Below are 72,089 nucleotides of genomic sequence, written 5' to 3' on the forward strand. Positions count from 1 at the left end.
AAAAATAACTAACCAACCAGCGTCACCTGTAACAGTTATATGGTGATCACTGGTGAAAGGGTTAACTAGGGGGCAATCAGGGGGCTTTATGCGGTAGTATATGGGGGTCCCTGGCGCTATAAAAAGCTGCGGCGAACCTAAATACCTACCTGCCTAACTAGCGTCACCTGTGACACTAATACAGTGATCAGAAAAATGATCGCTTATTAGGCTGGGTTCACACTGGAGCGATGCGGAAACGCCGCGAATCCGCGGCGGGTTCCCGCATCGCATGCCTCCCGGCGGCAGTTCACACTGCCCTATGCGGACTGCTGGGAGTGTCAGTGAAATGTTACTGACACCCCCAGATCAGTTCGCATATCGCAGTGCGATCTGCAAACTCGGATCGCATGGTGTGAACACCCATGCGATCCGATTCTGCTGCGGGCCAAAAAAAGGGTCCCGTGCGAATTTGCGGCGGGTGCGGCGGGTGTGGCGGGTGCGGCGAATGGCTGAACTCGAATCGCACAGAGATCGGATGTGATTTGCACTGCAGTGCGGTGCGAATCACATTCGTTCTCATAAACCGCTGCAATGTGAACCCAGCCTTAGTGACACTGGCGACGGGGGGTGATCACGGGGTTAAACCTTTATTGGGGGGGTTAGGGGGGTACATTAGAACTAAAGGGGGCTAACCCTAACTGCCCTAACAGTTATTACAGTCACAAATGACACCAATGCAAAAAAAAAAAAAAAAAAAAAAAAAAAATGACATTGGTGTCACTGTGACTGGGGGGGCAGGGGTAATTGGGGGGGTGATCGGGGGGTAAAGGGGGGGTGTGAGTGTGCCTGGCATGTTCTACTGTGTGTGTAGAGTGTTGGTGCAACTCACCGATCCGCTCTCCTCCGTGTCGGAACGAAAAATACCGACACGGAGGAGAGAATACATCACTTCCTCTCCTGTGTTTACATTACAGGAGAGGAAGTGATGTCACGGGGGATTCCTATTCGTCGGGAGCGATCGCGTGGGGGTGGCCATGAATGAATGGCTGCCCCCTCGTCCCGGATCGCTCCCGGACGAAAACCGACCGCCGCAGGCACCGGGCGGGGGCCCGATCGGGCCCCCGACCCGCGGGAGGCAAGGGACGTACATGTACGCCAATATGCCTGCCCGTGCCATGCTGTCGACGTACATCGTCGTGCGGCGGTCGGCAACTGGTTAATTTAAATTTTTTAGCATTAATATATATTTTTTTTTAATTTCAGTAATTTGTTTGTAATCTTTTGCACTGTGCACAAAATAGAAAAAAAAACAGAAATATTATTTTATAGACAAATTATTAAATAATAAAAAGGTACAAAAGCAGCGCCTACTGTAGCATTCAAACATTTAATGAATAAATTAAAGCTGGATGCACTCACAAAAGAGCGATAAATTCCAGCATGGTAATATGTAAATGGCAAGATGACGTCCCGTCTGGGTACAGGTTCAACGGGCGGTGCATGCGTTCGAAACATGCATGCTCCTTCCTCAGGCTCTGCTGGGGGCCATCTTTGAATTGGTTATATACACTAGGTGACAAGGATACTACAGTGGTGTGAAAAAGTGTTTGCCCCCTTCCTCATTTCCTGTTCCTTTGCATGTTTGTCACACTTAAGTGTTTCGGAACATCAAACCAATTTAAACAATAGTCAAGGACAACACAAGTAAACACAAAATGCAATTTGTAAATGAAGGTGTTTATTATTAAAGGTGAAAAAAAATCCAAACCATCATGGCCCTGTGTGAAAAAGTGATTGCCCCCCTTGTTAAAACATACTATAACTGTGGTTGTCCACACCTGAGTTCAATTTCTCTAGCCACACCCAGGCCTGATTATTGCCACACCTGTTCACAATCAAGGCATCACTTAAATAGGAGCTGCTTGACACAGTAAGGTCCACCAGAAGATCCTTAAAAGCTACACATCATGCCGAGACCCAAAGAAATTCAGGAACAATTGAGAAAGAAAGTAATTGAGATCTATCAGTCTGGAAAGGGTTATAAAGCCATTTCCAAAGCTTTGGGAATCCAGCGAACCACAGTGAGAGCCATTATCCACAAATGGCGAAGACATGGAACAGTGGTGAACCTTCCCAGGAGTGGCCGGCCGCCCAAAATTACCCCAAGAGCGCAGCGACGACTCCTCCAAGAGGTCACAAAAGACCCCACAACAACGTCCAAGGAACTGCAGGCCTCACTTGCCTCAGTTAAGGTCAGCGTTCATGCCTCCACCATCAGGAAAAGACTGGGCAAAAATGGCCTGCATGGCAGAGTTCCAAGGAGAAAACCACTGCTGAGCAAAAAGAACATCAAAGCTCGTCTCAATTTCTCCACAACACATCTTGATGATCCCCAAGACTTTTGGGACAACATTCTGTGGACCGATGAGACAAAAGTGGAACTCTTTGGAAGGTGTGTGTCCAAGTATATCTGGCGTAGAAGGAACACTGCATTTCATAAAAAGAACATTATACCAACAGTAAAATATGGTGGTGGTAGTGTGATGGTCTGGGGCTGTTTTGCTGCTTCAGGACCTGGAAGACTTGCCATGATAAAAGGAACTATGAATTCTGCTGTCTACCAAGAGATCCTGAAGGAGAATGTCCGACCATCTGTTCGTGTACTCAAGCTGAAACGAACTTGGGTTCTGCAGCAGGACAATGATCCTAAACACACCAGCAAGTCCACCACTGAATGGCTGAAGAAAAACAAAATGAAGACTTTGGAGTGGCCTAGCCAAAGTCCTGACCTGAATCCTATTGAGATGTTGTGGTATGACCTTAAAAAGGCCGTTCATGCTCGAAAACCCTCTAATGTAACTGTATTAGGACAATTCTGCAAAGATGAGTGGGCCAAAATTCCTCCAGGACGCTGTAAAAGCCTCATTGCACGTTATCGCAAACGCTTGGTTGCAGTTGTTGCTGCTAAGGGTGGCCCAACCAGTTATTAGGTTTAGGGGGCAATCACTTTTTCACACAGGGCCATGATGGTTTGGATTTTTTTTCACCTTTAATAATAAACACCTTCATTTACAAATTGCATTTTGTGTTTACTTGTGTTGTCCTTGACTATTGTTTAAATTGGTTTGATGTTCCGAAACACTTAAGTGTGACAAACATGCAAAGGAACAGGAAATGAGGAAGGGGGCAAACACTTTTTCACACCACTGTATGTGGCTAGGCAAAGTGGGCAGCCATAGAAACACATATACATAAGCATACAGGGGAGTACAATTCGATACCAACAGCTAAAAACAATGTTATCATTAATTACCGATGGTATAATAATAGGATTAATGGACTACAATACTTACAATCGAGCAGTAGAGTCACAGATGCAAACAATTAGAAATATCTATAAAATAGTTTAAAAAAAACTTTTTGAGAAGGAAAATACACATAATAGTGTATATATATATATATATATATATATATATATATATATATATATATATGTATATAAAAACCATACATAACCAATGTATATAATTAATATATGATTAACTGATAATTAAGAAGTATACTAATTTCCAAAGGCTATATATTAGAAAATTATTACTACAGGAATCTACTCGGATGCTAAAGGAATATAGATATTATACAGTTAATTATAGTAATGCACTAATAAATCAGATTATTAAATTACTTATAGGATGATAGTGATTTTAAATGAACCGGTGATATAAAGGGGGGGGGGGGGGGTTTGTTGAGGGAAGGGTTTGGACAGAGAAGCTATAGAAGCCCTAACTATAGAATAAATGATATTATAGAAAATATTAATTTCAATGCCTTCATTTAGACCTCCAGGCGATGGCCTATAAAAGTATAGATCCAGTAATTTTCCTTCTTGCATAGGTGCTTATAGCGTTCGGCTTTGGGAGGATTGTTGGGAATTGCCTCTATTACCCAAACACGTAGTCCAGAGGGGGATTGCTTATGGAACTCTTTGAAATGCCTCGGGACACTATGTTTGTCTAAACCCTTTTTAACAAAGTTCCGAGGCTCACCAAACCTTTTATGCAGGGTATGTATAGTGCGACCTACATATAGCAGACCGCAAGGACAGGTGAAAGAGTACACTATGTACTCTGAAGAATGTGTAAAGAAGTCCGGTATAGTGTACTGCTTCCCTTTGCATGTGAATTCCTTTTGCCTATGTGTCACGTGTTTACATGTGAGACATAACGGTTTTCTACATTGGTGCATCCCCTCGATATTGAAAAACATTAGGGGAGCATTGGCCATGGGAGGTAGAGGTTTTATTTTGCTAGAAGCTATTTGGGCGGAAACAACAAAATGATACAATAATATGAGCAAGAATTGGCTGCACACCCCAATGAAAACATATGGAGTACGGAAGTATGTCCCTAGAGGGAGTATTTCCCTAGCGGGTTTTTCATCGCAGCAAAGCAGGTCCAAAAGGTTTTATGAAAAAAGTTTATTGTAAAAAATAAATACAGACATAGCTGTCCATCAAGACAAGAGCTCTAAAACCAAATGCTAGAAGGCATAAAATGGACTTGCTTTGCTGCAATACAAAACCCCGTAGGGAAATTTCCATACTCCATAGGAGCTATTTGGGCTTTTATGTTTTTGGCTCTCCTGTATGTGGCTAAGGATCGATCAGTGAGCGAGGATTTCAGATGAGGATCCTCACTCAAAATGGGCCAGTGTTTTGAAAAGATCCTTTCCATTTTCCTAAATTGGGTATGGAACCGTGTGACAAATCATACTGGTTGCGAACTGTCGGATGCTTTGGCCTCCCTATCTCTCCTTACGTCTTTATGGAGATAGTGTTGATAAGCATCTTCAACAATATCGTTGGGATAGCCTTTTTCTGTAACTTTAGTCTTCAGTAACTGGCCATGATTATAATAGTCACCATTAGATTCAAAGTGGTTGTAAGGCAATATTGCAAAATTTCCAAGAGGGTGATTAAGGAGTGGGTCCTCATTAAGGTAATACTGTACAGCCTGTAACCCAATGTTATGCGGGATAGAGGTGTAGAGGGAAACTACATCTAACGAGAGCCAATGGTACAAAAGGCTCCCAACCGTATTGTTGTTGTTGTAGAGCGAGAGAAATAACTTTCCATAGCTGTAACAATTGGTCTACCACGCAGATTGACTAGGTCCTTATGAATCTTAGGAAGGTGATAAAAGTAAGGCTTTTTATAGAATTTATGTTTGAGGAATGCTAATTCAGGTGCTGTGATTAGACCGTCAGCTACAGCCCTATTAATCAGATCTTGGACTTCCTTAGAAAAATTATGATTTTGATTTTTACTAAAGGTCTTTTTGTTTCTTATCCCTGGGATGAGAAACAGAGAGATTGTTCCCTCTGTACAGAGTCCTGTGTTGTGTTGATTGTTAACACAGGCATTGGGCTGTGATTGAACACAGCCGATCAGCAGGTCCAGGCCATGAATCATTAGCCAAGACGTGCTGTGTACATTCACAGCGGGGGGTTGTTGCACTTGCATGCACCCTAAACCTGCGAGCAGGCAGTGGCGTACGGGTATGTCGCTTTGTCTGCATGGGCCGCTCATCAACAGTACATTGCAGGAGGGCGAGTCTGCAAGTTGTTAACCCTTTCCCGCCGAGCGTACGCAGATATGCGTACTCGGCTTCCGGGGGTTATACCGGGATGATGCCCGCACCTGCAGGCATCATCCCAGTACCGTTTTTTGCAGCAGGCGATTGGCTATCCAGGTATAACAACCGATGCGGCTAAAAGCCGCTCGGCTGTTATGCCGGAGGAGCGGGAGGGGACTTCCCCCCTCCCGCCGCCTCTCGCCGCTGCTACCGGTGCTCCCGCTCGATCGGGAGCACCGATTCCGTGTCCGATGGCTCCGGCTGCTGCGGAGGAACTTGAACGAAGCCGTAATCGGCTTCGTTCCAGTCTCCTCATCGTAAACACGGAAGCGACGTCATGACGTCACTTCCCGTTTACTCGGCTGCCAATGGCGCCGGTTTTAAAAAAATATCCGGTATTCATAATCGCCGTTTTCGGCGATCTGAATACATTGAAGTGTAAAGGAGGGGTGGGGGGTCTTTTAGACCCCCGATCCCTCCATAAAGAGGACCTGTCACCACCTATTACTGTCACAAGGGATGTTTATATTCCTTGTGACAGCAATAAAAGTGATAATTTTTTTTTTTTTTAAACAATTTAGTTATTTTAAAATAAATAAAATAAATAAAAAAATAAAAAATAAATTTTAAAGCACCCTCCGTCCCCGCGAGCTCGCGAAGAAAAGAAAACGCATACGGAAGTCGCGCCCGCATATGTAAACGGTGTTCAAATCACACATGTGAGGTATCGCCGCGATCGTCAGAGCGAGAGCAATAATTCTAGCACTAGACCTCCTCTGTAACGCTAACCTGGTAACCGTAAAAAATTTTTAAAGCGTCGCCTATTGAGATTTTTAGGTACCGTACTTTGTCGTCAATCTACAAGTGCGCGCAATTATAAAGTGTGACATGTTTGGTATCTATTTACTCGGCGTAACATTATCTTTCACATTACGCAAAAAAATTGGGCTAATTTTACTATTTTGTTTTTTTTTTATTCATGAAAGTGTCCCTTTTCCCAAAAAGTTGCGTTTAAAACACCGCTGCGCAAATACCGTGTGACATAAAATATTGCAACAATCGCCGTTTTATTCTCTAGAGTCTCTGCTAAAAAAATATATATAATGTTTGGGGGTTCCAAGTAATTTTCTAGCAAAAAATATGGATTTTAACTTGTAAACACCAAATTCCAAAAATAGGCTTAGTCATGAAAGGGTTAAAGTAGTTGTGAGCATAAGATGTTATAGGCACTTTCTAATAAAGTTATACCTATGCAGATACCATAACTGTTTTGCTTAGTTTCAGAAATTACCTTTCTTACCTTTTTTACAAGGTAAAAAGTTCCTTGTGACCATATGTCTTTTGTTTCTGATAGAGGAGGGCAGGGTTACTGGACAGGGAGCATTTTGGCAGGACTGGCTCACAATCATGTGACTATTGTGACAGCCAAGCACCGTGGTCAATTGATCGGGCAGACCTTCCCGCCTGCTGGGTGTAATAGACTAGTGGGAGACATACTGCGATGAAGTCACGTGTGTTGTGACGTAACACGTAGGATACAGAGGCATACAGACACCGGAAGAGACGTTCAGGTACGAGCTCGGCGCTCGTTTTTACATTGTGCGACCTACATATGGAAATGTGAGTTATCAATCATTTTTACTTAATAAACTTCATTTGATTGAAAAATACTACACCATGGTAGGCTCTCTATCCCCTCTTTATACCCTGTTATACTGAATGTATGAGATTGATTCAGTGGATAAAGAGCGAAAGGACCCCCCCAGGCCTTGCTGTATATCCAATAGGGACACGCAGGAACACCACAGCTTGAAGGAGCTTAAACCCCCCTCCTCTTCTACATGCTGTTTACCTTACAGCAGTAAGGTAATGATTTAGCCAAGCCACAAGTGTCAGTGACACAGAAGATTTTTGCAACACTAAAAAAGTCACACTGTCACCGAAGAGTTTTACAATATCACCCAGTGTTCCTGGAAAACACTATCACATTTGCACTATTTTGCACATTGCACCCTATGAGAGCTCCACACTCCTTTTTTGGAATTTATTTATGTATTTATTCAGTCACTTTGCATATTTTGCATATTTTCGCTATATATTTGCTCATTTGCACTTTGTTGTGTTTTTTTTTTGCACACTAATTAGTGGCACTGCTTAATACGTTGTTTATTTGCACATAATTATTGTCTAGCTATACCTTTTTGTATATTTTTGGATTTTACATTGATTGTACTGTCTTTTAATATTGGGTTTTTTCTATTATCAATTTGATCTGTTTTTAATATTGCATTGGAAACAGACAGCAACCTATTTAGACCTAGTGGTATCAGGATACATGACAATTAAGCCCCATACACACTATCAGATTGTCTGCTGAGTTTTTCCTTCAGATTTACCAAAACCATATAATATGAGGACTAACCTTAGGCCGCGTACACACGCGCGGACTGTTTGCCCAACCTTGTTCGTCAAACAGTTTCGGCAAACAGTACGCTCAAAATTTGCATGAGCGGACTTGCCCACACACGAGCGGACTGTTTCAGCGAACTGTTTGCCAAACAGTTCGCTCAACTTTTGAAATGAACGGACTCGCCCACGTAAGGAGGAGGCAAATCCGCCCATTTCGAGCGCGTGTACAGGTAGGCGGGGCCCGCGAGGGAGACGTCGCGGGCTCCGCCGCCTGGAATGGGCTTAAAGGGGAACCCCAACGCCGAAAAAAATCGGCGTGGGGGTTCCCCCAAAGTCCACACCAGACCCTTGTCCGAGCACGCTACCCGGCCGGCCAGGAAAGGGGGGCGAGCGAGCGCGCCCCCCCTCCTGAGCCGTACCAGGCCGCGTGCCCTCAACATGGGGGGTGCCTTGGGGAAGGGGGGGCCGCGCGGCCCCCCCACCCCAAAGCACCTTGTCCCCATGTTGATGAGGACAAGGGCCTCTTCCCGACAACCCTGGCCATTGGTTGTCGGGGTCTGCGGGCGGGGGGCTTATCGGAATCCGGGAGCCCCCTTTAAGAAGGGGGCCCCCGGATACCGGCCCCCCACCCTATGTGAATGAGTATGGGGTACAATGTACCCCTACCCATTCACCTGTGAAATAAAGTACAAAAAAAAACACAACACAGGGAAAAAATATTTTATTGCACAGCTCCGGGGTCTTCTGTCTTCGGGGGTCTTCTCGCCGGACTCCTCCGCTATCTTCTTATAGCTCTTTTGCTAGCGGAGGAGTCCGGCTTTCTTCCTTCCCGCCGTCGGCCTCTTCTCCCGACTTCGGGGGTCTTGTCCCCCTCTTCGGTTCTTCTGCCGGGCCACCGCGCCTTCTTGTAGCTCTTTTGCAGGCGGTGGCCCGGTCTTCTGTCGCCGCTGCCTTCCGTTCTTCTGTCGCCGCCTTCGGTTCTTCTGCCGGGCCACCGCGCCTTCTTGTAGCTCTTTTACAGGCGGTGGCCCGGTCTTCTGTCGCCGCTGTCGTCGCCGCCGCCGCCGCCTTCCGTTCTTGTTTTTCTTCTTGTTCTTCTTCTTCTTCTCCTGGAGATGTTGACTCGACGAGCTCTCCGGCCGGAATGCCAGAGCCGCACTGTGCGGTCACTTATATAGTGACAATGGGGCGGTGTCACATGGTATATGTCACATGGGTTGGTCACATGGGTTGATGTCACATGGGGACTATGACATCGTAAGGGGGCGGGGTCACCATGTGACCAACCCATGTGACATATACCATGTGACACCGCCCCATTGTCACTATATAAGTGACCGCACAGCGCGGCTCTGGCATTCCGGCCGGAGAGCTCGTCGAGTCAACATCTCCAGGAGAAGAAGAAGAACAACAAGAAGAAGAACAAGAACGGAAGGCGGCGGCGGCGGCGACGACAGCGGCGACAGAAGACTGGGCCACCGCCTGTAAAAGAGCTACAAGAAGGCGCGGTGGCCCGGCAGAAGAACCGAAGGCGGCGACAGAAGAATGGAAGGCAGCGGCGACAGAAGACCGGGCCACCGCCTGCAAAAGAGCTACAAGAAGGCGCGGTGGCCCGGCAGAAGAACCGAAGAGGGGGACAAGACCCCCGAAGTCGGGAGAAGAGGCCGGCGGCGGGGAGGAAGAAAGCCGGACTCCTCCGCTAGCAAAAGAGCTACACACAGATAGCGGAGGAGTGCGGCGAGAAGACCCCCGAAGACGGAAGACCCCCCGGAGCTGTGCAATAAAATATTTTTTCCCTGTGTTGTGTTTTTTTTTTGTACTTTATTTCACAGGTGAATGGGTAGGGGTACATTGTACCCCATACTCATTCACATAGGGTGGGGGGCCGGTATCCGGGGGCCCCCTTCTTAAAGGGGGCTCCCGGATTCCGATAAGCCCCCCGCCCGCAGACCCCGACAACCAACGGCCAGGGTTGTCGGGAAGAGGCCCTTGTCCTCATCAACATAGGGACAAGGTGCTTTGGGGTGGGGGGGCCGCGCGGCCCCCCCTTCCCCAAGGCACCCCCCATGTTGAGGGCACGCGGCCTGGTATGGCTCAGGAGGGGGGGCGCGCTCGCTCGCCCCCCTTTCCTGGCCGGCCGGGTAGCGTGCTCGGACAAGGGTCTGGTGTGGACTTTGGGGGAACCCCCACGCCGATTTTTTTCGGCGTTGGGGTTCCCCTTTAAGCCCATTCCAGGCGGCGGAGCCCGCGACGTCTCCTTCGCGGGCCCCGCCTACCTGTACACGCGCTCGAAATGGGCGGACTTTCCGAGCGGGAACAGTTTGCTCATTTCGAAAGTAGCCTACACACGGGCGGACTGTTCGCTCAAACACAGTTTCAGCGGACAGTTTTTCGGAATTTCCGAAAGACTTTGTCCGTCCAACTGTCCGCTGAAACTGTCCGCTGAAAGCCCACACACGGGCGGACTGTCCGCCCAAACACTGTTCAGCGGACAAGGTTGGGCGAACAGTCCGCCCGTGTGTACGCGGCCTTAGGAGTTTCAATGTGTATGCAATCAGGCAGGCCCTTCTACTACATGGTTTTGGTAAATCTGAAGGAAAAACTCAGCAGACAATCTGATAGTGTGTACGGGGCTTTATGCTAAAAACCGCTACTAAAACCCATTTTTGTATTAAGTCGATATTTCCCCAGACCGGCATTTACTAGGAATCTCTATTTGAGACAACCCTTTAGGAGCGCAACACCACTTACCTTTACTTTCATCTACATATTTGGGTATCAGTTTGGCCCTGATGGTGAATGCAGCACCTATAAAATATATATACACATATGCATATAAAATATATGCACATTCCCTTTTAGCACAGGAGCACCCACTTTACAACTTGCATATTAGCCTTTAAAATTAGCACTTTAGATTTTGAACGTTGGAGTCCATAGACTTTAATAGAGTTCTAAAGTTCACACGAAGTTTAGGTCTGTTCGCAGGTTCTGGTGCGAACTGAACAGGGGGGTGTTTGGCTCATCCTTAATAGCCAGAGGATAAAACATAGCTAACTCCAAAAACAAAAATGTAATATATTGTAGCCAAATAAACCTAAGATGTGGTGGCTGCATTTGTTTTCTTTTTTAGGTTTTTTATCACCTGGTGATCCAGCCAGTTAATCTGTTATTTTTTATATTCCTTTACAGACCAAGATGTCCAGCAAAAGTGGCAGTTAGAGGGTTGAGACAAATCATCTAAGATTGATAAGAGGGTTTACAATGGTCAGTCTTTATTATATAGTGATCCATGTGAGTTGAGCAGTGGTTGATTGTTCTGGTCTGCTCAGGATTCCTAAACTGAGAGTCTGATTGCTTCCCCCTGCCTCTGTAAAAAGCTTACAGAGCATATTGAGTGAGATTCAGATAATCAGCTGAATATTTATCATGCCCTGGCCAATTCCTAAAAAGGGAGGATCTAGAACAGCGGTAGGCAACCTCCAAGAGGTGGAGATCTACTTGAACAACACTGATGTCAAAGTCAAAGATCACAGGGCACTGTGTCACCCCCCCTCCAAAAAAAAAAATAGTAAGACTGGCCTTTTTTTTCTCAGAACAAAAATAAGTATTACAAGAGAGTGCAGGCTTTAGGAGTGTGTAATGCAGAAAATGCAGGGTTCACCAGTACGTTGTGGTCAGAATGCAGAGATTAGGAGTGCGTTGTGCTCAGAATGCAGAGTTCAGAAGTGCGTTGTGGTCAGATTTCAGGGTTCAGCAGTGCGTTGCACTCAGAATGCAGGGTTCAGGAGTGCGTTGCACTTACAATGCAGGGTTCAGGAGTGTGTTACAGTCAGAATGCAGGGTTCAGGAGTGAGTTTGTGTTAGAACTCAGGGTTCAGGAGTGCGTTGTGGTCAGAATGCAGGGCTCAGGAGTGTGTTGCTGTCAGAATGCAGGGTTCAGGAGTGCATTGTGTTGAGAATGCAGGGATCATCCCCCTTCACTCACACCCCCCCCCCCCCCACACACACACAAACACACACACACAGTGGTGTGTCCCCCCCCCATTTTCCTATAGCAGTAACGACCCCCCTTGCTTCCTCTCCCATAGCACAATGTCCTACATGTTTCCACCGTGGAGATCGGGAGGCAGCACAGTTCTCGACAGAGGGGCAGGAGCTGGCAGAGTGAATTTTTGCAATAGCAAGCTGGCGATTGGTTGCTTAGGACCACCCTGAGTGCTAGCAACCAATCACCAGTTTAACACCGGTCCTGAGCTGTGTCTCCCCTGATCTCCACTGTTCACTGATCACAGCGGCGGAGGAGAGGCTCCTCCATAGATGTGGAAGAGTAAATGTAGCCACCCTAAAACAGAAAGTGTGCCACTGGCTGTGTTACAAAGTCAAAATGAAGGGGAATAAAGCCTAAAATAAAACTAATGCAGCCAACACATTAGTAAGTAGGAATGGGCCAAACACCCTCCCATTCAGTTTGCACCAGAACACCTCGAACAGGCAAAAAGTTCTAGTGAACATGCAAACGCTATTAAAGTCTATGAGACACGAACATGAAAAATCATAAGTCCTAATTTTAAAGGCCTATATGCAAGTTATTCCCATAAATCTGTATGGTGCCTGGGCACTCCCCTAGGGGACATGTATCAATGCAAAAAAAAAAAAATGATAGTTTTTCAGGAGCAGTGATTTTAATGATGCTTAAAGTGAAACAATAAAAAATAAATATTCCATTAAATATCGTGCCTGGGGGTCCCCTTAGTCTGCCTGTAAAGGGTTGCATCTGTGCGATGTATAGAACATGCTGCAGCAATAATGACATTTCTAAAGGAAAACATGTAATTTAAACTTGCTTGCAGCTGTAATATATTGCCAGCTGCCAGCAATATAGAGAAAAAAAACCTTCGGGTTTGGTATGGATTTTAGGGGAACTCCACACCCATTTTTTTTTTTTAATTGGCGTGGGGTCCCCTCAAAATCCATACCAGACCCTTATCCGAGCATGGATCCTGGCAAGTCAGGATGGGGGGGACAAGCGAAACCCCCCCCTGAACCATACCAGGCCACATGCCCTCAACATGGGGGATGGGCGCTTTGGAATGGGGGAGGCTCTGCGTCCCCCCACCCCAAAGCACCCTGTCCCCATGTTGATGGGGACAAGGGCCTCTTCCCGAAAACTCTGGCCAGTGGTTGTTGGAGTCTGCGGACGGGGGGGCTTATCAGAATCTGGAAGCCTTCTTTAACAAGGGGGCCCTCAGATCTCTCCCCCCATGTGAATGGGTAGCGAGTACATTGTACCCCTACCCATTCACCAAAAAAAGTGTCAAAAATTAAAAACCACACAAGACAGTTTTTGACTAATGCTGGGTTCACACTGCAGCAGTTTATGAGAACGGATGTAATTCGCACCACACTGCAGTGCAAATCACATCCGATCTCTGTGCGATGCGAGTTCAGCCATACATATAGTATGGCTGAATTCGCATTGCACACGGCCCAAACTCGCACAGGACCCTTTTTTTGGTCCGCAGCAGAATCGGATCGCATGGGTTTTCACACCATGCGATCCGATTCCTGTCCGAGTTTGCAGATCGCATTGCGATATGCAAACTGATCTGGGGGTGTCATTAACGTTTCACTGACACTCCCAGCAGTTCGCATAGGGCAGTGTGAACTGCCGCCGGGAGGCATGCGATGCGGGAACCCGCCGCGGATTCGCGGCGTTCCCGCATCGCTGCAATGTGAACCTAGCCTAATCCTTTAATAAAAAAAGAAAAAAATAGATGACCCCGCCCCCTCTGACATCACATGATGTCACAAGGGGGCGGGTCACTCAGTTACATCACCAGGTGGCCCGCCTTTGCCTATATAACAGCTGTCAAAGCTAAGAGACAGCAGTTGCCAGGAGGTCACCCAGGGAGGAGGAGCTGTTGGAGGAGATGTATGCACTTTGCGGGAAACTTTTTTTAAATAACGGAATTACCATAGGGGGCGGGATCTGGGAGCCCCCTTGTTAAAGGAGGCTTCATATTCTGATAAGCTCCCTCCCCCAGACCCTGACAATCCCTGGCCAGGGTTGTCGGGAAGACGCCCTTGTCCCCATCACCATGGTGCCCCCCAAAGCACCCTCCACATGTTGAGGGCAAGTGGCCTGGTATTGTTCAGGGGGGGTACTCGCTCGTCTCCTCCCTTTCCTGGCCTGCCAGGCTGCATGCTCAGGAAAAGAGTCTAATATGGATTTTGGGAGGCCCCACGCCATTTTTTTGCATTTTGGTATGGAATTCCCCTTAAAATCTATGCCAGACCCAAAGGGCCTGGTATGGATTTCGGGGGGGACCCAATGCCATTTTTTTTTATATTTTGGCATGGAGTTCCCTTTAAAAGCTATACCAGACCCAAAGGGCGTGGCATGGATTTTGGGAGGGGGGCACCCTGTTTTTTTTTTATTCTGCCATAGAGTTCCCCTTAACCACTTTAATACACTGTATTATATACTCTGCACTGTATTATATATACTACACTGTCTGCACTATATACTCTGCAATGCATTATATATACTACACTGATGGCACTATATACTCTCCACTGTATTATATATACTACACTGACTGCATTATATACTCTGAACTGTATTATATATACTACACTGACTGCATTATATACTCTTAACTGTATTATATATTCTTCACTGACTGCACTAAATACTCTTAACTGTACTATATATTCTACACTGACTGACTGCACACTACAATAACTACCTGCCTAATCTCCATTCATTCACTATACATGACTGCCGTGTAAGCAGCAGCCTTATATAGTGAGGGGCATGGTCTTAGCCCCTGAGCCATGATTGGCCAAAGGCACCCTGCCTTTGACCAATCATGGCTCTCACAACACATCACGCTGTGATTGGCCAAAGCATACAGGTCAGGTGCATGCTTTGGCCAGTCAGCAGCTGTCAATGAACTGCGATCTCGCAGTGCATTATGGGGTACTCTGCAGCGGATGAACATCCTGTGAGCGTCCCATGTTACGTTAGATACACGTTAAATAAACCTATTCTGCTTAGATTTACTGCCGAGGAACAACAGCTCTTATTTATGGGAAGAAAGAGTTATTTTTTTTACTTAAAATCATAGTGTGATTTGATCATAGAGACGTGTGACCTACTGATTTATGAATTTTCATGACAGGTTCCTTTTAATAGGTGCATTTAAGGCACGCAAGTGTGTTTACACCGACTAGGACTTGCTGCAGGCAAAATGGAAAGGTGTGGAGCCGGTGCACCGCCTGAAGCCTTACACCACCTAGAATCATAATTATATGTGCAGAAAGCTTCTGATTATATGACACATCGAAGAGGAGCACTTCAATTGTAGACTTCCTACCAGAGGTTTCTCTTTCCAGAAATGATGTTCTATAGCATGTCTATTGCAGGACACACCTGAATGAGTCAGCAGACTTCGGTCTACACAGGAAGCAAATGGACGAGACAGAGAACTTTCGCTGACCCTTCTCAAGTCATAAATCCTAAACTACTGTTCCATTAGTGATTGTACATACTGCCCCAATAGCATACAGACTGCAACTGTTGGTTTATTAATTAGCAACTTACTAGTAGTGTTTCTAGACTGGCAATAAAGAGTCATGTATTTTTTTTTAATTGTTCCCAGATCAGACTTATCTGTATTTGCATATTTAGGCAATTACAGATTATTAAAAAAAATAGTAGCAGAAGTTGCCAAACTCTTATAATTCCTTTTTATCATACCGTCTCACCTTTGTTTCAGCATGATAAAATCATCACCTACTCTTGTTTATTGCTCATGTCATAAATTATTGTCTATTATTGTCTGAGAGTTTTCCATGGGATTGGCATAAATCACCAAAGGATCCCCAAAAATGTAAAAGTTGGCATCTCATAACAATTTATTTGGCAACTTGATGCTCCAAATGAGTTGTAGGAGTTTAGTACCAATCAATGGCAGCCAGAGCATTTTAAATGCTAATCTTCCTCAAGTGTTTATGGAGTTTTTTTATGCACACTTGTACATGCATTTTTCAGGTAAATTCGGGCCTGAGCATTTTTGTTTTAGCCAATGGGAAGAGAGACAAGAAATTGTATGAAAAACTTGATATGCGCATTTTTCAAGTACAAACACACCAGGGATCTTGAGAATGTTGTCCAAACATTTATTCAAGTAGTCACATTACAGCAATATAATACAACATTTTGGAGCCACACAGGACACACATGTATGATGAAGGGGTCCTGCATGGCTCCGAAACGTATGCACTATACCACTGTGATTTAACCACTTGAATAACCATTTGGATAACATTCTCAAGATCTCTGGTATGTGTGATAAAAATGTTATATAGAAAGTGTATTTTTCAGGCCCTCCTATTGAAGTCAAGCTCATGTACTTTTTTGAGCTTTGAGCGGCAAACTTCAAGCAACACAATGCTCAGGTGTGAATCTTGATTGAAGCCCTTTGGGAAACACTTCAAATCGCTCATGTGTGAACCTAGCCTGAGAGTTCAAGCAGATGCACGAAGTGGTATCAAGAAGTGTCGAGATTAGTTTTGTAACACGCCAACAGATGGTAGGACAAGGCAGCCTCACAGTTATAGGGAGCACCGACCTTCGTAAGTCACTGTGCCAAAAGACATCATCCTGTGTACATCCGGAGCTGTGCAACTGGTGCTATTCTGAGAACGTGCGTAACCACGTCTGCCATTTAATCATGGACAGCAAGTTAGAACAAGCATGAGTTTCTCACTGGAAACAACATGACCTCACTTCTGCACCCACCTTACGTGTCAGATTTGGCTCCTGCAGACTTCGCCTTCTTCCCGAAGATCCAACTCAAAGGTTGCAGCTTTAACATCATTGCGGAGATCCAGCTGGGTTAACAGAAGGTGCTTGACACACTTTAAAAAGAAGACTTCCAGGACACATTTCAGAAGTGGCAGGACTGCTGGGAGCACTGCATTGGTGTGCAAGTAGACAATTTTGAAGGTGATAGTGTGTAAACATAGATAAATAATTCTTTAGTAGTAAAGAAACTTTTTGATACCACCTTGTATGCAGCATAATGGTTACTATTTTGCTGTCTACTCAACTGTAGTTGAATGATTGTAGTTGTTATTGTCACTGCTGTTTGTGATGACCACACCCTGATACTACATATACAGTAAATCCAAGGTACACTCAGCACTGAGATAAATAGAAGTATGTATTGATACTTGCCTTCTCTAGAGATGACGCTTGTGAAAATTTTGAAACATTGTGTTGCAGTGACAATGCAATAATCAAGTGCCCTCAAAAAGTATTCATATACCTTGAAATTTCCCACATTTTGTCATGTTACAACCAAAAACATAAATGTATTTTAATGGGATTTTATCTGATAGACCAACACAAAGTGGCACATAATTGTGAAGTGTAGGGCTCGGTTCACACAGTAGGCGGCACGACTTGCAGCGCCGCGACCTGCACACGATCAGCGGCGACTTGCAAAATGACTTCTGTATAGAAGTCAATGCAAGTCGCCTGAAGTCGCCGCAAAAGTAGTACAGGAACCTTTTTTCTAAGTCGGAGCGACATGAGTCGCTCCTATTAGAACGGTTCCATAGTACAGAACGGAGCGTGACTTGTCAGGCGGCGAAGTCGCCTGGACAAGTCGCCCCTGTGTGAACCGAGCCTAAGGACAATTATAAATGTTTTTTTTACAAATAACTATGTGAAAACTTTGTAGGACCACCTTTTGCTGCAATTAAATCTGCAAGTCTTTTGGGGTATGTCTCTATCAGCTGTGCATATCTAGAGATACCTGATTTTTGCCAGGTTTATAACTGGAAATTAGCCTCCAAAGATTAGACAATGGTCGTTCCAATCTTTTTTAAATTTCCCAGATTAACAAGAATAGTACATTAATGAAACAGTAAGAGCTGTTGTAGCACCAAACTTCCACTGGCTATAAGTGTCCTGGGTGTTGGTCAAGGACCCTGTCCTCGCTCTGCGTGTCCAAGCACAAAGACACAAACAGCGGTGCATGATGGGGTCACTTCTTTATAAAAGTTTTACTGAACTGTCCAAAGATTCCATAAATCTCCAGTTAAGCTTGGAAGGGTTAAATGTGTTAGAGTGGTGATGTTCAAGTGGGGACATCATTGTGTTTTCTGGATGGTTCAATAAAGCTTGTGGTTGATGGTTTGTTTAGGAATAGTAAATTATTCTTGCTTACAAATCGTTGTATCATAGAGCTCATAATGTAAAAAAGAAATCCTGTAAAATGGTTTTCCCTCTATAGCCATCCATGGCACATGTGTGTTCAGGTGTTACCCAAATTTGTCTCTAAACCTCCTTCTCCCATCTTGAGCATGCCCAAGCAGTATTTTTCCCTTGACCTTGTTCCTGTAGCACGAAACAGCTTTTATTGCTTCCTGTGACATCACCAGGCCATCACCCAAAACAACATCTTCCAAGAGCCCTTTCCCTATACATTTTGTATGGAAAGGGTCTTGGGAGTCATGGCAGCAGCATGTTTTGCTGAGAAAGAAATCAATATATACAGAGGAGAGGGCATAGAGAGAGTTATTTGGTCCAGCAAACGGGTGACAACGGTGCTTAGGAATGCAGTGTCAACCTTAACAGGGAGTTAGGGGCACACTGGATTTTTGGCAGATCAAAAGGTCTCGCATTTTCCCAAATTTAATACAGCCTAATGCTCTGTACGTCTACAGACTTGGAAGGTGCATGTTAAGTATAGCCAGATAAAAGGAATTCTGCACACAGAGCCAAATGTGAGTGCTATCTTTCAGCTTGGCACAATGTAAGCATGCATATTTCATACAGGAGAGGCTGCTGGGGAGCTAACAATCACTCTTAATAGTCAGCACTGTGGCAGATACTGTATAGCTGAAATTTTCCAGGTTCTGTGCCGAGCACAGAACCTGGAAGATTTCTGCACATTAACCACTGTGGTTCAGCACTGTCATCATGCTTATTTTTTTCCTCTCAGAAAATCAGGGTGTTCTTTGATTGGACTAGGAGGAGATCATAAAGTCACCACCTTGTTTTTGACAAAGAAATGACAATTTAATATTTGAACATTATTTTAAAAACAACATAATAAGTAACTCACAAGCAAGGTATGTACTTATAAGTGTTTCTTTATTATTAATAAATAGTTACAGTCATATTTGTTTTATGCAACACAAACCTCTACAGACCTATGTACAGAAAACAATTAGTGCTTACAATTTGGCTTACAAAGTGCATTATAGTAAACATAGACAACAGAAGTCTGCAGGAGCTGGGGAAAAATTGTACAGTATTTATTTATTTACCTTTTTTTTATACCACAAAGACCTGATTGCGATTTTGTATAATGAACTGCAGGCATGTCTTTAATACAACAGCGCAATGAGTATTATTATGTTAAATGATGTATCTGTGCAAGAGTATTGTAAAGCCAGGCATACACTAGTAGAATTCAAAATGTTATTAAAAGTTTTGTCTTTTTAAGAATGTTCATTTGATTTTCTAATCGTTAGTGGGTTCAAATCGACATTCGTTTTCAATTGTAGCAATGAGAAAATTCAAAGGAGCAAGAGGGAAGAATTTTTTTTTCTAACAGTGAATGTGATTTCTGTCACATAATAATACAGTATTTAAATAAATAGTCATTGTAAGGTTCATCTACTAGTCTATGGCCAACTTAACCCATTGCAAGCAATCACAATTATTTTTTAAAATGTATTAGTAGTCACCTTTGTAAATTTTCATTGGATTCACTGCAGTATTACTTTTTGGGTTTGCTTACAATTATATCAGCACATTATATATATATATATATATATATATATATATATATATATATATATACACACACACACACACACACACACACACACACACACACATTTAAAGAATACATTGATTGGTAAATATACATTTGCATTCCCTTTATGTTACACCATAGCAAAAGAAAACATCAGTAACCAAACTCCTGCATTTCCCATAGTTACAGCAAGCTCAGATAGCAATCTTTACTGTCACACTGCTTGTATGAACACAATATTTCAATTATAGCAGTAATACGACAACAAACTGTAAAAAAAAAAACAATAATAAAAACAATACACTTAAAGCAGATCTTGTTGGAAAATGTGAGGTCAACTTAACATATCAAGGTGCCTCCAAATCATATGAAGCAGCGTTAAAGCTAAAACATTAAAACCCATAGGAAAAAAAAGGAATAAAAAAAAAGGAATAAACTTTTTTACTCTATCCCTAGTATTATAGGGGGGTGAAAAGAGGTCCCCAGGAAGTCCAATTTCAGCATTTAGTGGGATCTTTCATGGGATCTTGGGTGAAAGTCCGACATAAAGTTACAACTATTCAATAATTTTTTTCTCTACGGGTATTTTTTTTTTTAATTTTGTTCATGGCGTTTTATTAAGCGCAAGGCACCCAGTGTACATCTTAATTTCAAAATATGAACTGACCAGGTTCTGTGCCATAAACGATATCAATAAAGTATCATTGCACACAAAAATAAAAAAAAATAATGGAGACTAACTAGTCCTCAACCCCCAACAAGTATTTCTTTAGCTTTAAAGAGGCCATTATTGATGGGGGAAGGGGTCAACATATGTTAACGGGACTTTGCATTTCCACTGTAAGGTTCATTTTAAATCATGGTATAGTCAAGCAGTATAGCAAAAGTCCACCTATATTAGCCAACTTGTTTTAGAGATCCTGGATGTCATTAAAAGTTTAAAAAAATGTATTGTAGGTATCCACGATGATAGTGCCCACTCTGTTCATTCATCTCTGGAAAGAAAGAAGCTGCACCAAACATCCTTACCAATGCTTCAGGTAAGACCTAGAGTTTTTTCTTGTTTTTATGTGTAACTCTGGCCCTGCTTTTAAACTGTACTAAAAGGGTTTGCTTTTAAAACTAGTCAACAAAAACTTAATTTAGCCATCACAGTCAGGGCTAGCGAAAGGATAAAGCCACTATTAAATAATACATAATAATAATAAATAATAAGGCTACATTATGAGCAATATCCCATTGGTATGCCCTAGGTTACCTTCCAATATCCATGGGAAAAATATCAAGTTTTCAATATTTATTTAAAACTCCCCACACTCCTCAATTTGTTAAGTTAATCCTGATCATCGAAAAAACATATTCTTGCTGTAATTTTAAGGCCTCATTTATACAATGGTGCTCTATAGTAGAGCAACAGCTGCCATTTGGAGAAGGAGGTGATCCTGCCGCCTCCTGAATGCCCTATTTATTTCTATTGAAATACTGTGCCATAAACGCAAGCTAAACATTTGGCTTGTGGTTGTGGTGCGCAACCACAGTGAGGTGTACTAAGAAGGCTTGGAGGTCAGGGGAGCGGTAAAACCACAGTTAAACCACCTGAGTAAATAAGGCTTAAAAGAGTATTTGTAAAAAAATGACAATTTGTTGGTTTCCACGTTCTTTGACCCATATTCTGGTACACCAGTGTTCACTGCTTATTTTATTAAGAGATGATATGCACTGCATGTTAACATTTTTAACATCCAAACTGGCATGCTTTATACCCTACCTTTGATCTACCTAAACCCCATTTCAGTGAAACCACAACCATCCTGCCATGTAAAGAGGGTTGGTAGATGGAGCTGATCTTTCTTGTACTAGTGCTTGACCCTCAGTTGGTGCTATAAATGTACAACAAACAGATTGTTTGCACCATTTATATATTTAGGGCACCTGATATGTTGTGCTAGTCATTGTCAAACTGTAATAAAAATGTGTTTAAAAGGCCTTTATACTGGAGGAGCTGCCTAAAGTCCATAAGGCATTGAATTATTTGCCAAGCTGTTCCATTTACTGAAAAAAAAACCAAATCATTCCCACAGTAGTACAGCCTCTCCCAGCCTATAGAACCTGACCAGCAAAGGGTCAGAGAACATGGCCACGCTTGGAGATACAATGATAAATGGTCACACTGTACAAGGCAGGAGAATTTTTCCATATCAACTATGATCCACTTTTGAAAAGACAATTTACCCAATGAAAGATAATTGGTGAATGAAGAGTGGTCAGTAAAGTGCAGTTGCAGTGCAGATCAGTAAAAGTAGACAAACTCAGACTATATTTAAACTTTACGTTTCCCATAAATAAACTGAAGGAATCGTGGAGATGAAGAAAAAAAGCATAGGCAACCCAAAGGAGTTAATGGATGGTGTCATATATGAGATCCAATAAAACAACTAGTACTTCGGTGTATGGAGTACAAGTTGCACTCCCCCTGCCTCCAGGGTAGCCAACCTTCTAAAAATGTTCTTACTGACAAGACATGACATGTGAAATTCCGAAACTGGCATATGGTCAAACTGTTTTACAGGCAGCCAATGCCCGTAATGGACATTTATGGACAATTAGAAAATTGGATGATTTTTACAAACTGTCAATAAATGTATAGGCTTGTGTCAACCCTGTCTGCCTCTCACAATTAAGTGATTGCTACTTGATCCACCAATAAGCACCCCCAGTATTGTCACGTAGGGGAGAGCATGCCTCGCCTTGTGCCAATTTCAACATTCAGAAAGTTGGATGTGCATGTGAATTTCAAGATGTTCCTATGGAGAATAAAGTTGTTTAAAAAATACTGGCCTTGTATGAAGAGGGGGGCACTGGTAAGGCAAGAGAAGGCACCTAACAGTACAAGCACTATAGGCTGGGAGCTACTTGACTTAAAACTGTACTATGGGGACTACGTTGACAGTAGCATTTCTTTTGAGCTAGGCAAAAATTCTAAATATAGTATTTGGCAAAACTGGAAAAGTCAGCATGTGGTACAGCCCTTAGTATTAAAATCACTAAAATATTTAAAAATATATATAAAACATTACTCAGAAATTTTAGCCCTTAGTAACTTCTTTCTATGTATATGCAATTTGTGTTCACAATTGCATAATAGCTTGCACAAACTAGGTATATAGACAGAACAACCTGTCTACATTCAGTCTAGTAGGTGCCTACACCTGCTCCCAATTACAAATTGTGCAATCAAGCAAGACAATTAAATAAGGTAATGGCAGCAAACAAGCAATAGCTGGGGATGTGTCATACAAGCAATGCAACAAATTATCTCCTACTTGAGAACTGACATAAAAAAAAAGTATGCAGATAAATTAACATATATTTTTATAAAATATTGCGCAGATATCTCCATTATTAAATAAAAACCCTTCCATAGTCGGAGATCTCTATATATTAAATATACACAAGAAAAAGCAGATTGTTCAACTGTACAATATTTATAAAGTTGTTTTTGGAATGAAACCAAAGTGTGTAATCTGAGGTTACATCATAAGCAGCTGGCCACGGTTTACATAAATGCTACCGCCTCTCCCTTCCAACATCTTATAATCCTTTGTATGATCCTTTGGGCACTTTATTAGGGAATAGAAATTGGGAGGTATTCTCAATCTTGTCTACCATGTAGTACAAAAGGAGTTTCTACCAAAAGTGGTATGTGCTGCAAGCTTATAATGTCAGCAATTTGCTGCTTATGTCACTTTTATCATTTCAGTTTACACATTGGTTTACTTTAAGTCACTGTTGATGCATCAACTTTTTTAAAGTGGATCTTTCATGGGTGGAAAATGAACCTTTAATACACCCAATTTTGCACTATAGCTGCAATAAAATTATTTTAAAAATATATACTTAATTTAAAAGGAAAAGGCATTCTCATTCCATGTCTGGCCAATTAATAGGCATTTCTGTCCCACGAACCCAGGGCTTCGTTTAACGTGTATAATGTCAAGCCCTTATAGTAATAACATCCTGTAAGGTAACCAGCATTAGCATAAGCAATGGGAGCGCTTGCTGGGCTACCACTGGTAGTCAATAAACATTTCCAACTTCTGATGATATCAGGACAGGTTCCTTTTTGGCCTGTAGCAGTAACCATAAGACTAAGCTTAATCCTATATTATGACTGTAGGTTCAGACAGTACAAGCACAAAGCAAAACGTCCTTAGCAGTTTTGTTTACCTACTCCTGGGTCTACCTAGCTCACTCATAATACCGGTTCTGGCCACAGGTTGGGCCAATATTTGTGGTCACATGCTATGTAGAACTGATTTCTATCTTAAAGTGTAAAATTTCTGCTACAGATGCCATTGGATAATCTTTGATAGTGACATCTGGGACATGGGACTGTCCAATAACAAACAAGTTAAGGAATGCCTTTGAAGTTCTACTTCAGACAATCGTTTTTTTAGTGGAATTATATATTACACAGTTCTATTATTGTGCTGCATTTGTGAAGCACATTAGATTTGTTTCAGAAAAGGTCCACTTTAAAATCCAACATCCCATTTTTATGTACATAAAACCAAATTTATGTTTTACATTTTACAGCTATGTTTTTTTGACTGCATGTCTCTATTGTTATGCAGTTGGCTTTGCAATATATACATGTATATGTGTTACATACCATACAATTATACACAGATGTTACATAAAGTCCCCGGGATCATAAGAAATCTTTCTTCATTTGTCCTCAAAAATTCAAATCTATAGCTAAAGCTAGGTCTTAGTATTGGCCAGAGTCTATATGAAGTGCATCGAAATATTTTGCTGAGCTCCAGTCCAGTCATGGTCTACCTGTATTCAAGTACATCCTACAAACATACATTTTTTCTCTGCAAATATATACTTTTGATTCCTTCTCTTGAGAAAGATGGCTCGGAAAGTAACTTGCATAACAACTGGAATCAGGCACATGACTGTTTCAGAGAAGGAACTGGAGAACAGTGACGCTTCACTTGAAAGAAATCTAAAAAGGAAGGAAAAAGGATGTGGAATCAATTAAAACATGTATTAAAAATAAATGTACACATTATATTTAAAATAGCAAACTCAACCTGCCTTACAGATTTTTGTATAATTGATTTAATTACCGTTGTAACCATATCTTAAAAATGACTATGACACACAGACAATACACTATTTTTTTTACAAACAAACATATATATATATACATATTTATATAAAATATACACACACACACACACACACACACACACACACACACACACACACACACACACACACACACACACATATATATATAAAATATTTTTTTATGACAATGCACTATTAATACTAACTAATTTTAGGGAAAGCATAGTGAATACCTCTCATGAGTGAACCACTTTTGTCTACTTGAGCACTTTAATATCAGTAAGGGCTTGTTTAGACAAAAACAGGGCATGTTTTTACCACACCCCTTGAGCTGCAAAGGCATGACTGAATGGGGTGGTACACATGCCATGACAGTGATGTTTTGCTTCATGGCAAAAATGATCCCCCTGTCTTGTTCGGCGGGCAGTACCGCTGCTCAACATGGCCCATTCAAGTGTATGGTGCCACGCTGCAAGTGTGTGCAATGCATGCTAGTGTGTCATTTACCGGGTTAAACCAGGTGGTAAAGATGTGACATATCATCTCTTCAATGCCTCTCAAGTGCCCCTGAAAAGCAAAAGGTGCGTATGTAGTTACTCTACTCTTTGTCAGATCACAAAGGTCCCTTAGGCAGGCTAACCTGTCTCCTGTCTGAGCTCAGGGCTGATAACTGATACTCTGTCTGGACTAAATTTGTCAGTCTTTGGCTTTCACTTTATTTCATGTAACCCTGACAGCTTCTTTGTTATATTATGGTTTTGTGAGTGTCCTTTATATCAGGCTGGTATTGGGATGGCCTTTGACATGAGTATTTATTCATCTAAAACAATTAGATGAATAAATACCGATCTTGGAATTATATCCGACAATATCCTGGTTTAGGCGCGCTTCTCCCTACATGTTTTCTCACAACTGATGTCACCGGGGGAATGTTTTTCTTTCACCTTGTTTTTACGGTGATTCGTTGCATTAATTATTAGCGCAGAAAAGACTTGTGTATATGTTTAAATGCTGGAATGCCCACTGACTTGTGGCAATGAAATGATAACGGACCTGTTAAAGAATCCACTGCCAAGGGTAAATTTGGAAACTTTCCAGTAAACACTCTTTTCATTCATGAAAGTACTGTATAAGTATGTTGAAGCTCTTCTACTGCTCATTCATAAAGGTGAATGGAGCTGTGCTGCCAATATAGTGGAGGTCAATGATTGTACCATGACTGGATCTTAAAACTGTCTGCCCATAATTACAAATCTTATGACAGGTAAAGGACTCCTCATATACTGTATATATTCCAAATTTGTATTAAGCTGCTTACCTGGCGAGTAGATATAAAAATGTCCTACCAAATGCCTAATGTAGGCCTGCAATTGATGCTTCTATAAAAAGCCCGGCAATCGTCCAAGCACGTGCGTCCCCAGCCATGCCTCCCGGGTAACCCAGTGACCAACTGTCCCATCCCCCATCATCTCTACTTCCTCTGCTTTCCATCTCATCATCATCCACACCACAATATCCATTCCTTCATTACTGCTTACTCCCTAATTAAGGAGAGGCGAACTTCCCCCTACTGACCCCACAAAGGGGAACACATTCATTCTTAGCCTAGACACCTAGCCACCACACCACCCAAAGTTGCCAGGCCTGCAACTCAATATATAACTTCACTGACCGCTTTCTTCATTCTCTTTTTTCCCTAGATGGCAATCATGCGGTATCAAATCATTGTTCTTGTCATGACACTTCACTTTTACTTGCCTGGCCTTCTGCTCCCCCTGCAAATAGTGCTCCCCTACACTCTGGCCTGTCCCTCAGCACACTCATTTCCAATGGAAGACATCAGAGGCATTCGACTGCCAGAGGGCAGGGGAGAGGAGGCTGTAGGGACCAGTCAATTTATGTGGAGGCTCAGGTAAGTAAACCTGATGTACGAGGTCCCCTAGATGTAGCTTCACTGCTAGGGAGGACTATTACTTTTCCTTGTTCAGCTTTTACATACAATAAAATATGTTTAAATTGGATGCATGCCACTATTAATAATGTCCTGGCATTTGACACTCCTTGTAAATTCTAAATTTGGTATATTCAGAATTACCTGTAATGAGCTTTTGCTTTCGTTTGCATGAATCTGATCCATTGGCTTCAATATGACAAAGAATATCGCCATTTATACAATCCACTTTCTCCCATTTGTAGTCCCCCTCAAGAGGGGTCTCGGTGACAAAGTTGAAGTTCCACCTTTGTCTGGCCTCCTCCGCAGTGCTGTTCAGTAGTGTTTCATAGTCTGCTCTGAGGCGCTCATGATCCACAGGCCCAAAGAGATTCCGGCAAACCTTTTCAGTGCTGCCATTAGACTGTGAGAGGATGAACCTGGCTGAATCCATGTTTTCTGCAAAATATAAAAAAATTCAATATATTTATTTAAATTAAAAAGGAAACCTATTACACAAATAAATACTATTACTAATACTAAACCTATAACTAAAATAAATACATTTTTTCATGTATACCATAATCTCATAAGCATTATCCAATGGAAAGGAATCATATAGTTGAAATGCACCACCACCAATCATCATTCTAAAACTGGGGATTACTAAATAAAACAGAAAAGTGTGCTGTACTGTGCCTTTGGATGGTTTGACAGTTTGGTTGAGAGCACAACCAATGTGACAAGTACATTCCCTGCACATGCTGGGAATGTGATTTTTTTTAACCACTTAACGACCACCCTCCGCAGTTCTACTGTGGCAGGTCGGCTCTCCTGTGCGAACCGCCATCATTGTATGTTGGCTCGGGCAGGCGTGCGCCCCTGCCGGCACACTCTCGTGCCCACTATGCCACTATGTGTGAGCGTGTCCACGGGTCGGGCGGACTAGATGTCTTCCGGTGGACCGCGATCACCTAATAAAGAGGCAGAATGGGGAATCTGCCTTTGTAAACAAGGGGACATATCAGAGATCTTCTGTTCCCTGTGATCGGGAACAGTGATCTTTGTCATGTCCCAGGTAGCCCATCCCCCCTACAGTTAGAACACACCGAGGGAACACAGTTAACCCCTTGATCGCCCCCTAGTGTTAACCCCTTCCCTGCCAGCGTAATTTTTATATTGATCAGTGCATTTTTATAGCACTGATCAATGTAATAATGTCACTGGTCCACAAAAAGTGAATTTTTGGGGTCAGATTTGTCCGCCCTAATGTCTCAGTCCTGCTAAAAATGGCAGATCGGTGCCATAACCAGTAGAAACAATTTTAAAAAAAGTCCCTAAATCTATCCCGTAGTTTGTAGACACAAACTTGTCCCGATACGACTTTTTTTAAGACCGAGTACAAGTACTGATATCTCTTTTCAAGTACTCAATGATACCGATTACCGATACTTTTTTTTTAATATCATGTGACAGTTTGACTGATGGGCACTGATAGGTGGCACTGACTGATGGCTAGCACTGATAGATGGCACTGATAGCAGCACTTATAAGTTGCACTGGTGGCTGGCACTGATAGATGGCACTGATAGGCGGCACTGACAGGTGGCTGGCACTGATAGATGGCACTGACAGGTGGGCAATGACAGATGGCACTGATAGGCGGCACTTACAGGCTCTGATAGATGGCACTTATGGGCAGGAATTGATGGGCACTGAACTGCAGCACTAATTGGCAATTTAAATTACATGAATGATGAGAGGAAAGGAAGGATTTTGCAATGCAATATGGCATACAGCATTGCAAGACCCTTCCTTGTCTCTCATCATTCATGTCATTTAACATTTATCATCTATAGTAACTATGTTGTGACACCTATCTTGGTACACCTTACACTCGGCTGCAGTAAGCCATCAGGGAGCATCTTGTTACACTCAGCCCAAACTATATGCTGGCTTACTGCAGCCGAGTGCAAGGTGTACCAATATGGGTGTTGTGATGATTACACTCCGACGGAGACATGGAACGTCACTTCCATTACCAAATGTGGCGGCTCCAGTCATCGTTTTGGATGGAATATGCAGTGGCGCACTGAATCCCTGCCCCGGGCAGCTTACCCCTAGTTCCACTGCTGCCAGACTGTTAACTTAATCTCCGCTCTGCACTCTCTACCCGCTGTCTTCTGGTTGCATCCCCAGGTATCCGATTAGGCATCGGGAGCATTTGTGTGAGTATAAGTACTCACACAAATGCTTGGTATCGGTCACGATACTAGTTTTGGTATCGGGACAACCCTAGCACAAACCAATCAATATACACCTATCGTGATTTTTTTTACCAAAAATATAAAGAACAATATATCAGCCTAAACTGATAAATAAATTATTCTTTTTTTATATATTTTTTGGATATGTATTATAGCAAAAAGTTAAAAAAATTATCTTTTTTTTTCCTCAATAATGTTGCCCTTTGTTTTTAGCGCAAAAAAATAAAAACTACAATTGATCAAATACCACCAAAAGAAAGCTCTACATGTGGGTAAAAAGGGACGTTAATTTTGTTTTAGTATAACGTCGCACGATTGTCAGTTAAAGTGACGCAGTGCCATATCTCAAAAAATGGTCATTAAGGGGGCAAATCCATCCGGTCCTTAAGTAGTTAAACTGTTAAATCAATGGGATTAGCTTTAACACTTGGCTGTCCTGACAGTCCTGTTTTTGACCCATGATTACTCTGATCAAAGATGGGCTGCAATGTATCTCTAGGGGTGGCTGGATGTAAGTGCATATTTGCATATATTGACCCCATCCGGGTCCTTTCAGGTGGATGCAGCTGAATGCAAACTTGGACCGAAGTTTGCATTCAGATTTACCATCCAGATGTGGGTGTATATAGGTGGGTGCACCTCCACTTACTGTATATCTGGCAACCCATAGAGGTTACACAGGTCTATTTTATCTCCATCACAAGATGGAGATAAAATTGGAATAGGCAAGACAAGTTTCCGTTCTAAGCAGACACATCAGGGGATCAGTCCTGGTTCCCCTGTGAGATAAAAAAGAGGGTGTCCCTGTAAAAGGGGTCATATACAGTAGGGTTGCTCCGATACTAGTATCGGTATTGGTGCCAATACCGAGTATTTTTATCGGTACTCATGAAAATGCACCAATACCTGAAACAGATGCTTTCAGACTTGGCTCTTTGAGCTGTCAGTGGGTCTCCCTAATGTTAAATAAGTCCGGTAATTGGAGCTGTCAAAAAAATAAAAAAATAAAAGCAGCCAGCAATGTTTATTAACAACATTGCTCAGCCCTGAAACACTAAAATAAAAAGAAATATTGTTTATTTTTGTATATTTCTGTTTCTTCATCTACAGATCAAAGTGATGAACAAATGATCCTCTGTTTAACCCCTTAATAACCCTTAATTTACTCTAATCAGCCTTAATTAACTCCCTATTTTCCTCCATTTAATCATTAGTTTCCTGGTTTTGTTTTCTTTTGTTCATGTCTATTTTATAACCGATAAACAATTAAAACTCATCTTTTGTTTGCTTTGTTAGTGAATATTATTTTTTTTTCCATAAAATGTTGTCAGTAAATATTTTTACACATATATATTAACCTATATTTACACATTTCACATTGAAAAAGCGCTAAATTTAAAAAAAAAATCAGTTTATTTCATTTGTAAATAACTTTTCAATGCTTTGTACCATTTCTGCCAGCTGAAGTTACGGTAGGTATCGGTAATTGGTATCGGAGAGTACTAAAAAAAAAAATATCGGTATCGGTACTTGTATTTGTAAAAAAAAAATGGTCTCGGTGCATCCCTAATATACAGTATGTGTTCACATATAAACATAAACCTGATCAATTCATAACATAATAAAAAATGGTTTGCTTATTGTCACATTGACACATTTCTTGCAACCTGCTCGCTTGTGACATGTATCAAGCTTCCATTTCCTGCCCACAGACAGAGCAGTTCTACGTATAGAAGGCCAGCCTAGCAGTCGGATGAATAGACAGCTCTCACAACATAAATACTGACAAGCGCTCTGTTCCCTGTAGAGGAATCACACATTATAAATAGCTTTGTTCTCTGGATCATATTACTGCAGTTCCCACCCAGTACAGTCCTCTGCTGACATCATTGCCGAGTGAGTCAGCCATGTCCCGGCTTGCTCAAACATGCACCTTGCCCTGGTAATTGGAGGAACATGTCAGTACATGCACACACACTTCAATCCTCTATTCAGAACTGGATTCTTACAGGATTACCATCTAGAATGACAGCAGGCGACAACCTTTGACAGGCAGTATGCTGCTAATTACAGTTAATACAGACACACTTGCTGTCTAGGCCATAGCTACAAACCCCATGTGAAATGGGACCCAAGAACCTGGAATATCTCATTATTGACACACGCCTGAGATTAGGAAAACGTCTTCTAGCTCACACGAGCCTGCACAGTAAAACGCAGCGTTATACCAGCAGATCTGGCAGTATGGAGCAGTGTGATACGCATTTCACTGCTTGTTTTTTTCTTTTGGTTGAGGTGTCACATAATGATACTTCATTCATACAGGAGAAAGATGGAATAGCACAGTGTTTCTCAACTCAAGGCGCCCCAACAGGTCATGTTTTCAGGCTCTCCCTTATTTTGCACAGGTGACTTGATCAGTTTCACTGCCTTAGTAATTACCACAGCTGTGTTATCTGAGGGAAATCCTGAAAACATGACCTGTCGGGGTGCCTTTCAGACTGGAGTTGAAAAACACTGGAATAGCACACTAAAAGCCACTCAACTTCTACGATTAAAGTAGTTGTAATGGCTCAAGGTAAACACTTCTGTTTTCAGCAGCTCCCTCAGCCCCACACCCCCCCCCCCCCCCCCAATTTTTTTTTTTTTACCTGTGCCCCTTCCTGATCCAGCAATGTGCATGGGAACCTCAGTTCTCCCAGGTCTCTCCCCCCTCATTGGCTGGGCGAGCAGCGGTATCCACTGGCTCCCGTTAGTGTCAATCAAAGCCAGGGAGCCAATGAGGAGAGAGTGGGGTCGGGCCACACTCAGTGTGTGAATGGACACGCAGAACTGTGGGAGCAAGCCTGCTTGGGTGCCCCCATAGCAAGCTGTTTGTTGTGTGGGCACTTGGCAGGAGCCAGGAGACCCAAGAAAAGGGGGATCGGGGCTAAGTATAACAGGTTTGTTGGTTAAAAAACAAAAGCACACAAGCCTTTAATATCACATTAAGCCCATGACTGGTGAAATGAATTAAAGCAGTCGATATCCTTATTTTAAATTTTTTACCTACAGGTAAGCCTATAAATAAGGCTTAACTGTAGGTAAAATGAATATCTTCTAAATCTGTACAGTTTAGGAGATATTCACTTTGCATGAAGCCGCTGACGTCAGCGACGCATGCGCTGTGAAGGCCCGGCGGGAGTAAAGTAATTGCGGCTCCGGCCACTCACAACGCCAGAGCCGCAAACCCTGAAAAGAAATGCAGAGGGCAAAATGTCAGCTTCCTGGTCATGGACCGGGCTTGCGATACGGGGACCTTGTTCTAAGGCAAGTATTTCATAATGAGCTAGTATGTGGTGCAGGATAATGTAAACTCTCATGTATGCACACAGGAGTTAATTCATCACAGCATCCAGCAGATACCAGGGTTGTACACTGAAATGTTCAAAAGAGGTAAGTCCCATACACACTATCAGATTTTCTGCTGATTTTTTCCTCCAGATTTACAGAAACCATATAATATGAGGTCAAACCTTAGGAGTTTCAATTTGTATGCAATCAGGCAGGTCCTTACACTACATGGTTTCAGTAAATCTGAAGACAAAAATTCAGCAGAAAATCTGATATTGTGTATGGGGCTTAAAGCGGAGGTCCACCCTAAAGTGGAGCTTCCGCTCATTGGAACCCTCCCCCCCTCCGGCGCCACAATTGGCACCTTTCAGGGGGGAGGGGGGTGCAGGTACCTGTACAGTACAGGTATCTGCACCCACTTCCGGCATAGATATCTGCAGAATATACGCCCCTTTCCGCAGATATCTACGCCCCATTCCGAAGGTCCCCCGCTGTCTGCTGGGAAACACACGGATCCCAGAGACAGCGGGGACCATCCTTATTGTGCAGCGCGACTCGCGCATGCGCAGTAGGGAACCGGGAAATGAAGCCGCAAGGCTCCACTTCCTGATTCCCATAGCCAAGATGGCGGCGGCAGCACCCGAGAGACGATCGAGAGATCGGCTTCGGGTGCCGACATCGCGGGCGCCCTGGGCGGGTAAGTGTCATTATTTTAAAAGTCAACAGCTGCAGTATTTGTAGCAGCTGTTTTTTTTTTTTTTTTTTTAAACGGCGGACTCCTGCTGAAGGCTGGGTTCACACCGCTGCGATGCGGGAACGCCGCGAATCCGCGGCGTTTTCCCGCATCGCACGACTCCCGCCGGCAGTTCACACTGCCCTATGCGAACGGCTGGGAGTGTCAATGATATGTTAATGACACCCCCAGATCCGATCGCATATCGCAGTGCGATCTGCCGACTCGCACAAGAATCGGATCGCATGGTGTGAACGCCCATGCGATCCGATTCTGTTGCGGACGAAAAAAAGGGTCCCGTGCGAGTTTGCTGCGGGACCGCTGCGAGTTCAGCCATACTATCTGTATGGCTGAACTTGCAGCGCTACGGAGATCGGATGTGATTTGCGGTGCGAATCACATCCGGATCTCCCCCCGCAGCAGTGTGAACCCAGCCTTAAGGTAACAACCCTTTGCTGAAGATAAGACATAGGGAGTGATTTACTAAGACTGAAGTGTGCAAAATCTGGTGCATAGAAACCAATTAGCTTACTTTTTTTGTTAAAGCTTAATTGAACAATCTGAAGTGAGAAGCTGATTGGCTACCATACGCAGCTGCACCAGATTAATACCGCTTTAATATCCATGGTTGTTTAATGTAATAGTGGTAAATAATAAATAACAATACATCAGATATGGACTTATGCCCCCAGAACTCCATCCGTGTGTCATAAATCGTATACAGTATCTGAAGTTTTATTTACTTCTATGGTAACCAAACAGTGGGAAGCTATGGAAAATCCCACTAATGTCTGTGATAAGTCGGAATGTTCTGCACCATTAGTGATGTCAACATGGCAACATTGAGCCCCTTGTGTTTAAACGGAAAAAGGAAATGAAAACACTGTATACAGTTTCAAAGATAAATACATGCATGACGGTTATATTGGCTGGCACTAATTATATACTGTAATTAACTAATTTACTTAAATATGCAGGTATAAGATGTGTTCGAAGCCCAGTTTTTACTGCCAACATAATTAGTGCTAGTACAGCTGAACTTCAAAATGTACGTATATTATGTTGTATCAATTTTAATACAAAAATAGTTTTTTTCTTGTACTCAAAATAGTTTTCACCAGCATGTCACCATTTGAAAAATATTACTATGAACTAGGGGCAAAAACAAAAATGACAAATATGGTTCAGTAAGTCAGGAGTATTATTAACACAGCAGTTTTTTTTTTCGGAGCCCCCAAAGGCTATGTTTCCACAATTGCGACCTGAAAGTTGCGTGATTTTGCTGCATTTTTTTCCCCCTGATTTTTCCACGATGTAAAACAATGCCTGTATATTCTGGAGGTCTATGAACCTCAAGTCGCTTCAAAGTGATACCAAAGTAGTACAGGGATTACTTTGAAGTCACTGCGATTATGAATGGTACACATTGGAAATCATGGGGTACGACTTGTCATGTGACTTTACAGTCCCAAGTCGCACAAGTGGAAACTTAGCCTTAACCACTTCCAGCCCAATCCCGTCATATGAAGTCATTGACTTTGAGTGGGGATATCTGAATGATGCCTGCAGCTGCAGGCATCATTCAGATATCATTCCTTTCTGCTAGCGATTCTGCGTACTGTAAGAACAATCATAGCGGCAATTCAGCCGATTGAACGTTCTTACAGGCGGTGGGAGGGGCTCGCCCATTTGATCGGCGAACTGGAGAAAGAATCCACCACCGCATGTTGATCATAGAGCTTTCCGGTGACCAGATTGTCCCCAGTCCTCTCTATGACCTTCAGAGGCCCGGGCGTAACGTTATGAATTACGTGCCTGGACAGTGGAAGTAAACAAAGCCGAGAACTGGAAAGAAAGAGATCATTCTTTTTTTCTTTTTATCTCAATCTTTCCAGCCTGGGGGAGAGATGTGGGGTCTTTTAGACCCCACATCTTTCCATAAAAAGGACCTGTCATGCACCATTTCCATTACAAAGGATGCTTACATTCCTTCTAATAATAGGAAAATAAGTGATTAAAATTTTTTTTTAAGAGAAAGTGTAAAAATAAAAGAATAAAAAGTAAAATAAACTATATAAATATTTTTTTTAAAGCACCCCCGTCCCAACGCACAGAAGCGAACACACAGCCCTGCCCGCATATGAAAACGGCGTTTAAATCACACATGTGAGGTATCGCAGAGAGCAACAATTCTAGCACTAGACCTCCTCTGTAACTCTAAATTTCACACAATAGGCCAGCCATACATGCCCCATATTGCAGCAGATTCCTGCAGAATTCAAACTCAACAGCATCCGGCTCAACAAAAATCTATTTAAAAATTGTTATCTGTGAGGCTTCATAAGGGACCTTCATAAGGGGTAACCTCTCCTGAACGATTTAACTTGACAGGTAGAAACCGGCGCCTAAAACTACAGTCAGTGGGTGTTCAGACAGCCGCAGCTGTCCCAGCTGCTTGAATACAACAGCTGGTAGATGAGGTTCATCCATCCACGAGCATGCACTGGGTGAGACAAATCTAAGCATGTATGGCTTTCATAGTCTATGTTGCTAAACTGAGTTTTGCTCGGGCTGTGTACACAAAGCTTACTTTCTAGTATCATATTGCCCTGGCTGTAAACCTGTGCTAAGAAAATGACAGAGGCTACTATTCCTTCTGGAAATAACAGTTGCCTGGCTATCATGCTGATTAAATCATTTATTGTCTGCATCAATGACCTGGAACAATTATGCAGCCAGTCAGAGCGAAGCCAGAAATGCAGATCTCTAAACTTGTTCCTAATCAGTAACTGAAACCATTAGATTAGCCTTCCAGTGAGATGGACATCTTCAGAAGGAGAGGATCAGACTTCTGATATTTTATACAGAGATCTGTGAGAAGAAAGATTGCTGACATCACAGGCCGTTGCGCCAGAGCTTAGTAAGTTAGACGAGGGCTTCACTTTGCAAAGAATACTTAATTGCATTGAAGGGGAACAAAACTGCATTTTGCTTACGAATGATTGGATGATGGAAGTCAGCAGAGCTTCCCCTAATTTACTAAGCTCTGCAGCAACTGCACTTGCAGAGTGTAATTGCACTTGCAAAGTCTATTTGCCTTTATTAAATCAACTCCATGGAATGCAATGAGAGCACTAGACAAGCGTCCAAGAGTCTAAGGTAATTTGACAATAAAATTCATTTATAGCAGAATAGAGCCAATGCGTTTCGGGGGGCCATAAAACAAGTACAAATATGAAGATCTTAAATCTAAAAATAAAAGCTCAAATAATGATAGCACAAATAAAAATAGTGAATATAAAATAATTAAGAAATACAAGCTCATATATCTATCTATGTCTCTATCTATTTTTTATCTACCTCTAGATATCTATCTATCTCTAGATATCTATCTATCGATCTATCTATCTCTAGATATCTATCTATATCTCTAGATATCTATCGATCTATCTATCTATCTATCTCTATATCTCTAGATATCGATAGATATATCGATATCTAGAGAGAGATAGATATATCGATATCTAGAGAGAGATATATCTATCTCTCTCTAGATATCAATATATCCATCTATCACTAGATATCGATCTATCTATCACTAGATATTGATCTATCTATCTATCTATGTATCTATCTCTAGATATTGATATATCTATCTCTCTCTAGATATCGATATATCCATCTATCACTAGATATCGATCTATCTATCACTAGATATTGATCTATCTATCTATCTCTAGATCTCTATATATCTATCTCTAGATATCTATCTATGTATCTATCTCTAGATATTGATATATCTATCTCTCTCTAGGTATCAATATATCTATCACTATATATCGATCTATCTATCTATCACTAGATATCGATCTATCTATCTATCACTAGATATCGATCTATCTATCACTAGATATTGATCTATCTATCTATCTCTAGATCTCTATATATCTATCTCTAGATATCTATCTATGTATCTATCTCTAGATATTGATATATCTATCTCTCTCTAGGTATCAATATATCTATCACTAGATATCGATCTATCTATCTATCACTAGATATCGATCTATCTATCTATCACTAGATATCGATCTATCTATCACTAGATTTTGATCTATCTATCTATCTCTAGATCTCTATATATCTATCTCTAGATATCTATCTATGTATCTATCTCTAGATATTGATATATCTATCTCTCTCTAGGTATCAATATATCTATCACTAGATATCGATCTATCTATCTATCACTAGATATCGATCTATCTATCTATCACTAGATATCGATCTATCTATCTATCACTAGATATCGATCTATCTATCTATCACTAGATAGCGATCTATCTATCTATCACTAGATAGCGATCTATCTATCTATCACTAGATATCGATCTATCTATCTATCTCTAGATATCGATCTATCTATCTATCTCTAGATATCGATCTATCTATCTATCCTTAGATATCTATTTCTATACTGACAATATTGTCATTTGTATAATACAAGGTTCATTGTAAAAGGGAAAATACAGCTATTCATGGTTTTAGACCTATGCACACATATTACCAGAATTAATAATGTAAAAAAAAAAAGAAAAAAAAAAAAGCATGTTCACTAAATGTGGCTTTCAAAACTTCTGTGGCTTTATTCCAAAGAAGTTAGCAGGATGTTACTATAGGGGTGAAGAATACTACAGCTGTGCGGTCACTGAGTTCATAGCACTCAAGCACCTCTGCTGCCCTTCCCTATTTACTGTCACGTTATGCTGTGTACATAGTAAGGCAGCACTTTCATCCTTCCACATTCCTTTCTAGCAGATTTGTAAAAAGATAAAAAATAAAAATAAAAAAAGGAGAAAAAAATAAAATAAATAAAATAAAAATAAAAAAAATCGAACCACTTACATAAATGTGGATTTTGAAACAAAACCTGACTCAGACATATGATCATGGTAAATGGCTTGCATAGTTACCTAGTTACATAGTTAGTAAGGTTGATCATGACTCTGGCTTGACCCATATATATACATGTAGAAAACTAACCTCAGGAAATAAAGACACAGAGGGGATTATTTACTAAAGGAAAATCCACTTTGCACTGCAAGTATACTTGGAAGTAAAGTCGCTGTAGATCCGAGGGGGACATGCAAGGAAAATAAAAAACAGCATTTTAGCTTGTAAATGATTGGATGATAAAATCAGCAGAGCTTCCCCTCATTTCAGATCTACCCCTTAGATTTAGAGTGAGTGCACTTGAAAGTGCACTTGCAGTGCAAAGTGGATTTGCATTTTGTAAATAACTCCCAGAGCCCTTTCTACAAGTGAAGATAAAAAAATAAAAATAAAAAAAACACATTAGCAGTTGCAGTTTCTTGTTTTGTCCACAAGATGGCAATACATAGAAACACAAAAAAAGCTACTTATATATAAAAAGTATGTTTTACATGGTACATAATTTGCCAGTTTCTATTTTCCAGTCTCTGCAACACTTGCTATCATTACCATCTGCATTTTGAAAAAGAAAATATCATACAATGTGTTTTCTTTAGAAAAGGCTTTTCATTCCTTCAGTTCTTCCAGAGTTGCTCCACCTGTTTTCCCCATAATTACAGAATTTCTACCACTGTAAAGCTACCCGCAATCTGTTATTTACATTAGAGGAAAGACTACGGGAACTTTCCTGACAGTGCTCAAATTATTTTCTTTTCCTGTTTTTAAAATTTTTTCCAAAGGGTTTTTTTTTACTGCCTGCTTTTTTTTTCTTACCTAGAGATGTTCTGCAGCCAATTTATTTTGAATGGGTTGCTAACACGGAAAAGCAGTACATTGTGTGGTGTGAATGGTCCGTACAGAATCAACCCTATACTGATACTCAAGCTGTCATGCTCCCATAGTTCCAGTAATTAAAAAAAAATTTACTTGGGGAGCTAGCCTTACACACATGGTTCCATATTATTCAGCCCATAGGTAGTAAGTAGTTTATGCACTTTCATCATAAATTGCACATTATATGGAGCTTAAAGGTAATGCCCCTAGATTGTGTGCAAAATGCACCTGAAACTTATTTTTGGGAAAAATACACTTTAATAAATTCATAAAAAAACTAAACAGTAAAGTTAGCCCAATTTTTTGTATAGTATGAAAAATTAGGTTACGCCGTGAGAACCGTGACCTTTATTCCAAGCAAAAAATAAATAAATATATATATATATATATATATATATATATATATATATATATATATATATATATATATATACTGTATTTGCTGGCGTATAAGACTACCTTTTACACTTAAAAAAAATGCCCAAAAATTGGGGGTCGTCTTATACACCGGGTATACAGGTATACAATGCTGCCCGATGGATGTCAGCCCCCAAATGTCTGCTAATACTGTATGTGGCTTCAGCAACAAACAGTATACTCCGTTGAGCCAATCCCGGCGAGCGATGTATTCTATTAATGAATACAGAGCCTGCTTGGATTGGAGTAACAACCACTGCCAATCCGAGCAGGCTACATAGAGTAGCCTGCTCAGATTGGCTTTGAGAGAGAGAGAGAGAGGCAAGGGCTGATGATGCTACAGCCTCTGCCAATCCAAGCAGGCGTTGTATTCATTAAAATAATACACCGCTCACCATACTTCCCTGGGTAAATCCATTCACTGATCTCCTACTACTATACATCCTGCTATTTGCCTTTGAGGTCTGAGGCACCCAAGAGGGACAGGTAAATCTGGGACATATGACAGGGGGGTTATTAAATGCATTTTGGTGGACAATTCCCATAGAATGTAACCCAAAAGTGGTATAGGTTTGGTTAGTGAAAAATTCTACTTTCCAGAGTTGTGGCATTCAATAGATCTCTGTTTGTGTTATTATTGTTTGATTTACTTTATGACATAACACAGCATGGCGGATGAGTAGTTGGCATTCTTGCTTTGTATTTTTTAATCGTTCTAATGTTTTTTTTAAATGGTGTTGCCTCAGAAGGGGGGTAGTCTTATACCGCGAGTATTGCCCAAAACCTATGTTTTCACTTGAAAAATAGGGGGTCGTCTTATACGCCCAGTCGTCTTATACGCCGGCAAATACGGTATATATATATATTGTGATTCTCATTTTAGCCAGAATCGGCCAGCTCTAAGACTCACCTATAGGAAAAAGTAATGTGTGGGAGTTTACTCCCACTTTAACTGTATTCTAGTTATTGATCATATATGAGGTGTGTATATTGCCACTCATATCGATTCATTTTTGCAGATCGAGCACCGGAGAGGTTATGGCTACTTCTCACCATTCACGCCTACTTCTCCCCATTCACGCCTAATTCCCACCATTCACGCCCACTTCTCACCATTCACGCCCACTTCTCACTATTCACGCCTACTTCTCACCATTCACGCCTAATTCACACCATTCACGCCCACTTCTCACCATTCACGCCTACTTCACACCATTCACGCCTACTTCACACCATTCACGCCTACTTCACACCATTCACGCCTACTTCTCACCATTCACGCCTACTTCTCACCATTCACCCCTACTTCTCACCATTCACCCCTACTTTACACCATTCACCCCTACTTTACACCATTCACCCCTACTTCACACCAGTGCTGCCTGAATCTCTCCAATATATTTTGCTGTATTTATAGCCTGGTTTTTGCCAGGCGGCCAGAGTAAGAAGTGGTATATGGCATTTATGCTATATCGCAAAAAAAACTAGGAGCTGACGGGGAATACGTGGTGCTGTTGTTTGGAATGAGCGGGTCAAATATTTAGGAAAGGGTCTAACATTTGAGGCACCAAAATGTGTGTTGGCCTGTGTAGAGAGGACAAAAAAAAAAAACACAGCAAGCTGACATTTAAAACGCACAATTTTCCCAGCAATTGTTTAAGTTGGTGACAGGGCCTCTTTAAAATACGTTTTAGCTAGCCAGCACTGTGTAAATAAATACTACTCTAAATGATTTTACAGGTCCGGATTTGTGTAATATCACAGATATTACTGTTTCTGTGCTACTGGGATTATATGAGTTTGCAACCCACAACTATACGGTTGTGCCAGCAGGAGGAGGGCCCTATACTTACAAGGAAACAGAAATGAAAACAGATATATGAAACTTGTCATACAAATAGGAATTTCCCATGTGGTAAGCCATGTAAACTCCCTTTACTAAGGAAAAGGATCTCCACCCATAACAGATAGAAATGCGAAATCCTAGGCACCAACTGAAACTTGTTTACAACATATCCTATGTTCTTATCTTCATTTTAACCTTGGACTCCAGACACTTTCTACTGCTACTAAGGGAACACTATACTGTATCATGTTATACAAGTTTAATGGCATACTAAACGTCAATAAGGTTGGTTATTTTTGCACAGTGCTATCTATATTGCTTTCCCCAGTTTATGTCACAAAGTTTATGAACACTGTCCTGATTTGACATTTGACGATCATCAGAAAACTGATGACATCCCCTATAAGATAGGCTGACCACTTTAAAGGGAAATTTGTCTTTTTTTATATGAGGGACTGACCATATTTCAATCAACATGTGGACTCCTCTGCTGGACAGAAACTGTTTAAATTGACTTCTGTCAAAGGGACAAATTGCAATATCCTTCATCGATCTGTGGCTGCTGCTACGGATCAGTGTATTTTTATAGTGGAAAGTGCCACTGTCAGAATACACTTGGGTTCATTTACTAAAAGAATGTGCATTTTGCAAAGTGCATTTGCTTCAGAGCTTAGTAAATGAGCAGAAACTCTGCTGACTTCCATCATCCAATCATGAGCAAGCAAAAAAATGCGCTTTTTTAAATTATTTTCCCTTGCACATGATTGTGTATTCTTTGCACTAAGCAACTGCACTTGCAGAGTATGATATAAAGATTGATCAGCGCAACTTATTAACAGCTGTGTATATCTTAAAATGAATGTGTAAATATTGCTCTATAAATATTGCTGTGCAAACAAATAACCATGTGCAGCTTCAATAAACATTGATATACTAGTAATCCTGTATGGGTAAATTTGCGTAAACGCAGTGCAATAATAAATCCTATATATAAGGTTAATAATTGCTATTCTCAGTATATGAGTAATAAATAATCAATTCCATATAATCAGATGATAATAGCGATATAATAGTCCATTAGCTCTGAAAAAAAGGTGCAAGAGTGCAAAAAGTGCTTATGTGCAACAAAGTATCAAAAAAGTATATATAAATATAGGTAAACTCAGTGCAATAGCAAATCCTATATATAAAGGTAAATGATGGGCTATTCACAGTATATGAGTAACGAAATAATCAATTCCATATAATCAGATGATAATAGTGATATAATAGTCCATAAGCTCTGAAAAATAATAATAAAGGTGCAAAAGTGCAAAAAGTGCTTATGTGCAACAAAGTATCAAAATAAAGTCTTCAATAGGTAGTTGCCGATGTGCGATCTTCCTGTGCTCCACTTAGTGCTCTCTATATACTTACCTCAATGTGGGTAAAAAAACTACAATTGCAGAGTGCAATGGCACTTTCCAAAGTGCACAGTCTATTTGCCTTCAGGAAAAAAAAACCCAATGCCTCAAAAAGGAGGATTCCTCCATCCACTCTGTATGTGTGGATAGAGGAACCTGTTCGTTTTTTGTTTTTCAGCCAGTAGACTAAGCCAGAAAAAAAAAGAAACAGAGTATAAAGCGAAGTTCCACCCTAAAGTGTAACTTCCACTCATCTGAACACCCCCCCCCCTCTGGTGCCACAGTTGACACCTTTCAGGGGGGAGGGGGGTGCAGATACCTGTCTAAGACAGGTATTTGCACCCACTTCCGGGCATAGACTCCCACGGGTGTCTATGCCTCTTTCTGTCCCGCCACGCTGTCTGCTGGGACACACACGGGTCCCAGAGACATCGCGGACCATTTCCATTGCACTGCGCGACTTGCAGATTGCGCAGTAGGGAACCAGGAAGTGAAGCCGCAACGCAAGTGAATTCCTGATTCCCTCGCCGAGAATGGCGGCGGCAGCAGCCGAAGAGCTGAGCGTTCGATCGGCCTCGGCTGTCGACATCGCTGGACCCTGGGACAGGTGAGTGTCCATTTATTAAAAGTCAGCAGCTGTAGTATTTATAGCTGCTGCTGGCTTTTAATAATTTTTTTTTCGGGTGAACTCCCTCTTTAAGGATCTTATACTGGACACATCCCCATATTTGAGTACAATTTAGAGGGTTTTTGTGCACACTTTTTTTGCACTTTTTTGCACAACTTATAGTACAAGAGCAGAATCACATGTTTTTTGACCCAAAGACTTTAGGTTTTTAGTAAATAAATAGATGCAGTCATAAAGTTAGAAATTGCATAAAGGCATTTCTGCAGACACGTAGATACAATATGAAGTGTGAACTGAAGTGTGCAGAGGAGTACTGTTTAGCATATAAAAACACAGGGAAACACTGGTCTATGTGCAGACAATTATTTTATTGCATTCTGGTGTGACCCCATGGGGTGTTATTTACCAAAGGAAAATCCACTTTGCACTGAAATTGCACTTGGAAGTAAAGTCGCTGTAGATCCAAGGGGGTCATGCAAGGAAAATAGCAAACAGCATTTTAGTTGCACATGATTGGATGATAAAATCAGCAGAGCTTCCCCTCATTTCAGATCTACCCCTTGGATTTAGAGTGACTGCACTTCCAAGTGTACTTGCAGTGCAAAGTGGATTTGCCTTTCGTAAATACCCCCCCCCCCCCCCCCCATGTCACTTTCTTGGTGCTCCAAAGCATCTCCAAAGTCTCCATAGAAGTCTTTGACAAACTCTCACAGAACCTGAAGCTTTTGATGGGCTCTTAATCAGCTTTTAGCGGTGCTTTGTTTTGGGGGTATTGCAAATGTAAATGCACTGGGAATCCAACAAGCAAACCGGAAAGATGTCATCAGCAGTCACATTTCCGGTTCATGCGTTCTGGAAGTGTCTGGTGCAGACATCACATCTGGTGTGCAGAGTGGAGCAGCAGAAAGGTGAGTGGGGTTCGGACTGAAGCGGAGAAACTAGGAGATGGCACACGTGGTGTGCAACATGGAAACACTATAGCAGAAGGTGAGCATGGGCAAGAGAGAGAGTAAGTAACAGAGGATCATCAGAGCTGGGGAACCAGAGCAGGAAAAACTAGTAGATGAAATGTGGTGAGCAGCGTGGGAGCAATATAGTGGGAGGTGAGCAGAGAGAGAGGAGGAACAGCAAACCAGAGGATTCGCAGAGCTGGGGGGCACTACTTAGTGAGGCATCACTACTGAGCAGAGCATTGGCAGAGCTGGGGGTACTACTGAGCAAGGAGATCTGCTGAATGAGGGTATGAATAAGCTGGGGGATCTGCTGAATGAGGGTACCAATGAGCTGGGGATCAGCTGAGTGCGGGGGGGGGGGGGGGGGTACTACTGAGCTGGGGTTCTACTGAGCTCTTTTAAAACAAATAAAAAGTCAACACACCAAGCATTTGCCAAGCTTTATTAAAGCTTCAATAAAGCATCACCAAAGCATCAACCACACATCAAAAAAGCATGTTGAAGCAGTAGACACTTTAATGTGTCAAAGTTAAAGTCAAAACAAGTGTAAATGAGCCCTAAATGTGATGTGCGACAATTTCTATTATGGTCCACCACTGGTTGCCAAAATAATTGAGTACTTGTGCCAGGGTTTCAGGTAAAAACTGTTCTTAAAGTGGATGTAAACCCAATTCATGAAATTTGAGCTGGGCACATATACAGTATCCGAAGTGTATTCTTATCTCTCTTCAAAGCACTAAGTCTGTTGGCTTTCTCCTGCTCTGTTCTTCTGTTATCAGCATGATTACTTCTGACAAGTTCTCTGTCAACTGTGATAAAACCAGGCTGAATTTTGTGTCAGGGTGGGTGCTCTAAATAGATTAGCACAGCTCTGCAAGTCTCTGTGGAGAGGGGGTGTGTACCTTTCCTTCAATCAGCTGTCTCGCAGTGTATGGCAAGAATCCACACCCACAGGTGAATGAGGAAGAAAAAATTCTAACAGGATGTGCACTTTCTAAACAGTATATAAAGATGAAGATGGCAGATATAAATGTAACACTTATATAGAGAGATTTGTTTCATCCCTGTGTATCATCTGAGGCTGTTCACTTCACTGGGTATATGTTAGGGTTTACATCCACTTTAATGTATACTAGTATGATCATGTTATAGGAAAATCCGATTGTATGTGGGCTCCATCTGACTTTTTCCATCGGAATTTCCGACACACAAAGTTTGAAGCAGGATCTAAAATTTTCCCGACAACAAAATCTGATAGTTTAAATTCCGATCGTGTGTAGACAATTCCAACGGACAAAGTGCCACGCGTGCTCAGAATAAATTAAGAGACCACAGCTATTGGCTACTGGCCTGTTTATAGTCCCAACGTACGTTAAGAACCATCGGATTTTTCGGATTTGTCTGACCGTGTGTATGCAAAACAAGTTTGGCACAAAATCCATTGGAAAAAATACGATGGATTTTGTCGGAATGTCTGACCGTGTGTACAGGGCATTAGTAAACATGACAAAGATATACAATATTTTTTTTTATGTATTGACCAAGATGACATAAGGAAACTTATAGTAGGTTCTACGTTTAATGAAATCATCGTAAAATCAAAACATACATTTGCAGACTCTATGGATTTAAAGATCCTGTATTTCTATGCGATTATGTCATTACAGAAAGATCAGAGACACTTAAGTACTGTCCATTAAACTTTTTTTTTTTATTGCCACTTACATCTAATTTTTCAGGACAAGCTTTCCCTTCATCAAAGGTCTCAACACACCCTGAAAGCTTGTCCCGAAACATTGGATGTTAGTGCCAATAAAAAAAAAAAAAAAAACTATCCTGGACAGTACGCAATTGTTTCTGCCACAAGTGCACCAATACGGCTACAATCCCCTCCAGAAAGATCAGAAATCAAGAAAGATGAAGACAGAGGTGAAAAGGAAATCTCAACTACAAAAAAAAACCTCAATCTGAGATAGACATAACAGTGACTATTGCATTTTCCTGCTGCACGAACAGGAAGGATTCCTGTAGTAGTGTGTAAAAGGCTGAGTCAGCGAGCTACTAATAACAGCACTGCGTCATGTAGTGTCATCTGGGTCCCGCTTTAGTCACACTTCTCGGGGAGGAGGTAGACACTGCTTGGGACATGTCCAAGCATATTCCTTTACAGTCACGCCATACAATACCCCATGTAACTCATCAATTCACCGTAGTACTTTATCCGAAGAATGCACAGAAATATGTACACATATGAAGACAATGAGATAAACTATCTGGCTTATGTAAAAACACAGAAAGCAGTGGGGAAAATAGAGTAATTACCACAGCCAACCAAAAGAAATTCCCATAGCAAACAGAACTAAGTAATCACCATCACATGTTGATCTAAGTGATTACTCTTTATATAGCATTCTCTTTCCGCGTGAGCCATCAATTAATGCAGTAAGCAAAACTTAACTCTATAATTGAACTTTTTTCCTCTACATCCCCTGCCTCCCACCTTTGCTACACTAATGCTGCGTACACACGGTCGGACTTTCCTGTAGAAAAGGTCAGACGGAATCATTCCGTCGGATATTCCGATCGTGTGTGGGCTTCAGCGGACTTTTTCTTTCCAAAATTCTGATGGACCTAGAAATAGAACATGTTTTAAATCTTTCCGACAGAATCAATTCCTACCGGGAAAACTATTTGTCTGTATGCTGTTCTGATGGACCAAAAACGATGCAAGGGCAGCTATTGGCTACTGGCTATGAATTTTTTCTAGTCCCGTCAGACTTTGGTGCGATCGTGTGTTTATTCTGATGGAAAAAAACAATTGTGTTTATGCGGCATAAGCGAGAGAACGTCACCAGCACACCATGGATCTCCAGAATGGGTTCAAAAACTTTATTCAGCGATCACATCATTACAGCAGAAGCAACACAACTTTATCAGGCATGCGTCACAAGCCTGATGAAGGGGTCTCGTGAGGCTCCGGAACATTGCGTCTGCTGTAACAATGTAAACACCAAATACAATTTTTGACCCATGCTGGAGATCCATGGGGTGCTGGTAACGTTCCAGCCGAAGGTCGCTGCAGCACCCACTTACATACAAAGCCATCTCTACAGGAAAGTGTGCATTGGAATAGCATGTTGGAATCTTCCTCTACACAAACCGCATCCCCTGTCCTCCGTTTTGTTTCCTGCTCATTTTCTTTTTTTACATTCCAGCCCACCCTCTCCACCATTATGGCCTTGGCTGTGATCCTGGTGCTTCCTGGGATATGCACGTCACATATACCAGAAGGCATTGGGGGTGTGCCTGATAGACCATCATCAGGAGGAGGCTGCCTAAACCCGAAAGAGACAGCCTCCTCCTGATAACGTTATGGCGGAGGATGGTGATATGGCACCTGAGTGGTGGCAGCGGGGAAGAAGACTGCAGCAGGACAACACAGGATCCATTGGATGGGTAAGTGTCCAAATTGAGAACAACCCAGCATCAGGTAAGCAGGGCTTTAAAAAATAAATAAATGGGGTAATGACTTCTTTAGGTGATACCCTTTATTGGCCAACTTAAAGTGGATACCATTTATTGGCTAACTTACTTCATTCTCCCTTTAGGTTTCTTCCCCACCTTACCTGTACCGCTGGATGCCCTCAAAAAACATACATCCATACCCAGCAAATCCTGCATTGTCTGGTGAAACCTGCTGCTCTGCCACTGCACGCTGGGTCCTGTGATGCCTTCTTCAATAATGGCAGTTTCAGAGAGTTGGAATGTCTGATTCCAGGTTCCTGCATTCAGCTCCCTGATGACGTGGCCCTATACATGTACAACGTGCTCAGCATGGCTCTGAATCCTCTTGGGATGTGTGATGTAAGTATCCCCGTAGGCTTTGAGTTGGGAAGGTGGGAATATACCTAGGTGAGAAAAGCTGGAAGAGCATTTTGGATCCCACTGATTTTTTATTTATTCTTTTGGGGGGGGGGGGGCTTTAAAAACACACCACTTTCATTTATATGACTGGATTTATAAGAATTCATGGTTTCTGCCAGCCTTTATATTAGATAAACAACTATTGTAGGTGCAGAAGACAGATAACTGTTATGAAACATAATAGGGGATGGAAGTAATCACAGAGTGCTTTCTTTGTTCATAAAACAGGAAAAACAAATCATTATGGCTGACCTGACCACCAAAAGGTGGGTGCTTGAAGCACGGTTTCAGTGACTGCCAAGCACTCTCAAACCTTTTGTTCTGAAAAGATCAACTGAGCTTCACAGCTGGGCACACATTGACAAATTCATTTGCCTCAACCCAGACTTGGCATGCAATAACATGGGCAGTGAATGCATCTTTGTGCTCAAGGAACTAATTATGGAATATGTAGACTCTTGAATTAACTTTTATTAAAACAATGCCGCTTCTGTCTTTGTCACAATTGGGGTCTAAAATTCCTAGTAGGGCCTAGTGTTAAACGCTAAAAGGAGCTGTGACATCACTAGCCAGGTCATGTAACACCATGTAACAGTGCTTGGGCCTTGCAATTGGCCACTAGACAAACTAAATTCTAGCTGTCAGTTGGGTTTCCACTTGAGAAGAATCACTTCTTGCAAAGTGTATGTGCCAGGTAATGTTTGATCTGGAGGTTGAGCTTTCATTGGCTGTCAAGAACATTAATTCCTTTATATATATGGTATCATTTATATATATATATATATATATATATATATATATATAGTAGTGTCATAGGCATTAACATTACATCACTTCCATATATCCTGAAATCAAACCTTAACATTCAAACAATTGGCCTGGCAATAGACAACATTTTTAAAGGCTTGCAAATGAAATGTATTGAGTCCCCAATGGTACCATCGCATGCTCTGACTAATGATTATTTAGAGCAGCCTTTCACAACCTTTTCAACACAGAGAAACCCTTGAAATAGTTCTCTGTTCTCAGGGAACCCCTGCTAAATATTATAAATCTACAACTCATGATATATTAGTGTGATGGTCAGTGGGAAGAATGGTCCTTACACTTGTGGTCATTGGGAAGAATTGCCTCCTTACAGATAGCTAAAAAGATCAATGGTGTGAGTGGGAACTTATCTGAGAGGCAGAAATTGCTCAATGCTGAAGGAACCCCTAGCAACCTCTGGAGGAACCCTGGTTGAGAATCACTGATTTAGAATAACCAAACAAGTCAACAATTCTATATTCCATTCTATGTATGGCTAGCCAAACCATGCAATATGTTATTGTTTTCTGAAGACAAAACTGGAATAGAAAAGGTTTGCTCAGACCATGTCCATACATCGGTCATAGAAAAATAACTATTCTTCAGACAATAGCTAACTCATAGGATGTTAGCCACTCTTCCAGCTTTCCGTTGCCTTTATGAAGACAAAAGTGGGATCTTCTACCCACTCAATCAACCTTGTCACGCTACTATGTGTTCCTTGTGGAAAAAAGACTGACATCACCTTCTGTTGTGTGTTAGTAGGATAATCTCATAAAGACCTTGACCATGCTAAGCAATCCAATACACAGATATTGTCAGTTAGGACAACTAACAAGTCAAGTAGGACTATATTTCTATACAATGAATATTTTGTTCTATTATGTGCAAACCTTCCTCATCAGGGAGGAGACAGTCTAGTTAATCTAGTCTTACACTACTCACTTGATACAATCTGCAAAGCTTTAAATGACATGTTTATGATAGTGTGCATGATAATTTGGTGTGTCACCTCTAATTAGGACTTATACGCAAGTTATCCTTAGGTTTCTATAAGCCACAGGAGTCTTGCAGCTTGCCACAGCCACTCCTTATGTTCCACTTAATACTTTGTGTAGCCACGCAGAGCTTCCCACACCTAAAAAATTATGGGTTATTATTACCAAACTTCTAAAGCTGAACATTTAAATTAAAGATCTATGCTTTGAAACCTTTGAGAGACCTGAAAAGGTTCAGCTTTCTATATATGAAGGAAACACCACAAATCGGAAAGATTTGCTAACTTGCAGGAAAAACTTTGAAGTTTGGAAAAATGTGGATGTATAAAAAGAGAAGCTATACAGAAAACGTACAACAAGACTAACATTACAGGAGCTGTATAGTACTTTTTTTTTTTATTAAGAAGGTATAGTACTTTTTTTTAACATTGCCTTTACTTACTCATATTGTTAAATATGAAATATTGCATTAGACTATTATGACTATTTGAAATTCAGCCAGTAGCAGGATCTTTTTCACATGGTTTCCCCTTTATCCTTTGTTCCTTTCTAGTAAATAGCCCACTGTTTACAGAGTTAAATAGCTCAAGCTTGGACCAATGTAAGTATTTATACTCCATACCTGTGTTACTGGCCTTGGAAGCAGAGACTCACTGTAGTAGTCGGTGCTACTAAAGTGATCGTTGTGGTTTTCCGGGTAATGTGTATTTTTTTTTAATGATTCTAAGGCATCCGCTAACTAGTAAAGGCGCTACTACAGTGATCAAGGCAGTCCCCTGGGTCCTTTGCTAAGCATCTGCCTTTCTGCACAGTGAATGCAACGAGTCACTTTCTTGCCACAGTTGCAATCATGCAGAACATCTATTTTTTTTTTTTTTTTTTGGAGGACAATGCATTCTTTGATTGACCAAGGTGCAGAGGAGGGTTGATGATGTCACAATCTCCACCTTGTCCAATCAGCAGATGTCTTGTATTTATTGAAAAAAAATATACAAGATCTGAAAAACTGCATTGATCACTGTAGTAGCACCAACTTCTACAGTGATTCTCTGCTTCCAAAGCAGTCCAACAGGTATGAAGTATGAATACTTACATTGGCTTACATCCAAGCTTGAGCTATTCAGCTCTGTAAACAGTGGGCTATTTACAAGAAAGGAGCAAAGTATATATGGGAAATCATGTGAAAAGGCGCCTGCTACTGGGTTAATTTCTACATAATAGTCATAAACAATACCAACAGGTATGGAAAATGTATATGTAAACAAACAAAACAAGTACCGCTCGAATGCTCCTATCACTGATATCAGTTATGATATGTCATGAACTAGTGCAGATCGTATAAAACAGTCTGTCAGGCTACAATATGCTACAGAAAAAATGGCAATCATGCACACAGGATGCAGACTCACTGTGACCAGAACGAACTAGGTAACGTGGGATGGTTTCAGCTCTGCTCTTAACCTGCAGGAGAGGTCCCTCAGACGCGTTTCAGCATTGGTGAGGCCTCAAGGATTAAGCCCACTAGGGGGAAAAACACATCTGAGGGACCACTCTTGGGGATGGAGAGCAGAGCTGAAGCCACCTTGCATTACCTGGTTTGGCCTTTGTTACAGTGAGTCAGTGTCCTGTGTGCGATCAGTTTCCATTTTTCTGTAGCAAGGAATACATATATACGTAGAGCAGTGCACTAAAAAAACATGAAGTTTAGCTTTATGGATAACTGGCTCTCTGGATTTGTCCTGCCCTGCTGTAGAATCACCAACTTCCAGTGAACTGGATGGCATTCCCAGCAATTACACTCCATATGTGTAAGATAAAGCTCCCAAGTGACAAAGGTAATGTGAAATCAGTTATATACATGTTTCTGATCTTATTTTAGGAGATGACTAATAATACGCCAACAGTGTCAGCATATATTAATGTGAGCCTAAAGGCATGTTAATATTTATGCAGCATTAGACTGCTTTACATTCCTTTTGAACTCACATATGCAATTGCAGATCATATAAAAAGGTATAATCATTTTGATCCTTAAAGTCTTCATTCTACTTTTGAACTGAAGTTTGACAGTATTTGCAGCGTGTGGGTTTGTCTCTCATTTAAATAGAAATCAAAAGGAACTTTGATGATTTTAGAGATTGCAAGGCGATTAAGGCAGCCTAAAGGTAGTAGGTATATGATGATATCACCATAACCATATGACAGTCTGTAGGCCATCACAAGGGCACACTTCTCCATGATGGCGGTTTGCAGCGTTCAGTATCCCCTGTATGGGATTTCTACTTTCTAAAACATTTGTGAAGGGTTCACAGGACCTCCGTCACATGCCCTAAAATCCTTCATGAATTTTAGATTTTCCACAATCTGAACATTTGTAGAGAAGTTTTTGCTATTCTTTCAGGCATGAAGTATTTTTTTTTTGTTTTTATTAGTATTTTTATACAGTGAAAAGTTGTTACTAGATGAAGTTATGCATGCTTTTCATGCATTTTCAGACACCCCTGTTGAAGTTTATTAAGAAATAAAATTTGCAACTCTGCCCCAAAAGAAGTTTGCGTACATTTTCGAGTGATGAGCTTTAGGCTACCATATGTTCAGGTTGTAAATGGGCCCCATTGAAAAAAATTGAGATCCTAGTGAAGAGAAATGAATCTTTAAAGTGGTTGTAAACCTCAAACTTGAAATATGTCAAAAAGAATAATCCACCATAGTGTGTACTTCTCAATCCAGAGCACTAGGTGTCATTTCTGTCTGCTGCTTTGTTCCTCTGCTATCAGCATGAGTCACTCCTGACAAGTTTTCCTGCCGCCAAGAGAAAAATGATGACAGGGGAGGGATCTCCAGCTGATTGACAGCCTCAGGCATGTTCTTGTGTGCAGGGGTGTGTGTCCCTTCCCTCCAATCAGCTCTTAGATCTCTCCTCACTGAGCTCTGCAGAGCATAACTTCAGCTTGCTGCCCCTTTTTTTTCTGACAGCTCAGACAAGCTTTATAAATTCGGGACTTTGAACAGATGTAGGGAAGAGAAGACTGCAGATAGACAGGTAAAACTTAAGTAAGGGGATTTGTTTCATCTCAGTGTATCATCTGAGACCGATCACTTTACTGGGTATATGGAAGGGTTTACAACCACCGTTAACAGTTCTTCACATTCACCTTGCCCCATATACTGTCTAAACATTTGCACACCTTGATACAGGTTGACTTTGAAATGTCAATGTCAGAATTAGAGAAGAATAGGCTGCAGTGCAATTTCAGTGTAAGATGTTCGGAGCTGACTGTACCATACAAAGGGAATGAAAGTTGGAGCACTACATAATGCAGCAGTGGATGCACAATGCAGACACATCATTGCAGTCCACTTAGTTTTTTTTGGGCAGAGTTCAGCTTTAAGAAATTGTGTGATATCTGATATTTAAGATCTTACTGACTACAATTACAAACTAGAGAATGTGTTTTGTTCAGAGCAGGCACACTGTGCATGCAAGAGAACATTCAAGTCATAATAACATACACCTAGACATATTGTTATCTAGCAGACCAAATGTTTGAAATGGCTCGTCACGCAACCAATGTGACAAGGTGAGTTAGGTGTGGGATTACCTGAAGTCAACTCCACTGCTTCATGAATATTTAACCTATACATTACTGCAGCCGTCATATTTTCCTGCCTTTCAAATGTATGTCAACAATCATGCCGACAGACAACTGTCGAGTAAAAGAGATAGAAAGACAGATAGATAGACAAATAGACAAACAGACAGACAATTATTTTGCCATGCATTTCTATTGATCTATTCCTACAGACAGAACCGGGTCTACAGCTTCATGTATCGTGGAAAATATACGACGATGCTTTCAGAGTAACAATGGTACCTTGAATATTCTGTAGCTATTATCACCATGCACACATATTTATATTAGCTCTATTCATTTTGTTTATAGTGTAAACAATTCAGAGATGCCCATATACAACATAAATAATAAAGGTACCAAAAGAGATCAGTTACATTGGGATTGGATAAATGTCTGTAGGACAGCATTGGCTGAGAAGCAAAAGAAAGAAGTGGCTGCTGACAGACCACAGGCACCTAGATCGGCAAGCAGGGGCGACATGGAGAAGGACAGTATTGGAGAAGGCAAGGAGAGTACAGAACTAAAGTAGGGTAAGCAGGGAGTATTAGACAAGGACAAACGGACAGTACTGGATAAGGACAGTACTTCAAAAGGACAGTATAGGGGAAATACAGAAAGACAGTAATGGAGAGAGACAGTACTGGGTGAAGGACAGAGGGACAGTACAGGAGGACAGTCCTGGAGAAGCACAGTACTGGATAAGGACAGTACTGGGGAAGGACAGTACTGGGGAAGGACAGTACTGGGGAAGGACAGTACTGGGGAAGGACAGTAGGACAGTACTGGAGAAAAACAGTACTGGATAAGGACAGTACTGGGGAAGGACAAGAGGACAGTACTGGAGAAGGACAGGAGGACAATAATAAATAAGGACACTACTGGGGAAGAAGGGGAGGACAGTATGAAAGTACTGAAGCAGTACAGAAGGACAGTACTGGAGAAGGACAGTATAGAAGAAGGACCGTACTTGAGAAGGACTTGAGGACAGTAATGGCGAAGGACAAGAGAATAGTACTTGAGAAGGACAGTACTGGAGAAGGACAGGAGGACAGTACTGGAGAAGACAAGAGGACGGTACTGGAGAAGGGCAGTACTGGAGGACACTACTTGAAAAGGACAGCACTGACGGGACAGTACTGAAGAAGGACAGGAGGACAGTACTGGATAAGGACAGCACTGAAGAAGGACAAGAGGACAGTACTGGAGAAGAAGGACAGTACTGGAGGACAGCACTTTAAAAAGACAGCACTGAAGAAGGACAAGAGGGCAGTACTGGAGAAGGACAGTACTGGATAAGGACAGCACTGAAGAAGGACAAGAGGACAGTACTGGAAAAGGACAAGAGGACAGTACTGGAAAAGGACAAGAGGACAGTACTGGAAAAGGACAAGAGGGCAGTACTGGAAAAGAACAAGGGGGCAGTACTGGAAAAGAACAAGAGGACAGTACTGGAGAAGGGCAAGAGGGCAGTACTGGAGAAGGGCAAGAAGACAGTACTGGAGAAGAACAAGAGGGCAGTACTGGAGAAGGTTGAGCTTGCAGTAGTGGCTGAGTAGTAGAATAAAGCCCTTGTTAATAGGCAGTACAGTGCTAGCAGGATCACCACATTCAGGAAAGTATCAGGAGGTTAATCCAGGAAAAGCCCACAGTGTATGGAGAAGGCAGGTTGCCGTTGACAGAAGTACAGAATCTGAGTGATGAGGAGATGCAGCATTGTAGAAGAGCCAGGATCCCTGTGCTGTACATCCATAGCTGAGAGCACCAGGCAGGACCTGGAGATGACAGTCAGGAGGAGGATAAAACTGATAGACATTACTGGAGATGGGGGGGACCTGATGATATTACACAGTACAGCACTGGTTGGGCTCCAGGGATATGTCCAGGTGATGTTACTGAAGAACATGGGCAATATACGACAGGACAATGGGAGGGGAGGCAGTATCGCTGGGTACTTGATGGATTGCACATGGTGAAGACCAAGACATCTGGATGGAAGGCAGAAGGACAACATCTGATGATGGTAATGGATAAATGTATAGCACTAATGAGAGGCAAAAGCTCAGCTCTGGATGAAGGGTGGGGGGGATTTCAGCCGATCTCTTATGACGGGGGGTGGAGAAGATCCTCTATGATGGGGGGTGGAGAAGATCTCCCATACTGGGGGGGGGGGGTGAGAAGATCTCCTATGATGAAGGTGGAGAAGATCTCCTATGATGGGGGGGTTGCAGCCGATCTCCTATGATGCGGGGTGGAGAAGATCTCCTATGATGGGGGGTGGAGAAGATCTCCTATGATGGGGGGTGGAGAAGATCTCCTATGATGGGATGCTGTACAGGTGTGAAGATCTATAATAGGAGGAACCCCGGCTCCTAGACATCTCCATCCTCCCTGTACTCCGCACTTCTCCTAGCCACTATACAGACAATGTACAACCTGCATACACAATACACACACACACACACAGAGGACCAGCTCATCCTCTATACATCCATATATCAGCCACCAATGTCAGGATAAAGCAATCTATGTGCCGTGTATGGCTCGTACCTGTCAGTCGCCCTGCTCTGTGCCGATGTCACACACACAGGAGTCTAGCTCAGTCTCAGTTTAGTACTCCGTCCTGACTATTTAAATCAGGGTGACGTCATTAAACTGGAGATCCCGAAGGGGGCGGGCCCTGTTGGGGCGTGCACGACGTGGCATAATGCCTCCAGCCGGAGGCCCCGCCCTGTCTGCGGACACACGGGGTGCTGGGACTGTTTACACACACACGCCGTACTCTGTGCTAGAGAGGGGGGTGGGAGGAGCTAGGGGGATGTCAGCCACCGATCAGGACGTACACCATGTACGATGCAGGCTATGATGCTAAGCAATGATCACACATCAGTAACATACACTATATTACCAGAAGTATTGGGACGCCTGCCTACACACACATGAACTGTAATGGCATCCCAGTCTTAGTCCGGAGGGTTTAATATTGAGTTGGCCTAACCTTTGCAGCTATAACAGATTCAACTCTTCTGGGAAGGCTGTCCACAAGGTTTAGGAGTGTGTCTATGGGAATGTTTGACCATTCTTCCAGAAGAGCATTTGTGGGGTCAGGCACTGATGTTGGATGAGAAGGCCAAGCTTGCAGTCTTTAATCTAATTCATCCCAAAGGTGTTCTATTGGGTTCAGGTCAGGACTCTGTCTAGGCCAGTCAAGTTCCTCTACGCAAAACTCGCTCATCCATGTCTTTATGGACCTTGCTTTGTGCACTGGTGCACAGTCAGAAGAAGGGGCCATCCCCAAACTGTTCCCACAAAGTTGGGAGCATGAAATTGTCCCAAATATCTTTATATGCTGATGCCTTAAGAGTTCCCTTAACTGGAACTAAGGGGCCAAGCCCCGAATAACAACCCCACACCATAATCCCTCCTCCACCAATGATTTGGACCAATACACAAACAAGGTCCATAAAGACATGGATGAGCGAGTTTGGGGTGGAGGAACTTGACTGGCCTGCACATAGTCCTGACCTCAACTCGATAGAACACCTCTGGAATAAATTAGAGCCAGGCCTTCTCATCCAACATCAGTGCCTGACCTCACAAATGCTCTTCTGGAAGAATGGTCAAACATTCCTATAGACACACTCCTAAACCTTGCCGACAGCCTTCTCAGAAGAGTTAAAGCTGTTATAGCCGCAAAAGGTGGGCCAACTCAATATTGAACCCTACAGACTAAGACTGGGGTGCCATGACAGTCCGTGTGTGTGTGTGTGTGTGTGTGTGTGTGTGTGTGTGTGTGTGTGTGTATATGTGATCTGTGGTATATGTGATCTGCAGTTGACCTCCCCTTGACCTGCTTCAAGGGGGGGCTTTCCTATTGATTTGACACATTACTTTAACCCTTTCATTGCCAGAGCTTTGGGTTGTTGTTTTTTTGCATACATCATAAATCAATGTGTTTTCCTTTGTTTTATCCTGTGTATTTCTTGTTTTCTTTGTAAAGCCCTGTGAGAAGCTACCTTAAGTCCCCTAGCACACTGACATATACCGATCAGGTCCACCTGTCAGTTTTTCAGGTCGGACTCGATCAGACATTCCCATAGCTCTCTATGGAAAAACGGATGTCAGCACCGACATCCGGATCCGGTCCACTAAAAAAGATGGATAAGGATCGGTTCCCCATCCATCCAGTGGATCGGATAACACTCGGATGGAAAGGGACAAGCAGTCCCTTTCCATGTGGTCACCCCATAGAGAGAAATGGGCTGTATCCATGTCCACTCTGCATAGTGGACCTGTCATCCGCCTACTCAGTGGAGAGATCCCTCACTGAGCAGGCAGATCCACTTGGTGGAGTTTGCCCTTTCTGCAAGGGGCCTTAAAGGTGCTATAGAAAATTAAGATTATTTTTATTTAGACCTGTAGATTAGTTAAACTCCCAAAACATTATTTTCTGAAAGTATAATATTTTGGTAAAAAAAAAAAAATACACTAAAGTTCATTTTATGGGAACCCAAAATGCAAGCTATTACCTTTTTTTTTTTTTTTTTGGCTAAGCTTTAAAATTGTGCACACTTGAGACACGGCATTAATTAGGCCATCTGTTGACCCTCTTCCATATACCTTTCCGCAGGGACGCTAGGAATGCGCTTCTTCACTGCCCAATCCCGGGACTCTTTTCATACCAGCACAAATTGGCCACATACCTGGGCTATTGTCAGGGCCTGGAAGAAACTCTCTGTCTGGTTCGTGGAGGTGAAGAGCATTCTGATCACCCTAATAATCCATGAGAAGATAATAAGTATCTTCCATGACTCCCACTCCACATTTCTCAAGGTTTGGGGCCCTCGGTGGTCATATGCTCTCCTCGCCGCCCCTGAACTAGACTTGTGTGAGCACTCCTGGTTAACACAGTGACCTTCACCCTAAAGGAACCTTTCTTCTTTTCCTTGATCTGTCCTGCTCTTCTTGCTTCAAAATTCCACTCTCTTCTCCCTCCTGTCTCTAACTTTCCCCACCCCACTTTTTTTTTCTCACTTTCCCCCCTCCCCCTCCAGCACCCAGTTCAAGACCCTCTTCCCCTTTGTAGATGGGGGCTCTCCCCTTCTCCCCCTATTTTTACACTAATGCCTAGGTCCTTCAGGCCCAATAACTTGTGATTACCCCCGACCCTGGTGGTTGGGGGTAGGTGGTTCACAATCTTGCACATTCAAAATGTATGCATTGATTCAGTGATTATTTTTCTTTACTTTTCGTGTACCCTGGGTGGGAACTGTGATATATTCATTTTGATATGTTCACTATTATTTCAATAAAAAATATTGTACCAGAAAGATGTCGATCTAACAGTCAACTTCTCTTGAATGGGAATGTTGGAATGTTTCCTCTCAATCAGTACATACGGCCAACTGGCCACAGCACTGATTAGTGTATTCTGATCATGTAGTAGTACCCACTGTCAGAATACAATAATGCAGTGGGGAGGATTCCTTCATCCACCTTGATTGTGTAGATGGGAAATTTTTTTTTGAATAGCCGTCTGGCTGATTAGAAACAAAAAAAAAAAAAAAACATCCCGTATAGCCAACGTTAGGACAATATCACACACACAAGTATACAGCGATACTACACAAAATACGGCTGTATTTTGGCAGCCACAGGTGTTGCTTATAGCCACATGCACAACGAATCACAGGATATGGCTGTACGCCCATAAACGCCAGTCCTAGGGTAAAAATGTATGCCCCTACATGCAGATATGTGGGGGGTCAGGAGCTCAGACCTTACCTTGTTGACCATAGTGATGGGCCAGTAGGAATATGTGGGGCTAGGAGCTCAGACGTGGTCTTATTGGCCATATTGATGGGCCAGTAGGAATATGTGGGGGCTAGGAGCTCTAACATGACCTTGTTGGCCATAGTGATGGGCCAGTAGGAATATGTGAGAGCTAGGAGCTCAGACATGACCTTGTTGGCCATAGTGATGAGCCAGTAGGAATATGTGGGGGCTAGGAGCTCAGACATGACCTTGTTGGCCATAGTGATGGGCCAGTAGGAATATGTGGGGGTTAAGAGCTCAGACATGACCTTATTGGCAATAGTGATGGGCCAGTAGGAATATGTGGGGGCTAGGAGCTCCAACATTACCTTGTTGGCCATAGTGATGGGCTAGTAGGAATATATGGGGGTTAAGAGCTCAGACATGACCTTATTGGCCATAGTGATGGGCCAGTAGGAATATGTGGGGGCTAGGAGCTCAGACATGACCTTGTTGGCCATAGTGATGGGCCAGTAGGAATATGTGGGGGCTAGGAGCTCAGACATGACCTTGTTGGCCATAGTGATGGGCCAGTAGGAATATGTGGGGGCTAGGAGCTCAGACATGACCTTGTTGGCCATAGTGATGGGCCAGTAGGAATATGTGGGGGCTAGGAGCTCAGACATGACCTTGTTGACCATAGTGATAGGCCAGTAGGAATATGTGGGGGCTAGGAGCTCAGACATGACCGTGTTGGCCATATTGATGGGCCAGTAGGAATATGTGGGGGCTAAGAGCTCAGACATGACCTTATTGGCCATAGTGATGGGCCAGTAGGAATATGTGGGGGCTAGGAGCTCAGACATGGCCTTATTGGCCATAGTTATGGGCCGCTAGGAATATATGGGGGCTAGGAGCTCAGACATGACCTTGTTGGCCATAGTGATGGGCCAGTAGGAATATGTGAGGGCTAGAAGCTCAGACATGACCTTGTTGGCCATAGTGATGGGCCAGTAGGAATATGTGAGGGATAGAAGCTCAGACATGACCTTGCTGGCCATAGTGATGGGCCACTAGGAATATGTGGGGGTTAAGAGCTCAGACATGACCTTATTGGCCATAGTGATGGGCCAGTAGGAATATGTGGGGGCTAGGAGCTCTGACATGACCTTGTTGGCCATAGTGATGGGGCAGTAGGAGTATGTGGGGGCTAGGAGCTCAGACATGACCTTGTTGGCCATAGTGAAGGGCCAGTAGGAATATGTGGGGGCTAGGAGCTCAGACATGACCTTGTTGGCCATAGTGATGGGCCAGTAGGAATATGTGGGGGTTAAGAGCTCAGACATGACCTTATTGGCAATAGTGATGGGCCAGTAGGAATATGTGGGGGCTAGGAGCTCCAACATTACCTTGTTGGCCATAGTGATGGGCCAGTAGGAATATATGGGGGTTAAGAGCTCAGACATGACCTTATTGGCCATAGTGATGGGCCAGTAGGAATATGTGGGGGCTAGGAGCTCAGACATGACCTTGTTGGCCATAGTGATGGGCCAGTAGGAATATGTGGGGGCTAGGAGCTCAGACATGACCCTGTTGGCCATATTGATGGGCCAGTAGGAATATGTGGGGGCTAAGAGCTCAGACATGACCTTATTGGCCATAGTGATGGGCCAGTAGGAATATGTGGGGGCTAGGAGCTCAGACATGGCCTTATTGGCCATAGTCATGGGCCACTAGGAATATATGGGGGCTAGGAGCTCTGACATGACCTTGTTGGCCATAGTGATGGGCCAGTAGGAATATGTGAGGGCTAGAAGCTCAGACATGACCTTGTTGGCCATAGTGATGGGCCAGTAGGAATATGTGAGGGATAGAAGCTCAGACATGACCTTGCTGGCCATAGTGATGGGCCACTAGGAATATGTGGGGGTTAAGAGCTCAGACATGACCTTATTGGCCATAGTGATGGGCCAGTAGGAATATGTGGGGGCTAGGAGCTCTGACATGACCTTGTTGGCCATAGTGATGGGCCAGTAGGAGTATGTGGGGGCTAGGAGCTCGGACACTACCTAAAAGTCTCATAGATTTGCCTGTTAAGCCAGCCAGAGATGGTTCGAAATTTGTCCGGTTCAGAAGGAACCGGCTGTATTTTAATCTATCTGTAGGCAGTCTGGTTGTACTGAAGTCAATCTATTGATCGACCTCAGTGCAACTAGTCTGATGGGTTTTCTTTTTGTACGATCACTGCCGCTGACTATAGCCAGTGGCAGTTATCATTATATTCTGACGGGAGCGAAACCTCACTCTGTCAGTATTCAATAGTGCAGTGGGAGGAATTTGTGTTGATGGGGAAATCAAGCGATTTTCTTTCCTTCCACCTGTTGGTTGAAGAAATGAAAGTTGCATAATGTATGGCCAGCCTTAGAATTTGGCCATAACACAGGGTGTTGGCTGCTGCAGCTAGCCCTAACTGTCTGACTTCTACACCTTCAGCGCTTTTTATGTCATAAGGCTCAATTCACAAAGCTTTAACACAGGGGTAAGGGATATGGCAGGTGACTGTCATTTTCGATTCTTATTGGTCCCAGCTGAAAATAAAACATATAGTTATCCAGGTACGTTATCTTTTTGAATTGAGCCTGCAACCACTTGAACAACCAAATGAAGTCAAGTGACACATGTTGAATTGTAACTTTCCAGCAGAAGCAACATAATGTAAGCACCTAAACTTGGGTATCAACAACTACTTATAAACTGTTATTTCTCTGTGTAGGTTTGCAGACATTTGGTTACAAGCCTCCCACGTTCATAAATTCTGGGTATGACCTGCAGGATTTGTATAATTTATCCATTGTAACACTTCCCTTTCTGTGAAATACTGTTGACTTCCTAAAAAGCACATATCGAAATTGTTTATTCATTGTAAAGTCACCCTTTTCTTTTAAATAATATGCTTTTCCACAGAAAATGAGCAGACAGGTTCAGAAAGCATAAAAGCCGGGTAACATTTTAAATAGGCAGACCTCTAGAAAACCCAACCCATTAATTGCAGCACTCTCTAAAGACAATATAAACTTGTAGATATCCGTTATTGGTATCCAAAAATTCCCTTGTAATATATAGATTAGTACTGGATGCCTGCCTTTACACGCACATGAACTTTAATGGCATTCCAGTCTTAGTCTGTAGGGTTCAATATTGAGTTGGCCCACCCTTTGCAGCTATAACAGCTTCAACTCTTCTGGGAAGGCTGTCCACAAGGTTTAGGAGTGTGTCTATGGGAATATTTGACCATTCTTCCAGAAGCGCCTTTGTGAGATCAGGCACTGATGTTGGACGAGAAGGTCTGACTTGCAGTCTCCACATCCAAAGGTTTTCTGTCGGGTTGAGGTCAGGACTCTGTGCAGGGCAGTCCAGTTCCTCCACCCCCCAAACTCGCTCATCCATGTCTTTATGGACCTTGTTTTGTGCACAGGTCTAAATCATTTGGTGGGAGGGGGAATTATGGTGTAGCGTTTTTTTTTCAGGGGTTGGGCTGGGCCCCTTAGTTCCAGTAAGAGAACTTTTAAGGCGTCAGCAGACCAAGACATTTTGGACAATTTCATGCTCCCAACTTTGTTGGAACAGTTTGGGGATGGCCCCTTCCTGTTCCAACATGACTGCGCACCAGTGCACAAAGCAAGGTCCATAAAGACATGGATGAGCAAGTTTGGGGTGGAGTAACTTGACTGACCTGTACAGAGTCCTGACCTCAACCCCAAAGAACACCTTTGGGATGAATTTGAGTGGAGACGTGAGCCAGGCCTTCTCCTCTGCCTGACCTCACAAATGCTCTTCTGGAAGACTGGTCAAACATTCCCATTAGACACAATCCTAAACCTTGTGGACAGTCTTCCCAGAAAGAAGAGTTGAAGCTGCTGCAAAGGGTGGGCCAACTCAATATTGAACCCTGTAGACTTAGACTGATATGCCATTAAAGTTTATTTGCATGTAAAGGCAGGTGTCCCAATACTTTTGGTAATATATTGTATTTGAGAAATGATTGGATACGCCCCTTTCCGCAAGTGCCCGTCCCTTTCCGCAAGTGCCCCGCTGCCTGCTGGGAAACACACAGATCCCAGAGGCAGCGGGGACCGTCCTTATTGCTCAGCGCGACTCGCGCATGCGCAGTAGGGAACCGGGAAATGAAGCCGAAAGGCTCCATTTCCTGATTCCCATACCCAAGATGGCGGCGGCAGCACCCGAGAGACGATCTAGATATCGGCTTTGGGTGCCGACATCGCGGGCGCGCTGGACAGGTAAGTGCCACTATTTTAAAAGTCAGCAGCTGCAGTATTTGGCAGGTGCTGGCTTTTAAAAAAAAAAAAAAACGCGGAGTCCCGGCGGACTCCTGCTTTAAAAACAGTGAAATAAAAGTGAAAGGTTCTAACACCTTTGGCATAATTTGTGTAGTTGTCGTGTAGTAATTGTACTACACATTTCCTTATCTGTAGGCGGAGAGCGTACAGCTGATCTCAGTAGTGACTGATCCTACACTGACGTTCAAGCAGTATGAGGAGAACATGCCCGGACCTATTCCTTCTACTGCCAAGCCAAATTACAGAGCTTCTTGCCAGTTTCTTGATTGTTACATTTATTCCCTGACCAAAATATATTTGTTTAAATGTATTAATGCATTATACTTATCTTGCAGTAACTTTTTTTATCTTTTATTTACTTTGAGAGATTAGTGCACATGCCTTTGTGTAAACCAAGCAATATTTTGTCTAAAAGGAATTATGGAAATGTGTTTCTTATTCTATTCGCCCTGTTTACAATTGTCATTAGGAGTGACGGAAAGATCCAAAATTCGGGGTTGTCACTAGAACAGTAATAGAGGGAAATTCTTTTAGTAGGGACACTGGAGAGAGTACCTCTCACTTACTGTTCTGTTTACAGAACAGGAAATGTCCTAAATGGGACACAGAATGCGAAAAAAAAAGAAAGACTCCTTTCACACTGAGATGTTTTTCAGGCGCTTTTGGGCTAAAACTAGCGCCTGAAAAACGTCTCTCCTGCAGTCTCAGTGTGAAAACACACTGAGGCGATGCGCTGGCAGGACGTTAAAAAAACTCCTGCAAGCAGCATCTTTGAAATGAATGGGCAGTGGCGCTTTGCGGCTCGTTTTAATGATTTTAACCCCCGATAGTGCCCAAAAACCTCTGCAAAAACGTCGGCAAAGCGCCGCTAAAAATAGCGGCGCTTTACCACCGACGCCCCAGTGTTAAAGCAGCCTTACTTTATCCATAAGGTAAAAAAATAAAAAAATAAAAATAAAAACAGTTGCTATGAGATTGTTTTTATTCATCACTTACCCAGTTGTACTGAAGAAGCTGAATGTACTTTAACGAAACGCATAGAGTTGCTGCTCACTGAGTGTCTCGCCTCCGTTGTCAGATTTGGCATTAATACTAGAGATATGAACTATATACTTGTTATATGACTTATGACAAGATACTTATAATACAGTGTTGGAGAGACCTGGGCCAGGAGGTATATTGCTTTGTTTTAGTAAAGTGGTTGTAAAGGCAAACTTTTTTTAATCTTAATGCATTCTATGCATTAAGATAAAAAAACCTTCTGTGTGCAGCCCCCCTCAAACCCGCTAATACTTACCTGAGCCCCATTTCAATCCAGCGATGTTGCATGAGAGCCATAAAATTTGGGGACACTTCCTCTTCATTGGCTGAGACAACAGCGGGCGCCATTGGCGCCCGCTGCTGTCAAAGGCAGTGAGTGAATGAGGAGAGATGGGGGTGGGGCTGACCTGTAGCTCTGTGTGTCAAAGGACACCCAGGGCAGCGGCTCGGGAGCTCCCATAGCAACTGCTTGCTGTGGGGGCACTCAGCAGGAAGGAGGAGCCAGGAGCACAGAAGAGAGACACAAGAAGAGGAGGAACTGGGCTGCTCTGTGGAAAACCACGCACAGAGCAGGTAAGTATAACATGTTTGTTATTTTTAAACCGAAAAAAAAACAAGATTTTATTATTACTTTAACAACTTCCAGACTGCCCACCACACATATACTGCGGCAGGGTGGCCCAGCTGTGTGAACCGACATACCTGTACGTCGGTCCATGCATTAGATACAGCGGGCGTGTGCCTGCCGCGTGCTGTTGCCCATGGGTCTGGCTGATTTGATGTCTGCCAGCCACCCATGATCACGGTGAAGAGAGGCAGAATGGGGATCTGCCTAAGTAAACAAGGCGGATCCCCGTTCTGACAAGGGAGGAGAGAGAGATCAGCCTAGTGATCAGGAACAACGATCTCTCTCTACGCCCAGTCAGTCCATCACCCTGACAGTTAGAAAGCACTCCCTAGGGAACACTTTGATCACCGTTAGTGTTAACCCTTTCCCTGCCAGTGCCATTTATACAGTGACATATAGTGCATTTTTATAGCACCGATCACTGTATTGGTGTCACTGGTCACCAAATAGTGTCACTTAGGGTCAGATTTGTCCTCCTGCAATGTCGCAGTCCCGCTAAAATTTGCTGAGCCCCACCATTACCAGTAAATACCATAAAACATCCCTACATCTTTTCCCTATTTTGTAGATGCGCAAACCAATCAAAATACGTTTATTGCGATTTTATTTTATTTTTTTACCAAAAAATATGTAATAATAATACATATTAGCCTAAACTGATGAATAAATTAGTTTTTTTTATATTTTTTGGGGGATATGTATAAGTTGTCACTCTTTTTTTGTTTATGGCGCAAAAAATAAAAACTGCAGATGATCAAACACCACCAAAAGAAAGCTATATTTGTGGGGGAAAAAAAGGACATCAGTTTTGTTTGGGTGCAGTCTCACACGATCGTGCAATTGTCAGTTAAAGTTACGCAGGGCCGTATAAAAAGAAAACGGCCTCGTCATTAAGGGGGTAAATCCTTCTGGGCTGAAGTGGTTAAACAACTGTTTGTATATGGGAGACGAAGGAACTGGACTCCTGACCATGAACTCTTTTAGTAAGTATGTAAATACAGTGTAAAGGAACCTTTATTAAATATCATGGATCAAGTTGTTTCAAGATATAGGTACGTGCATTGAAAGATATGAAATACATGTCTTGGATTTGATGTCAGCAGCCTCAGAGCAGTGCTGTCACTCAAGTAACACTCTATAGTACCCCTGTTTGCTCCTCCGGCAACATCCACATAAAATGTTATTTACGGTGGGTGGGGGGGTGGGGCTTGGGAGCTGGGCCAGCACTGACAGTAACTAGAGTCTCCCAGAAGAGGAGGGCATTATGGGTTATGATGGGTTATGACATGCAAGGAGGGAGGTTTTTTTTTTTAGGGAATTGCCACTTCCTAGAATAGTAAAAATGTTCTAGCATGTTGAAAAACACTATGCAAGTGTACAAAAAAAGAAAAGTAAGCATTTAAAACACTGTTTTTACCTGGTTTCTTTTTTTTAAGTTGGTAACAGGGTCTCTTTAATGTTGGTGCATCTATATACACAGGCACGTGCCCTGGGTGATGAGTCTCCTGCTTGGTACTCAGAGTCAGCAACTTTTAAATTGCTGCAGGCACCAGTGGTATGATTGATCTCCCGTTAGACAGTACCTGCATTGTTCTGGTGCTAACATCGCTCACCAGATTCTGAGCAGCAAAACATCAATGACACCAATGTAAGTGGCTACCTTCCTCCTCCGCATGCCAGTTTCTTCCTCTGAAACGAGCATAAGGTCTATTTTTCCTCCCACTGACTTCAGTATAAAGGGTATTCTTCTTTCCGGTGGCACCAACATAAGGGACAGTCTTGTCCAACTAACATCAGTGTAAGGGTTGGTTTATAACATCTGCCTGACCACTGCACTCTGTTACATAATTCTGACCACTGCACCCTGTAAGCTGTGCTGTACACTACATACTCCTGAACACTGCACTGTATATCCTGTACGTACTGTAAGGCATTCACTCGTGATCTCTACACTCTATATATTATGTTGTATGTTATACAGTCCTGACAATTGCACTCTATACGCTATGTTGTACATCCCATAGCCCTGAAAGATGCACTGTATAAACTGTGCTGTATATTCCAAACTTCTGCTTAAAAGTGTTTGTTGTTTCATCAGTTTCTGGTTTCTAATTAGCCCAAAAATACCTTTAAAGTAGCCACACTGGTAGCTCTTTTTATATACTGTGTACAGAAAAGCATACAGTATGTAATGGGGTGAAACTCTTGCTTAGACCCCTTTCATACTGAGGCGTTTTTCAGGCGCTTTAGCGCTAAAAATGGCGCCTGAAAAAGCCTCAGCTGCAATCCCAGTGTAAAATCCAGAGTGCTTTCACACTGGGGCACTGTGCTGGCAGGACGTCAAAAAAAGTCCTGCAAGCAGCATCTTTGCAGCGCTGTAGGAGCAGTGAATACTCCGCTCCTAAAGCACCTCTGCCCACTGAAATCAATGGGCAGAACCATCGGCTAAGCACCCCTGCAGCGGCGCTTTGCGGGCAGGTTTAATCATTTTTCTGCCGTTAACTGGGTGCTTTTAAAGCGCTGCAAAAACAACAGTAATGCGCCGCTAAAAATAGTGATGCTTTACACCAACACTGGGGCTCTGGCAGTGTGAAAGTGCCCTTAGTGTTTAAAGAATATTTTTGTCAGCAGAGGGGATCTTCACCCTTACTGCACCCCATCAATAATCAGCGTGTCCTGCTCCTCTGCAATCTCCAGCACAAGGCACCGATCCCCCGCTCGTCATTGGTTACTAACACCGCTGGCGTTCTAGCAACCAATGACTTGCAGGCCCCAAAATTCACAAAATGATGAAGCTGGTATCCAGATCTGTTCTGCCCTCAACTCTGACTCCAAGTTATAGAAGAAACTCTGATGTGTAAGAGGGATTCTGATGTGAAGGCGGGGGGAATCTAAGGTGAAAGGGAGGGAATCAAAGGCACAAGGGGGGGGGGTTCTCTTATGTGTAGGGTTGGATTTTGAGGTGCATGGCTCAATTCACACTACTGCAATGTGATTTTGACGCAATTTGCAGTGCAATTATGTACAAGTATGTAGTTGGTAAGGTTGAATAAAGACACCAGTCCACCTAGTGTGGGTGTGTGTATGCCTATATGTCTCTACCACTTCCCATATCCCTGTATATTGTGTTCGCTAAGATACCCATCTAAAAGTTTTTTGAAATTATCAATACTTCCAGCTGATACCACCGCCTGGAAGGGAGTTCCATATCCTTACTGTTCTAACAGTAAAAACTCCCTACCTAGTTTAAGGTTGAACTGGTTCTCATTCAGCTTGACTGAGTGACCACATGTTTTCTTTAGAGACCTGAGACTGAATAGTTCACTAGTCTATGCTACAATCACCATTCAGATATTTCTATATTGCTATCATATCTCCTCTTAAGCGTCTCTTCTCCTGGGAAAATAAGCCTTTCCTCATAACTAAGGTCTCCCAGCCCCATTATTAGTTTTGTTGCCCATCTCTGAACTCTTCCCAGTTCCAGCACATCCTTCCTGAGGACTGGTGACCAAAACTGGATGGCATATTCAAGATCCAGCCGAACCAGAGTCTTGTAAAGGGGTAGAATTATTTATTTATCTCTTGAGTAAATCCCATTTGAATACATGCCAATAGTCTGCTGGTCTTGTTTCCTTTAGCTTGGCATTGCATGCTATTGCCGAGTCTGTTATCTACTAGAACCCCCAGATCTTTTTCAATCCTTGATTCCCCCAGAGGTTCTCCCCCTAGATTGTGTTCATTATTTTATCCCCCAAAGTGCGTTACTTTACATTTTCCAACATTGAACCTCATTTGCCATTTATTTGCCCACCCCTCTATTTTATTGAGGTCTTCTTGTAAACTTTCAATATCCTGTTGTGAAGTTATTGCCCTGCTTAGCTGCATACCGTCAGCAAACACTGAGGTTGAACTGTTTATACTAATCGCTGTCGTTTAGATCATTCAGAAGAAACGCTATTTGGATCCTTTGGCTGTGCCCCTGCAACCAGTTTTCTATCCACTATCATCAGTGCCAAGAGACCTCAATTTGTAAATGAAGTGTTTTATGGCGTACCATGTCACATACTTTGGCAAAATCTAGATACACCACAACCACAGGCCTTCCTTTATCCAAATGACAGATCACTTCCTCATAGAATGTTAACAGATTGGTCTGGCAAGAATGATCTTTCATAAAGCCATGCTGGTTACTAGTAATGATAATATTTTCATCAGCAAATTCTTGGATATAGTTCCTTATTATGAATATTTTACAAACTATTGATGTTAGACTGACTGACCTATAGTTACTAGGTATGAATCTCGCCCCTTTTTTAATATACTGGTAACACATTAGCCTTCGGTTAGTCTGCTGGTAACATTTTGGTCAGTAAGTTGCCCTTAAAGGGATATTAATAAAAGCAAGTTTTAAAAAACAAAAAATGTAATACTTACCTGCTCAGGGCAGTGGTTTTGCACAGAGCAGCCCCAATCCTCCTTTTTTCGGGTTTCCCATCCAGTGCTCCTGGCCCCTCCCTCCTGTCAAGTGCCCCCAGAGCAAACAGCTCGCTCCTGAGCCGCTGCTCTGCATGTCCATTCAATCACAGAATGATGACTCAGCCCTGCCCCCTTTCTCTTCTCCAGTGGCTCCTGCTGCTGTCTCAGCCAATGAGGAGGGAGATCCCCAGAGAGCTGAGGCTCTCAGGCACATCGTTGGATTAGGATGGGGCTCAGGTAAGTATTAGGCAGGCTGGGGGGGGGGGGGGGCTGCTGCACACAAGAGAGTACATGGAGGTAAAAAACCTTGAGCCTTTAGAACCTCTTTAAAGATTAGGAATGACGGTCTGTCAATGACCTGGGTAAGTTCTTTGAGGACTCTCTGGTTTAAGCCATCTGGTCCCGATGATTTGTTCACATGAAGTTTTTCAAGTCTTTTAAGAACACTGGCTTCTGTTAGCATCAAGGATATCCTCCTTGCTGTGTTGCTAAACCCACAATCTTGTCTATCATACCCCTCCTTTTCCATGGTATAGTTGCCTTCTCCCTGTTACTTGTAACCAACATCCCTTGATCATCCTTTATGGGACCAATATGTTCTGATCTTTTTACTATTTTTAAAAATGTAGCAAGGTCTCTGGCCTTGTCCAGGGAGGAGTGGGGGGGGGGGGGGGGGGTTGTGAGGCGTAGTGGGTGCAAGATGGCCAAAGTTATTGGGCGCCAGACACTTCTTGGATGTAAAAGAGGTTTTATTTCTCTTAACAGTCCTTTTTGTATTTTTTTGGGGGAAACCCTTACCCAGGACACACTTAAGTAGCTGTAAATTCAGTTGGCAGACTTCGAGACTTCAATGAGAGGACAGCCGGGCAGAGAAAGACCACAGTAAGATGCCACATCTGCACATGCTGGAATGCTGTCTCCTATGGCAACAGTCTTTAACAATTCCCAACTCAAACATAACAGTTCCTTCAGCTTCGCTACAACTGCCTCTTGTAGTTCTTCAACACTGAGCTCCTAGTTTCTCACTAGACTCTCTGATTCACTGAATCTGAATCCCTTGAGCTCCTCCAATCTTTGCGGTGGTATATCCCTCAAACTTCACACCTGCTTCCCTGCTGGGTCCCTAACTTGGCACTTCAGATACTTCTCGAGCTTCACCCCTGCTGACCGGTTCAGTCCCTAGCTTGACACACAAGGCTGCTCTGCCAGCATCACCTCTGCTTGTTGGGCCCCTGATCACCGCCTGAAGTTTCCCAATTCTCCACCGTGCCCATTTGGTGAGAATTCTGCTCCGGGACTTGCTTCAGTTACTCACTGTGATCCCTGGTAGTAAGGTGGTTGGTCCCATTGTGGTGACAGCTTCTTTTCTACCGCTGACCACAGGCAGAACCATCCCTTCTGGTTGGACTGCAAGCCGCAATCCCTACCCTGCACTGCTCTCTTACTTCTGGATAGGCCCTCAGACAACCTAGCAGGCAGATACCCCTGGGATAGGCCCAATCTCTGGCCTAGAAGCCTGGGCCACACGACACATGTCCACCCAGACAGCCATTCAGGTGACACAGAACATAGATCACATGACTCCACTTGAATATATAGGTTCTCCCAGCAAGCCAAGGGACTCAAGAAAACCCCTGCCTATTGGCTGAGACACCCCATATACCCATAACTTGACCTTAAGTTGCCCTTCTCATGTCTAGTACCACCAAGTACTCGGTCACCTAGCGGTAGAAGAGAAAAGTGCAACAAGGCCAAACTTAGGGAGAAATCAGTAGCTCTCTATCAATTAACCAGAATAACTACTCCCAACGAGTACATTTGTGAGGAGCTCCCTGCCTAAACTACAGGGTGCTACATCAATTAAAAAAATGTTTGGGTGTTCTTTTTACTTTTCCCGTGCTACGTGTCTCGACTCTCTTGTGGTCTATTTCACTGCCCTGATCGCGCGCTTACCGCTTACTATTCTTTTTGCATTCTGTACTGTGTTGGAATGCTGATGATGTCCCCTCAGCTTTATATTTTTTAAAGGACAGTTTTTTCTTTAACCACTTCCCACCCGGCCAATGCATATATACGGCCGGGTGGGAGCCGTCTACTCCTGATAGGACGTTCAGGAACGTCATTCA

The 72,089-nt window shown here is 42.6% G+C and overlaps 1 protein-coding gene across 1 annotated transcript; it reads right to left on the reverse strand.

The window, feature by feature from the left end:
* Positions 1-19,178: 19,178 nt before the first annotated feature.
* LOC143982706 (cyclin-dependent kinase inhibitor 1-like) lies at positions 19,179-56,380 on the reverse strand. Its single transcript, XM_077481652.1, has 3 exons — positions 56,257-56,380; positions 27,105-27,398; positions 19,179-24,881 (listed from the first exon to the last, which is right to left on the reverse strand). Exons 2-3 carry the CDS (start codon positions 27,391-27,393, stop codon positions 24,820-24,822), a joined length of 351 nt encoding a protein of 116 aa, XP_077337778.1. The 5' UTR covers positions 27,394-27,398; positions 56,257-56,380; the 3' UTR covers positions 19,179-24,819.
* Between the last annotated feature and the right edge of the window lie 15,709 nt (positions 56,381-72,089).

Source organism: Lithobates pipiens, unplaced genomic scaffold, assembly GCF_037356315.1.
Source record: "Lithobates pipiens isolate NorthernLeopardFrog02 unplaced genomic scaffold, aLitPip1_a1.2 Scaffold_16, whole genome shotgun sequence".
Classification (NCBI taxonomy): domain Eukaryota; kingdom Metazoa; phylum Chordata; class Amphibia; order Anura; family Ranidae; genus Lithobates; species Lithobates pipiens.

What these genes read in the sequence shown, in the direction of transcription:
- LOC143982706 (XM_077481652.1), bottom strand. Translation starts at nt 27,393, where the DNA reads ATGGATTCAGCCAGGTTCATCCTCTCACAGTCTAATGGCAGCACTGAA. An exon ending in AAAGCAAAAGCTCATTACAG is followed by an intron (nt 24,882 to 27,104) that starts GTAATTCTGAAT and finishes CTTCCTTTTTAG; the next exon opens with ATTTCTTTCAAGTGAAGCGT.